At 43.6% G+C, this 72089-nt stretch overlaps 3 protein-coding genes across 5 annotated transcripts in view; 2 read left to right on the top strand and 1 right to left on the bottom strand.

Moving 5' to 3' along the window:
* LOC122942304 (steroid 17-alpha-hydroxylase/17,20 lyase) overlaps window positions 1–1849 on the bottom strand; it is a 55333-nt gene extending 53484 nt beyond the window's left edge. The window contains exon 1 of the mRNA XM_044299842.1: window positions 1535–1849. Within this exon, the coding sequence (XP_044155777.1) occupies window positions 1535–1849 (315 nt within the window). The remainder of the gene's footprint in view (window positions 1–1534) is intronic.
* Window positions 1850–4048: 2199 nt separating this feature from the next.
* On the top strand, window positions 4049–15255 carry BORCS7 (BLOC-1 related complex subunit 7). Of its 3 annotated transcripts, none has more exons than XM_044297379.1 (7): window positions 4049–4164; window positions 6536–6708; window positions 9731–9793; window positions 9952–10032; window positions 11827–11870; window positions 12647–12667; window positions 14547–15255. In XM_044297379.1, exons 2-7 carry the CDS (start codon window positions 6550–6552, stop codon window positions 14596–14598), a joined length of 420 nt encoding a protein of 139 aa, XP_044153314.1. In that variant the 5' UTR covers window positions 4049–4164; window positions 6536–6549; the 3' UTR covers window positions 14599–15255. The 3 variants fall into 3 exon arrangements, with proteins under 3 accessions (XP_044153314.1, XP_044153316.1, XP_044153315.1); XM_044297380.1 differs by having other exon boundaries at window positions 4050–4113; XM_044297381.1 differs by lacking the exon at window positions 9952–10032.
* A 10815-nt stretch (window positions 15256–26070) lies between these two features.
* Window positions 26071–71686, top strand: LOC122941181 (arsenite methyltransferase-like). Its single transcript, XM_044298228.1, is given in 13 exon segments — window positions 26071–26113; window positions 36231–36392; window positions 38406–38460; window positions 39950–40077; window positions 41401–41551; window positions 48581–48673; window positions 48675–48718; window positions 50233–50302; window positions 54691–54772; window positions 55487–55618; window positions 58174–58316; window positions 59449–59574; window positions 71329–71686. Coding segments are annotated over 13 exon segments (1290 nt in total). The 5' UTR covers window positions 26071–26099; the 3' UTR covers window positions 71419–71686.
* The last annotated feature ends 403 nt before the right edge of the window (window positions 71687–72089 follow it).

Below are 72089 nucleotides of genomic sequence, written 5' to 3'. Positions count from 1 at the left end.
TCCATCCCTATTTTACTAAGCATTCTGTATTAAGAATGCTATTATTTTCCCAGGGAAAATAATAAAATCTACACAACACCGATCCCAAACCTGAACTTCTGTGAAGAAGTCCGGGTTCGGGTTTGGGTACCAAACATGCCGATTTTTCTCATGCGCGTGCAAAACGCATTAAACCGCTCATTGCGCATTAAACCGCTACGCAGCCGCATCTTATCCGGCCCTCACACGCGGCGCCCGTGTGAAAGAGGCCTAAGAGGTCTTAAGCTGGCCATATATTTCATCGCGCAACAATGATTTTGCTACTGAGAGAAAAACATGTGATTTATACTAAAATGAGCGCGCCGATTCCAAATATGAACTCGGAATTTGCCTGACACTTAAGTTATACATGCAAAGCCTATTCAGTTATAATATTAATGCATTATATTGGAGATATTCTAATGGACATATCCAGACCTGTTCGGACGCAGTCAGGCTGATGTCAGCAGTAAGTATATAAGGCAAGCTGGACAGATTTTGATAAAGTGATCTGTTATAGTGCTATCAGTTTTGAAACTTAACATGGATAAACGCAAATGTGTTAACGATCCAGACAATTTCTGGCAAATACACTACTTATGATCAGCGCAAGAATCAAAGCGAGTGCGTCTTGCAGCTCGGGATGCATTTGTGCTAGTAGTGCAGAACTTCCTTGGGAACAGACGAGCTGCAAACTATGCTGAATTAGTAGACAACATGCTTACAGCATATGAACAACTTGGCTGCCGAATGTCATTAAAAGTGCATTTCTTACATTCCCATTTTGACTTTTTCCCACCTAATTTTCGAGTTTTACTCCAACAATTACCTGATCTACATCAAAGTTTGCGTAGTAAACAGTGTATGAAAATGTAATGGAATAACAAAATTTAAAAAAGTCTTGGTTTTCAATTTAAAAGTCTTATTTGGGCAAGGCCCAGTACTGGTAAAAGTGCTTCAGGCTATGGTTATGTGGTGGTATACAATGGTACCAGAACAGTAGGATGGCCTTCTCTGTTCATTTGTCCCATCAACAATACTATGTCGGTTGTTGTAATAGTAAATTGCCCTATTGTAGGCCACTCATCTGGAGATGGAGATGGAGATGATGTAATGCTTTGGCTATCTGTCCGTTCTCGCTATCCCTTGTTGCCATTTGGTTCTGGCTACACAATAAACCGGAAGTTTGTTCCATACATTAGGTCAAAATGTACCCTTTAAGTCAACCTGACAAACATAAAAAAGCTTGTGCAACCTTTCAAAGCAACAGTATCTCCAAGAGTTAATAATATCTAGAAATGTCATAGGAATGTAGTTAAATCTTGAGTTCAGCCTTGAAGTGCTGTCCTTGGAAATGAGCGCTAGCATTAAGACAACCCATGGCCTCCAAGCCTCTCCACTATCCTCTTCGCATTAAGAATTTACTCATTTTGCCACGATGACTATGTGATCATTTTGCAGCATATATGACTTAATCATGCATCACGGGAGTAGGACCTATCCAAGTGATACTCACAGTGCGGGGTCTTCCAGCAAACGTTTTTCCCTTCTTCAGCAAAACCTCCCGGGCGTCCACATGGTTATTCACAATGACTACATAGTGGGAACCCATCTTAAAGGAGTAGAGGCTGCCATACTTTTTCTGCAGATTACAGAACAGGATGTGTGGAGGGAGGTGATTCCCAAGGTGAAGTAAACTCCCAATGAAAGGCAATGAAGGTAAGCTCTTGGGGTACTTTACATCTCCATGGCTTCTTAGTTCCCATCTCCAGGCAGAGATGAGAATGAGCCCAAAGGCTAGGAGCAAAGCACCACCAAGCCACACAATCATGCTGGGATCCCCTCCACCTTGTAACCGCTATTCCAGTTTACTGCTCAAATAAGTATTGCGGGGATGTTCACAGCAACCAATCACAGCTATGGCATCATTAACTCCCTCAGTGCAGGAAAGCCAGCGACAGAACTAGACAGCGCCATCCATTATGTAGTGGACAGAGCTGGTTACTGCAAGAATGCTCCCATTCACTTCACTTCACTATCAATAGATGGAGCTATGTAGATCCGAAAAAATAGCTGATGGATGGGAGCGCAGGATGTCAGACCCTTGCAAGATCTGATATTAATCATCTTGAGGATAAGCCATCAATATCACAATTTTGGAAAACCCCTTTTATGAAACATCTGACACAAAAAAAGTAAAAAAGAAAACATATAAAAGGTCATAAAAAACTTGCCATCTTTTCACAAAAAAAAGCTGAATTTGGAGCCTTATGTATACTGCGGTATTCTTCTGAGCATAATAAGAAAGCTGTCGCTGAGGAGGACGTTGTACAGACTACAATTCAATATGCTTTTTATCAGCATTGTATTTAAAACTACACAAAATATAATCAGGCGACCGTATTGTGAAGTCACTTGGAGCGGCAGTACCGGCTGCAAAAAGATTGGCGCTAAATAAAATTTATATTATTCTTGTTGGGCACCTGCTGCTTCTTAGACAGATTTAAACCTTATTCACACGTCAGTGTTTGGTCAGTGATTTCCATCAGTGATTGTGAGACAAAACCAGGATCGGGGCCTCCACAGAGATAAGGTATAAGGCAGGGGTGCACAACCTGCGGCCCGGGGGCCACATGCGGCCCTTGATACTATTCTATGCGGCCCCCAACCATATGGTAACAGACATGTATGCCTATGTCTTGTGACTGCTCACATGTATTTTTCATGTATTTCTCCCATTAGATGGGAGTCCTAGAAGTGTAACTAGACATTAATGGTACATAATGTGTGTTCAATATGCCATAAGTACAATATTTCAGTTGTTAATACACCTTTACATTTTAATTTCGGCCCTCGTAATTGGTTCAGTCTGGCAATGTGGCCCCCAACCAGGAAACGTTGTGCACCCCTAGTATAAGGGAAAGATCTGCTCCTGTTCTGTGTTTGGAGCCGCACCTGGTTTTGACTCAGAATCACTGACCGAACACTGACTGTGTGGCCTGATGCACAGGAACGTATTGTTTTTCCGTAGCCGTTCCGTTTTTTTTGCGGATAGGATGCGGACCCATTCATTTCAATGGGTCCGCAAAAAATGCGCCGTGTGCTATCCGCATCAGTATGTCCGTTCCGTAGCCCTGCAAAAAACATAGAATATGTCCTATTCTTGTCCGTTTTAGGCATTGTTACAAGTTGCATACGAATGTCATCCGTTTGTTTTTTGCGGATCTGCAAAACACATATGTTCGTGTGCATGTAGCCTGTGAATGAGGCAATAGAAAATTGTCTCAAAGAAAACCTGTGTTACCCATAGCAACCAATCACATCACAGCTTTAATTTTTTTTAAGGGTGCAATGAGATTGGTTGCTACGGGCAACACAGATGGGTTTTTCTTAAGGCAAATCTCCCATTGATGTAATACGCGTCCAGTCAATCATCTCCTTAGGGTAAATGCACTCATCCGTGTTGCAACTTTTTTAAAATATTTTTTACTTCAATGGGACATGATCCACCTCTTTGCGGAACGGACACACGGATGACAGGGCGGGGGTCCCACGACTCTTACTCCCCCCCCAGTGGTCTGCTACTGAGGATAGGTCAGCAATATCTTTGCACTGCACAACACAACCCCTTGAAAGAACAGTGATCCACCCTGTATAATGTATATTAGTGGTCGGCAACCTCTGGCACTACAGTTGTTGTGAAACTACCACTCCCATCATGCTCCATCCACTGTTATGGTAATTTTGAGACTAGCTGAGCCGCTGCGCACGGAATGAAGTCCTCTGGCTGTATGCATATATTTCACAGCTCAGCAGCCTCTAGATGTTGTGAAACTACCACTCCCACCATGCTCCATTCACTGTAGTTTTGAGACTAGCTGAGCCAGTGTGCATGCTGGGAGTGGTAGTTTCAGCATGTAGCGGTTGCAGAGCCTTGAGCTTCAGGCACACAGGCAGAAGACTTCATTCCAGGCGGCTGCTGAGGTCAGTGAGCTCATGTGTACAGACAGAAGGGGAGGGGGAGCATGAAGCTGCAGTGCATTGTGGGATAACAGGAAGCATCTGCTGCAGACAGGGCGACATGTCACAGTGCAGGTAATGTGGCTCTGCTCGTGTTTGTGGATGTAGGATTCCTATATAAACGAGGTGAGGGATTTGTCAGTACACTGCCGAATCTGCTGCATGCTATATATCATGAATATAATATTCAGCATGGATTCATCGTGCATAGTCTGTGCAATCAAAACCTGTAGAACACAGAACAGGAGCAGATCTTTCCCTTATACCTTATCTCTGTGAAGGCTCCGCTCCTGGTTTTGGCTCACAATCACTGATGGAAATCACTGACCAAACACTGATGTGTGAATGAGGCTTAAGTAATATGATATCACTGGCATCAGGAAATAATGTGGATATGTTTAATATAGAAATACACACGTTGTTACAATAGTACCTATTTATGATGTTGCTTTGCCTGGCCTTAAAGGGGTGATCCTCTAGGTGGCCAGAAATACGGAAATAGCCGAGTAGGCCAGTGCTCTGCTGGTTCTGCAACTCCCATTGCAGTGAATGGGAACTACATAACTAAGCTGCACTTCTTCCTTAAAGGGAACCTGTCATCAACTTTATGCTGATCTCACTGAGGGCAGCATAAAATAATGACAAAAATGCTGATCTCAGCGGCGTGCCACTCATGAGCTAAAAGTAAGTGGTTGCCGAGAACCAGCATCACAATCATTGCAGCCCGGGCCTTGAAAAGAGTCAAATCTACCTGAGAAGAGTCCTGGTTATTCATAATCTCCTGCTCTCTCCCCGACCATCTGCTGATGATTGGCAGTTCTCTCCTAGAGAGAAAGGGAGAAAACTAGGTAGAAGTCTGTCAGTCATCAGCAGGTGGGGAGGAGAGCAGGAATTCATGAATAACCAGGACTCTTCTCAGGTGGCCGGGACTCTTTTCCAGGCCCAGTCTGCAATGATTGTGATGTTGGTTCTTGGCAACCACTTACTTTTAACTTATAAATGACGGACCGCTGAAATCAACTCACCTGTCTCTATTAGTATGGACAGCATAACGGTGATGACAGGTTCCCTTCAACTCTGGGTCAGTTTCATAACATTTTGAAAATCTCACCTACTTAGCTTATACTGCATTACGCTGCGGATTTTCTACATGAAAAGCCACGTGTAATATGTACCTTATCCTCCTAACAGTCACATTAAAATTGAAAAAACCCTTCCAAAAATGTCACTTTTTTTTTTTTTATTGTCGAAGTTGAATTTATGTTTCAAACAAATACAATTGGCACATACCTTGGGTTCTTTAAGTGCCTATTAACCCCTCAAAGTGCTGTGAGCACAGTGCTCGCCTAGCGTCCCTGCCCCTGCATTCTGAGGACTTCTGAGTGTCCCAGCAGTTCCACAGATACGGCTCAGGCACGCGGCCGTAGTTTGTGTCGGCATCTGATCCATGTTTTATTGCAGTCCACACTTCTCTGCCTGTTCCGCCGCCCCGCAAAAAATATAGAACATGTCCTATTCTTGTCCGTTTTGTGGACAAGAATAGGACATTTCTGCAGGAGTAAGAAAAAAAATGGCAGCATGCACTTGGCCGGTGTCCGTGTTCTGCGATTTGCGCACTGCAAAACATTTATAGCCCTGTGCAGGATCCCATAAGGTGTTCAGCAGGGTCCTAAAGTTTGACCCCTACTCTCTGATCATGAAGGGATGGCATATCCTAAGGCCTCATTCACACGTCCATGATGACATCAGTAACCGCATAGTCAGTGGTTCATCCGTGGTCCATGTGTCCTTTTTTCCCTCCTTGTGTCATCCATATTCCACAGACAATGCCCAGCTGAAAACTTATTTAATGAGCATTTCCTAGCAACGATCCGTGAAACATGGACAAAACACGTATGCCATCGGTGTTGTGTCCGTGTTTTTTCACAGACTCATAGACTATAATGGGTGTGAGGGAATGGACAAAAATAGGGCATGGCTCTGTACAGTAACCACGGACCCCCGGACCATGGTAATTCACAGATTCGTGAATACACACATTAGGGTCCAGCTATACGGCAGCATTTAATGTAATACATTTCGATTGGTATTGCTATGGAACGTGCTCCATGTTGTGACTGTGTTGCATCACAGTCGCAACGTCATGTCGCATTGCAACACCATTTAAATAGATTTATAGCCACAATGTCACCCAACTTTCTTGACACAGGTCATAGTGTAGCTGGACCATTAAAATGAATGGGTACGCGTGCTGTCCGTAGAGAACACAGACAGCACACATCCGTGATTCACTGATGGGTGGATAAGGCCTAATAGTGTGCCTTTAATTATTATAATAGGAGTGCCCCTTTAAACAAATATGTATATTGCACGTACGTCACATCCGATAACAGAAATTATATATAATAAACTAAAGGGGATAGGTAATGGTAATAAAAAAAAAAAGTGATCTTTGACTATTATTTGCTAAATGAACATATATGTTTGCCAATTACAGCAGCTGTACTTACCATGGAGAGGGAAGTGGTAGCTAAGATGGCAGCGTCCACGGACGGGCAGACTAAATATGGGCAGTCAGTAAAAGGGCTCCTCACTGAGAAGGTCAGTACGTGCGGTGCTGATGTTATCGCTCTCACCAAGCAAGTGCTGAAAGGATCACGCAGCTCTGAGGTGAGACACGAGTGTGGCCCTGTGCACGTTTGTCAAAGTTTGCCAGTGGTTGTCTGGTAGTCACACACACCAGGCAGCGGCCTATCTTCTTCTCCAGGGAGGGTGGAGAGGCCCCACCATACACATAATATTTTTGGCCATGTTTTGTCTATGGACACCTTTAGGCCGGGCTAGAAAATGGCTAGGACATTTGCTGATCCATCAAGGCAAGGGTTACCTAGTGACATGTGGTCATGGCAAAACCCTAGCTTAAAGGGATTGTCCACAGGATAGGGGATCCATGTCTGATCGGCCAGGGTCCGACCCCCTGAGACCTGGAGAACACTTACAATGAAGCGGCAGTCATATATGCATGGTACCACTATATAGCCATGTCCATCAGCCTTGTAGAGTTGAATGGAGCGCCAGTGTGCATGCATTACCGCTGCTTCATTCAAATGGGGGAACACCGGGCCTCTATTCTCATGATCAGTGGAGGCCCCTATGGTTAGAGCCCCACTGATCAGACACTTATCCGCAGGTGGTTATCATGGGACAACGGCTTAATGCTTCCCCATAGAAAAGTTGCCGCAGATATTTTGGCCAGTGCAAAAAACGTGACTCGGTGGCTGCACGGATGCTTTGACTTTTCTTCTGTTGTGAAACATTAAAGTGGTTATCCAATGTCTCCAACAGGCCCCCCATGTGCCGGGCCCCTCAAAGGTAATATACTTACCCCTCTCCCTGCGCCGCTCCTGGTCCCCGCACCGCTGCTGCTGCTTCTCCCTGTACATGGATGAAAACATACGGTTTCGGGGTGGGGGTGGGGAGCAGCCAATGGCAGGCGGGGACCGGGATGACCCTCCTTAGCATCGCGGGTGACGCTATGGAGGCTCGTCCCCGACACCGGATGTTTTCATCCGTGTACAGGGAGAAGCAGCAGGAGGGGAGCGGGGTAAGGTAAGTATATTACCTTTGAGGGGCCCGGCACATGGGGGGCTGTTGGAGACATTGGATAACCCCTTTAAAGGGGTTATCCAACCCCTACAATGACTCCCCCCCCCATATAGGTTACACTTACTCCGCTCCCCGGCAACCACATCACTCCTGATGCCCGCAAGGCCATCTCTGCATCTGCCCATTGTGCAGATCAAAACATCTATCAACGGGGTTGGGGGGGGGGGTTTCTTAGCCAGTAGCCGACCGCAACGTGGACGAGCCTCTCTAGTGTCACCCGTGATGTTAGGGAGGCTTGTCCCTGTCGCAGCCTGCTATTGGCTGCCCCCCCCCATCACCGGATGTTTTGATCAGCGCGATGGGGTGATGCAGCAACAGCCGTGCGGGCATCAGGAGCGATGTGGGTGCTAGGGACCGGGGTAAGTATAATCTATATGAGGGGCCCAGGCATTAGGGGGAACATTATAGGGGTTGGATATCTCCTTTAAAGGGGTTTTGCAGCTTATTGCAAGAGATAGCCTATCTTCTGTATAGGCCATCACTATCTGATCGGCAGGTGTCTGACACCCCGCAGCCCCACTGATCAGATGTTTCTTTGTAGCTGACATTGTGTATTCTGTAGTAGATGGAGCTGGTTACTGCAGCACTTCTCCCAGTCACTTCACTCAGAGCAGCGCTGCAGTAACCAGCTACAGCCACTACAGAATGGATGGAGCCGTGGAGTTCCGGGGCTGGCTTCTACTACTGTAGAACAGCTGATCAGCGAGGGTGCAGGGTGTCGGATCCCTGCTGATCAGATACTGATATCCTGAGAATAGGCCATCATATGTGAAAAGCTGGAAACCCCCATTAAAGGGCTTGTGCCAAGTATTAACATTATCCCCCATTATTTACTGCAGCTCACAACAGCACGTAACCCTTAAGTCACTGCTTTGAGTCGCACAGCGGGGGGAATTTTGAAGACGATTTGCTCGCCGTAATTTGTGCCAGATTTATCAAACATTACACATTATTTGATGTATTCAGCACATCTTTAAGCACAACATTTTAAGTTCTAGCTAAACAACTAAGGCTACTTTCACACTTGCGGCAGAGTGATCCGGCAAGCAGTTCCATCGCCGTATGCCAACTGATGGCATTTGTAAGACGGATCAGGATCCTGATCCGTCTTACAAATGCATTGAAATGCCGGATCCGTCTTTCCGGTGTCATGCTCAGACTGGAAGGACGGATCCTGCGTTGCAGTATTTTGAATGCTGGATCCGGCACTAATACATTCCTATGCTGCGCTATTATCTCCGTCCTGAACAGTCAAAAAGACTGAACTGAAGACATCCTGATGCATCCTGAACGGATTTCTCTCCATTTAAAATGCATGGGGATAAAACCGATCAGTTCTTTTCCGGTATTGAGCCCCTAGGACGGAACTCTATGCCGGAAAAGAAAACCGCTAGTGTGAAAGTACCCTAAGGATGCATTCAAACAACTGTGTTTTCAGTCAGTGTCCGATTTGCATTTTTTTATGGATTGCACGCGGACGTATTCATTTCTATGGGGCTGCACAGCGCACAGATGTCAACAGTGTGTTGTCTGCGTCCATAAGGCAAAGCCTAAATTTATTGCAAAACTGATACGGTCGTATGAATGCACCCTAATTGTGTTGCATAATTCTAGTAGGATGAAGCTTTTGCATCACTTTAAAGATGACTTTGCTCTTCTTTCCCATATAATTCAATGTACAAGTCTTGTGATATTGGCTCACAATGTAAATCAAGGGCAAAACAAAGAGTAGTGTGCCGGTGCATTAATATTGCCTAATGGCACATGACATTTACAGTACATATAAGTTTCTTTCAGTTTAGGTAATCCTTATTGCTGCAGTACAGGATTAGAGAAAACGAGGTATAATGTGGTGCCCATTGTTTTCAATGCATGTACAGTATGTCTTAGAGGCCAACCATAAGGCTCCTGCAGAGAGCTACTTGCTTGATGAAAATGTGATAGGCACCACCATTGATTGTGTGATGCTCACAATTTATACATTATCCGATATGCAAAATCACATATTTTTTTATTTATTTTTTAGCTCCTTGGTCATGCAGCAAGAAACATGGTCATGCAAGAAGATGCCATTTTACATTCAGAAGATGTAAGGAAAGTATAAACTTGCATATAAATAAGTTGTGAAACACATGGATGAAAAATAAGGCCGTGCATGAGATGAGATGCAGGAGAGGTGCATGTGTTTCCACGTTCTGTGTTCTATTTCATGCAGTTTTTGTACCTTTTGTGTCTTTTCCTTGTAAGTGTCCTCTCTTTATGATCCAATTCCTGGCTTTGGCTTCAAAAGCTGCATCAAAACTCCTGAATGTGGAAACCCAGCTTGAGGTATGCTTCCGTGTGGCAGCCCCCTACGTGTGACAGCACCCTAAGTGCCCCCACGCCCAAACATTACATTGCAAAGTCAATTGGGGTTTTTGGATATTTTTTTTTTCCGGAAGTGTAACTATTGTTTTATAAAACATTTGATGTGTGAGAAAATCTGAAAATGTGGCAGTCCGGGTGTAGAGACCCCAATGATCACTAAACGGGACAGAAGCATTCAGTTGAGCACTGTGCTCCTTTGGTTGACCTTCACATGATTCTCTGCAGAGAGCCGAGCAGATGCAATCATAGCTGAAGGAGCTTGGCTGAGAGCTTCTCCCTTTGTTCTTTTAGGCTGGTTTCACATGAGCGAGTGTCACGCTCCGAACTCGCAGAGTGAGTATGTGGCAGCTCCCGTCCTGACCTACCAGCACTGACGGGGTCGCATAGCATTATATTGATTTATGATGCTATGTAGCCCTTAGAGGACTGGAATGTATTGTATAATGCTGACATAATGCTGTCAGTGTTATCCAATACATTCTAGAACTGTAAGGGTTACATAGCACCATAAATCAATATAATACTATGCAACCCCGTCAGTGCTGGGAGGTCAGGACTGGAGCTGTCTGATACTCGCTCGTGTGAAATCAGCCTTACTGATCAATGAGGATCTCAATGCCCAGACCCCCACAGATCAAAACTTCTGACATGTCAAAAGTAAAAATGATAATTTAGAAGGGGAATCCAATGAAAATTATCTGTGATGGATACAGATGTAATCTTGGATTGCCACCAGTATTCTAAATAAAGCTCAGGAGCAGTATCGGACTGAAGGTTCTTGGGCCCATCAGAGAAAATGATTCTGAAAACCCTTCCTCTTTGTACACAGGACACATGGGCAGCACGGTGGCTCAGTGGTTAGTACGGGTGACTTGCAGCTCTGGGGTCCTGGGTTCATATACGTCCAAGGACAACATCTGCATGGAGTTTGTATGTTCTCCCTGTGTTTGCGTGGGTTTCCTCCGGGTTCTCTGGTTTCCTCCCACACTCCAAAGACATACTGATAGGGAACTTAGATTGTGAGCCCCATTGGGGACAGTTGGATGCTAATGTCTATAAAGAGCTCCAGAATATGTCAGCATGGGTATTGGTTCCAAGGTAAGGTCCAAATTAGCTTCTGCTAGACTTTAGGGGCCTTGTATTATAAGGGGCTCATTGCTGAGTCAGAACTTTGCCCCCCAGAGTATCCTCTGTTTCTCTAGTGGGCCAATCCTATCTTGCTCAGGAGCATGTGGAACCTTGAGTGACAGTCGGCCCCCTGGATCCCCCACACATGGTATGACATGGGTCATGTTTACTAATATAGACCCCTGATACTGCCAGCAACTCTGCTGTAAATATGTTTTATTCTGGAATTCAGTAGTGGGGGCCACAATCTCAGAGGTCACCAAGATTTATATATTTGGAATTGGGGTCTGGGGAATGCAGCACAAAGCAAGGCAATCATCATCAAGAGCTATCATGGCAACTTTTTTAAGTAGGATTAGAAAAACATGGCTATTTTCTACAAAAAAAAAGGGGACACTGTTGTCCACAGGTTGTATATGGTTGCAGCTCAACCCCATTCACTTTAGTGACAGTTGCGGTGCTGTTTCTGTAAGAATGCAGCCATGTTTTACTCAGCACCCATCTATAGGCTCTCTGTTTGAATTGCACCTGTCTCATGGAACATACCCTGCAGATATGCAACATCCAGCCGTTCAGTGCTTCTGCTTTACTGATTATTTTAATTTGTACCATATCTGATCTTTTCAGAGCCTGAGAAAAATGGCAATTATAACGACTCATCTACAGTATCAGTAAGTGCATTTATTACACCTATATTCTGGGGGGGCGGGGCGCACATACACATTACGTTAAAGGGGTTTTCAGGGATTTTGATATATATGGCATATTCTCTGATCGTTGAGGGTCGACTCCAACCCCCCGCCGATCAACTGCAACCTTCACAATACGACAAATGACCGTGATGTTGCTGGTCTAGGAAGAGGATGTGGTCTCTCCCTAGGCCAGTGATGTGGCCTATTGGTAGCTCAGTCCCCATTAAAGTGAATGGGGCTGAGCTGCAATACCAAGCGCAGCCACTATACAATGAACAGCGCTGTGCTTGGTATGCTGTGAGGAGGCCGCAGCACTCACCAGAGCGCAATGGCCTCTTCAAACAGCAGGAGTACCCGGTGTCGGACCTGCGCGATGAGATATTGATGACCTATCCTGACAATACGTCATCAATATTGATCTCCCAGAACACCCCTTTAATGTCGGGCAGACGCGATTCCGGCGGGATCAGCCGGAATGTGCATGGGAATGTCCCGACTTTCCATGCAGATTTTGGGTGAAAGAGGAATCGGATTGCCGAGCCTGTTGTTCCTGGCGGGGGAAACAAAAAAAAAAAAAAAAAAAGGTGTCTCGCAGTGGTCTACTCCCATGTCCCCGTTCAGAACCAACACATGCATTTTTATGGGGGACATGCCAACAGCTGGTTTGGCCGATATCTTTCTAAAGTGTGCAGACATTTTGTATCATCAGCTCAAGACTGCATTAACTCCATTTATCTTTATCATCTGTCTTTCAGACAAGAAGCCATCCAGAAGAAGTGGGTACCGCTATTTCCTTCATATCGCTAAGTTGTGTGTAACTAGGGCTGGACAAAAAATAAAATAGTAATCTTGATTGTTTTTAATTTGAGGATTATCAACTTTTCTCAACTATTATTTTTTATTTATTTTTTTCTCTTGCAAAAACTTTTATATTTTTCTTTCGAATTGTCGTTTTTAGGGACACCATTTCGGCGTGCTGTAATGGGAAAAAAGATATTCCACTATTGTGTTTTGCACTTTAAATTTACAGCATTCACCATGCAACATATACTGTAGTATTTAGCATGTAACTTTTATTGTCTGGGTCAGCAATATTAAATATGTACCAAATATGTATAGTTTTATTTTATTTTAATGTATTATTTATTTTTTACTACTTCTGCTCAATAATGGCACGTCTCATGCATTTTTCTGATGTAGCCGTATACGGGTTTATTTTTTGTGGGATGAGATGTAGTTAAATTGGTACCATTTTGGGGTATTTGGGACTTATTGATTAACATATATATATATATATATATATATATATATATATATATATATATTTTTTTTTTTTTACATTATTCATGGGGCAATGTAAATAACATGTTACCATTATTAAATGGACTGTGGTGAACACCTCACAACAGCATCGATGTGTGTGGGTTTCTTTTTACCAGTTTTGAAAAAATATTGCCTCATGCACACGATCGTATTTTTGTTCCATGTTAAATCCGCATTTTTTACGGATCGCTGTGCTGTCCTAATCTGTGCGGCTAGGACACAAATTATAAATCCTGCCCTGTTCTTGTCCGTTTTGCGGACAAGAATATGTATTTTTATTCTGTACACGCACCACATCTGTATTTTGTGGATCCACAATTTGTGGACTGCAAAACAGATACGGTTGTGTGCAGGAGGTCTAAAATTAATATTATATAAACATTATTAACCTTTAATTTAAATGTTTTATTCTGACTAGCAGAAATCGCTGTTGGGAGGCCATGATTGCCCCTGTGTAGGGAAAAACAGTGAAGGGGCTGTAGCACTGATTTAGGGCTCATGCACGCGACCATTGCCATTTTTGCGGATCTGCAAAACATGGATATCGACTGTGTGTGTTTTCATTTGGCGGAAAGATCTTGCTCTCTATAGAACAGTTGTATCCTTGTCCATAAAATGGGTCTGCGGAACGGACATACGGATGTGCACAGCACACGGTGTGCTGTCTGCATCTTTTGCGGCCCCATTGAAGTGAATAGGTCTGCATCTCACCCACAAAAAATGCAGATCGCATGTGAACCAAAAATACGTTCGTGTGCATGAGCCCTTAGCGCTGCAGCTCCTTTATTTTCAGAATTAATGGCGGGGGTCCCAAAGGTCCGATCCCAACCAGTGACAAAGTGATGACTAGAGTTGAGCGAACCTGCCTTTTGGCGGATTCGGGTTTGGGGTTTAAGTGTATTACGTAATAGATTCTGTTCTCACGGAATCCATAAATTAATTCTATGCCGGCATGCCAAACGGAATACCTTTAGAGGCATTCCGTCATAATACAAGTGTATGGCCAGCAGAACGGAACCCCCGGAGCTGGCCATACACTTATATTATGCAGCATGCCGGCATTGAATTACGGAACGGAATCCATTACATAATTCACTTAAACCCCGAACCCATACTCGAACCAACCAAAAAGCAGGTTTGCTCAACTCTAGTGATGACGTATCCTACTGCTAGGCCATCAACTGTACATCTTTTTTTTAATGCAGCCTTGGTTGCAAACTGCACTGTTTGTACAAGGCCTTTCCTGTAACCTCCTCATCATATAACATGCGTTTGCTTGCTCAGTGTATAGCGGTTATTATATGTATAATCCTTCCTCTGTTTTGTGTCTAGCGTTGAGCAGTCATCCAATCTTCAGGATCAGTTGAAGCATCTGTTAAAGTGAGAAGAACGCAATTTCCTCCGGACTAAATCCTGAATACTACAAGTCTGAAGGCCACTGAATGCTGTTGTGTTTGCCCGCTGGCGGACGGCTCTCTTAGTTGTTCCAGAAGAAGCCTATACTTGAAGTTGCTTTTGTAATTCACAGTTTATAGCACTGTAGGGCGGGTTTGTCAATGTCCCACAAGTGTAGCTCTTGGTCAAGGTGGTGCGGCATAAAGCCATAGCATTACCACACTGCGGTGAAACTGCATGCGTTTTGCAGTGACGGTTAAACTTACAGATTTACAGCATTGCAGTAATGGTATGACTCTGTGCCCCGTCGCCATTGCTGACCCTCGTCCGTATACTCTCATGAGCCTGAAAACTGTCACAGGGTTCGAAATTTATCAGACAGCTGAGACATTTTATGAAGTCCATATTGCACCATATGTCTCAATGTTTACAGGGAGAACACGTATCACAGGTCAGGCTTGCGGTTTATTGATAATTGGTGCAGCTGGGACCTGCGCTGTTAGTGCAGTGCAGCAAACTGAAGTTAAAGAGGACCTGTTTTGGTAACTACAGTACTTGCATTCCCCATGTAATAACAATTCTGGAGCATCTGTTCTTATAAATCTATGTTGTGCCATGCCTCTGTTATTCCCACTAGATGTATATATATATCTTGGTGTCATCAGATGGGGGCATGTCCCTGCACAGTCTGACACTATCCAATCAGTGCGTCCAATGGCAGACTGTGCAGGGACACCCCCCCCCCCCCCCCCAGCTGGTGACGCTCAATATTCCTAAACATTTAGTGGGAATAATAAAGGAGTGGCGCAACACAAAGTCATATGAATAGATTATTACATGGAGAATGCAAGTAATTACTAAAACAGACATGTCAGGAGAGGCAGCAGGTCCTCTTTAAATGCATGAGGTTCTTGCAGTAGTTTTACCACACACATTTACACATGGTTGTACCACAGACTGCAGCTGTGGCAGATCCTTAAAGGGGTTGTCCAAGTTATATAAAAACTCAGGCAACCCCTGAAAGTGGCCTATAATAAAATAAAAAATAAATGGATGCTCGCCTATTTTCTACTCTTCTGCTTCCTGCGCTGTGCACCGCTGCTATTCGTTTTTCTAGCTGAAGCAGTGACTTTCTGTGCACACAGCAGGGACATTCCGTACACTAGTCGCCACTGCAGCCAATCACTGGCCTCAGCACAGAAGTCCTGTGCACTGTTGAGGCCAATTGGCTGCAGTGGCGACTAGGGCACGGAACGTCTCTGCTGCAGCCAAGAAGATGATGTCAGCAGTGGGGGGACAGAGCGCAGTGCAGAAAGAAGAAACAGAGAAAACAGGCCAGTATGCATTGTTTTTTTAATTAAATTTTAAGCCATTTTTTATTTTATATGACTTAACCCCTTAATATACTTACCTGCGGTTTGCCATGGTGCAGCAATGCTTTGGCTCTGTGCTCCACTGCACTGTGTAAATGAACCAGACTCATATGGGTATTCATCAAGTTTAATAAACATATTATAGCCATGGTTCAGACGAATGAGAATCCAGAATGCATTCCTCATTACCGATGAATCTTCCCCAGTGGTCTGTCATATTATTTATTAGGATTTTTCATGCTAATCTACTTCATCGCTGTAAAATTCATTGTGTGTTTTGTACAATATGAAGGTATGTTATCCTTTTTATAACGGCATGGTTTCTTCTGTCTCTAATAAATGGCGTTGGTAATAATGAAGCAAAACATTGCTCATCTGAACTTTACAGTAAGTCAACAGATTTTAGTTGGCTTTTTATGCATAAAAACACAATCTTGTCTGAATTAGATGGTTTCCAATATATTTGAAGCACAGGGCGCACAAGCTTGTTTTTGTTAGAATAATGCGGTCACTTAGGAAAAAAAAGTGGTATAAAACACCATAAAAAAAATAGCATCTAGTGAAAAAACACGAGTGATCTCTATGGAATTTGTTTTAGTGGTGGAAAAACCGCCAGTGGAAAATAATGTGTAAAGGGAGCCTAACCCTAGGTTCACATCTGCATTGTGAAATCTGGCAGAGGAATATCCTGTTCGAATTCATCATATCCGGCATAGCCAGATGATGCAGCGAAACCGCCGGATCCTCATTGACTACACTGGCTTTCCTCCATTATGCCGGCTTTCGGCTTGACAAAAAGTTGTGCATGGAGGACTTTGTCCAGCTGAAAGCTGGTATTTATGCTCAAAAGTGGCCATTTCCCCGTTGGATCCCATTGTAGTCAATGGAGATCCATCAGTTTTGTGGCATTATCTGGCTATGCCGGATATGGTGAACTCCGGCAGGCTGTTTATCTGCCGTAACAGCCTGGACGATTTTACAAAGCAGATGTGAATGCAGACATAGGCTACTTTCACACCACCATTTTTTGCGGATCCGTCATGGATCTTCAAAAACGTTTCTGTTACAATAATACAACCGCGTGCATCCGTCATGAACGGATCCGGTTGTATTATATCTTCTATAGTTATGACAGATCCGTCTTGAACACCATTGAAAGTGTGCCAGATTGTATCAGAGAAAACGGATCAGTCCCCATTGACTAACATTGTGTGTCAGGACAGATCTGTTTGGCTCCGCTTTGTCAGGCGGATAGCAAAACGCTGCAGGCAAACTGATGCATTCTGAGCGGATCCTTTTCCATTTAGAATCCATCAGGGCAAAACTGATCCGTTTTGGACCGATTGTGAGAGCCCTGAACGGATCTCAAAAATGGAAAGCCAAAATGCTGGTGTAAAAGTACCCTTACTTTCCATGTGGTAACTGTCTGGTGACTTGTGTTTAACCACCTCCCGACCGCTGTACGCACCGATGTGTCCGGGAGGTGGTTGATTTACTCCTCCTGGACGCATCGGCGCGTCATCTTGCGAGACGCGAGATTTCGGTCACAGCCGGCCCGCGCATGCGCATCGCGGGTCGGCATTTTGTCAAGGAGCATTTCGTCAGCAACCTGCCAGCCAATGATCGCGGCTGGCAGGTTGCTGATTTAAAAAAAAAAAACAATCAGAGCGCCAGATAGCAGATCATATTAGTAAATATGATCTGTTATATGGCTGCCCTGCGCCTCTGCTGGTCCTTTTCGTCGGTTGGATCCAGCAGAGGAACAGGCTACACAGTGAGTACACCAAACATCACATACTAGCCCCAGATCACCCCCCTGAACCCCAATTAACCCTTTGATCACCCCTTTGATCGCCCCTGTCAATCACTAGTGAAAGGAAAAAAGTGATCAGTGCAAATTGTCACTTTTTTTTTTCACTGTTATTGACCGTTAGGTTTTAGGTATAGTTTAGGCCCCTTGGTTAGGTAGTTTAGGGATCAGTTAGCGCCCAGCCCACCGCACCGCAGTCACTGATTCACTGATTAGCGTATCGCTAATCAGCATTTGTACTTTTATAGTATCTGGAAGTGATCAAAACTGATCACGGTCAGATCTATAATAGTATTAGTGTCACCTTAGCTCGCCCTCCACCCAAAACGCAGCGTTTGCCCGATCAGGCCTGATCGGTCGCCCACACGTGCGTTCACCCACGCCCGCCCCACCGCAGTGACAAAAAATATTTTTTTTTGATCACTGCACATTTACTTTACACGCGCTGCGGCGATAAAAAAATCAGTTTTTATATTTTTTATCAACCGCAGCGGCCTCCGGTACTTCGCTAGCCTCCCATTTGTAAGACAGGCTTGCTTTTTTTTCTTGGGTAGTCTCAGGGAATACCCCTAAATTTAGTTGCCCACATGTCAAACAGGGGGTATTCTTCTGAAGAGGCCTACAGGCTTCTGACCCAGTCGGATGAGGAATGGGAACCCTCATCTGATGAATCTAGCGGGTCAGAATACGAACCTGTAGAAAGCAGTGGCTCTCTGACCCAAAGTTCGGACGAGGAGGCTGAGGTCCCTGATAGCACCAGGCGTACCCGGTCCCGTGTCGCTAGACCGCAGGTTGCGCAGGATCCGCTTCAAGAGCAGCAGAGTGGGGCTGGCGCTGTCGGATTACGTGGTGAGGCATACACCAGCAGCGCAGCCCTTCCTGGACCTAGTACCAGCACTGCCGTAGAACATGGTGAAGTAGCGAGCACCAGAAGGGCAGTTGAAGCTGGTACGGTGGCACGTGCAGTAGTGACCCCGTTGCAGCCACCGCAAAGACGTGCCTGTAGAGCCCCTAGAATCCCTGAGGTGCTGGCAAACCCTGATTGGCAGTCCCCAACTTCAGCCGCACCTGTAGTTCCCCCTTTCACCGCCCAGTCTGGAGTTTGGGTTGAGACAGCTCAGATCGGTTCGGCCCTGGGATTTTTTGAGCTGTTCTTGACTGCGGAGCTCTTAGACTTAGTTGTGGCAGAGACAAACCGGTATGCCACACAATTTATAACCGCTAACCCGGGAAGCTTTTATGCCCAGCCTTTCCGGTGGAAACCAGTCCAAGTTTCCGAAATTAATTTTTTTTTGGGCCTTCTCCTCAACATGGGTCTAACTAAAAAGCATGAATTGCGGTCATATTGGTCCACGAACCCAATTCATCACATGCCCATGTTCTCTGCTGCTATGTCCAGGACACGATTTGAGACCATCCTGCGTTTCCTGCACTTTAGTGATAACAGCACCTCCCGTCCCAGAGGCCACCCTGCTTTTGACCGGCTCCACAAAATTCGGCCCCTCATAGACCATTTCAACCTGAAATTTGCAGATTTGTATACCCCAGAGCAAAACATCTGCGTAGACGAGTCCCTGATACATTTTACCGGGCGCCTTGGCTTCAAACAATACATCCCAAGCAAGCGCGCCCGGTATGGGGTCAAATTGTATAAGCTCTGTGAAAGGGCCACAGGCTATACCCACAAATTTCGTGTCTATGAGGGAAAAGATCAGACCCTGGAGCCGGTCGGTTGCCCTGACTACCTGGGGAGCAGTGGGAAGATAGTCTGGGACTTGGTGTCACCCTTATTCGGCAAGGGGTACCATCTTTATGTGGACAATTTCTACACAAGTGTGGCCCTCTTTAGGCATTTGTTTCTAGAACGGATTGGCGCCTGTGGTACCGCGCGAACTAGTCGCGCGGGCTTCCCCCAACGGCTCGTTACCACCCGTCTTGCAAGGGGGCAGAGGGCCGCACTGTGTAACGAAGAACTGCTCGCGGTGAAATGGAGAGACAAGCGTGACGTTTACATGCTCTCCTCCATTCACGCAGACACGACAATACAAATTGAGCGAGCAACCCGTGTCATTGAAAAGCCCCTCTCAGTCCACGAGTATAACCTTCACATGGGAGGGGTGGACTTCAATGACCAGATGTTGTCTCCGTATTTAGTTTCCCTCAGAACCAGACGCTGGTATAAGAAGGTGTCTGTATATTTAATTCAATTGGCTCTGTATAATAGTTTTGTTCTCTACAGTAAGGCCTCTTTCACACTACAGTTTTTTGCGTTCCGTATACGGTCCGTTTTTTGCGTTCCGTACACGGTCCGTATACGGAACCATTCATTTCAATGGTTCCGCAAAAAAACGGAATGTGTTCCGTATGCATTCCGTTTCCGTTTTTCCGTTCCGTTGAAAAGATAGAACATGTCCTATATTTGGCCGCAAATCACAGTCCGTGGCTCCATTCAAGTCAATGGGTCCGCAAAAAAAACGGAACACATACGGAAATGCATCTGTATGTCTTCCGTATCCGTTCCGTTTTTTGCGGAACCATCTATTGAAAATGTTATGCCCAGCCCAATTTTTAATATGAAATTACTGTATTTGCCATACGGAAAAACGGAACGGAACAACGGAACGGAAACGGAACCACAACGAAAGCAAAAAAACGGAACAACGGATCCGTGAAAAACGGAACGCAAAACACTGAATTCAACATACTGTAGTGTGAAAGAGGCCTAAGGCTGGGAGAACTGGATCCTTCCTCAAATATCAGGAAGAGATCATCGCGAACCTCCTGTACCCAGGAGGTTCCGTGGCCCCATCCACCAGTGTAGTTAGCCGTCTACACGAGCGACATTTCCCCAGTGTCGTTCCTGGTACCTAAAACCGACCGCCACCCCGAGAAAAATGTTGTGTCTGTAGCAGGAGTGGAATAAGGCGTGACACCCGCTATTTCTGTCCTGACTGTCCTGACCACCCTGCCCTATGCTTAGGGGAGTGTTTCCGGAAGTACCACACACAGGTACACCTAGCATAGGGATCATCTCACCAGGAGAGGCACACAGGGATATTAGGGCCCATTCACTCACACAGCTGCTGCAAACGTCTCCTTTCACCTGGGACAAAGTGCATAACGCACTTCGCCACATCTTTGGGCGATTTGCGCTTTGCACATTGACCCATGAGGTTTGTTCTATAAAGGTAAAAAAAAAAAAACACCAGTAAGCAAAAAGGTTAATGTTTAGGCTACTTTCACACTAGCGTTCGATCGGATCCGTTCTGAACGGATCCGATCATATTAATGCAGACGGAGGCTCCGTTCAGAACGGATCCGTCTGCATTAAAATGGCAAAAAAAAGCTAAGTGTGAAAATAGCCTCGGACGGATCCGCTTGAAGATTGAGCCATATTGTGGCATCTTCAAACGGATCCGTCCCCATTGACTTACATTGTAAGTCTGGACGGATCCGCACGCCTCCGCACGGCCAGGCGGACACCCGAACGCTGCAAGCAGCGTTCAGCTGTCCGCCTGTCCGTGCGGAGGCGAGCGGAGCGGAGGCTGAACGCCACCAGACCCGCTCCATTCAGACTGCATCAGGGCTGGACGGCTGCGTTCGGGTCCGCTCGTGAGCCCCTTCAAACGGAGCTCACGAGCGGACACCCGAACGCTAGTGTGAAAGCAGCCTTAGTTCAAAAAGTTAAAGTTTATATGTTCTGTTCCAAAGTTAATAAAATTATTGCGTTGCGGCCTGGTTTATTTTTTTTGTTTTCTTTTTTTACCTTCCAGGTGGACCAACCGATCGACTAGCTGCAGCACCGATGTGCATTCTGACAGAAGCATTGCGCTGCTGTCAGATTACACGCAAGTCGGTGTATGCGGCGCTGCAAGACGAGATTTCTACTCTGCAGTAACAGATACGTTTGCCGAGGCATACGAGCTGAGGAGGAGGCGGCGTTCCTATGCTTTGGCAAACACTTTGTATGTAAAAAAAATATAAAAAATCCCGGCAATGATTTATTCATCCACATCGATTGATGTGAATGGAGAAATCTGGTTTGCCAGGGCATACGAGCTAAGTGGGTATGGATGTAGGGCGGAGCTCCTATGTCCTGACAGACGCCTTTCCCCTCCTTTTTTTTTTTTTGGGCAGAGATTTTTTCCTCCACATTGATCGATGCGAATGAAGAAATCTGTGCCGTTCATTTTTTTCTTTCAGCCCAGAGGCTGAACGGAAAAAAAAATCTCATTACCTGTATGCTCAATATAAGGAGAATAGCAGAAACTCCTAATGCTGGCCATACATGTAATGATTGCGGAGACCCTCAAATGCCAGGGCAGTACAAACACCCCACAACTGACCCCATTTTGGAAAGAAGACACCCCAAGGTATTCGCTGAGGGGCATATTGAGTCCATGAAAGATTTAAATTTTTGTCCTAAGTTAGCAGAAAGTGAGAAAAAAAAAACAAAACAATTTCCGCTAACTTATGCCAAGAAAATACATTTCTATGAACTCGCCAGGCCCCTCATTGAATACCTTGGGGTGTCTTCTTTCCAAAGTGGGGTCACATGTGGGGTATTTATACTGCCCTGGCTTTTTAGGGGCCCTAAAGCGTGAGAAGAAGTCTGGGATCCAAATGTCTAAAAATGCCCTCCTAAAAGGAATTTGGGCACTTTTGCAGCCTATATGCGCAAAAGTGTCACACATCTGGTATCGCCGTACTCAGGAGAAGCTGGGGAATGTGTTTTGGGGTGACATTTTACATATACCCATGCTGGGTGAGATAAATATCTTGGTCAAATGCCAACTTTGTATAAAACAATGGGAAAAGTTGTCATTTGCCAAAATATTTCTCTCACCCAGCATGGGTATATGTAAAATGACACCCCAAAACACATTCCCCAACTTCTCCTGAGTACGGCGATACCAGATGTGTGACACTTTTTTGCAGCCAAGGTGGGCAAAGGGGCACATATTCCAAAGTGCACCTTTCGGATTTCGCAGGCCATTTTTTACACATTTTGATTGCAAAGTACTTCTCACACATATGGGCCCCTAAATTGCCAGGGCAGTATAACTACGCCACAAGTGACCCCATTTTGGAAAGAAGACACCCCAAGGTATTCTGTGAGGGGCACGGCGAGTTCCTAGAATTTTTTATTTTTTGTCGCAAGTTAGTGGAATATGAGACGTTGTAAGGAAAAAAAAAAATAAATCATCATTTTCCGCTAACTTGTGACAAAAAATTTAAAATTCTAGGAACTCGCCATGCCCCTCACGGAATACCTTGGGGTGTCTTCTTTCCAAAATGGGGTCACTTGTGGCGTAGTTATACTGCCCTGGCAATTTAGGGGCCCAAATGTGTGAGAAGTACTTTGCAATCAAAATGTGTAAAAAATGGCCTGCGAAATCCGAAAGGTGCACTTTGGAATATGTGCCCCTTTGCCTACCTTGGCTGCAAAAAAGTGTCACACATCTGGTATCGCCGTACTCAGGAGAAGTTGGGGAATGTGTTTTGGGGTGTCATTTTATATATACCCATGCTGGGTGAGAAAAATATCTTGGTCAAATGCCAACTAAGTCAGAGCTGTTTCAAAAAAGCGGAAATTCACATTTTTGTACCATAGTGTGTAAACGCTATAACTTTTACCCAAACCATTTTTTTTTTGCCCAAACATTTTTTTTTATCAAAGACATGTAGAACAATAAATTTGGCGAAAAATTTATATATGGATGTCGTTTTTTTTTGCAAAATTTTACAGCTGAAAGTGAAAAATGTCATTTTTTTGCAAAAAAATCATTACATTTTGATTAATAACAAAAAAAGTTAAAATGTCAGCAGCAATAAAATACCACCAAATGAAAGCTCTATTAGTGAGAAGAAAAGGAGGTAAAATTCATTTGGGTGGTAAGTTGCGAGACCGAGCGATAAACGGTGAAAGTAGTGTAGTGCAGAAGTGTAAAAAGTGGCCTGGTCATGAAGGGGGTTTCAGCTAGCGGGGTTGAAGTGGTTAAAGGCAAAAGCCAATTAGAAAAAGCAGAGCTGAAGTATAAAGCATGACAAAGAGGCAGATGAGCAACTTTAAACCTGTGATGAGCCAGAAAGAGGAATATCAGAAAGTTCGGCTAGAGAGGTACTGTCAGATCTCCTGACATGTCAATTTTAATAAATACTTGCATTTCTCATGACATGACAATTCTGGAGTAAATTTTCTCAGAATTATGTACTGTTCCTCTATCATTCCTCCAGGAAGAATGAGTAAAAGGACAACTGAGTGCTTCCTTTTGAGTTGGAAGTGTCCCTACATAGTCTCACACCATCCAATTAGTACTGATACAAATATAACAAAATACAGTTGCTTGCATCCAGTGGTAGAAAAACATCCGCTGAGATGTGTTCATCCTGTTCATTAAGGTCTCATGCACACGAACGTGTGCGGCCCGTGCCAGTATTGCGGCCTGCAAACAGTGGGTCCGCAATATACTTGCACCAGCTGTGTGCGCTCCGAATCACGGATGTGGAGCCATTCACATGAATGGATCAGCAATCCGCAATATACAGAGCGGAAGCCCACGGAAAGCAATACAGAGCACTGCTTCCGCAGCGCAAAAAATTAGAACATAATTTTTTGCGGTGTGGATAGAGGACCCATTCAACGGCCGCCATAGACATTCGTGTGCATTAATCTAATTTAGGCCAAAATTACATAGTTAAATCAGGGATTTTTATTTTCCATGTGTGTGACTTTTGTAATAGAAAAATTAACAATACTACATAATAAAATATAGATATTCACGCTATTGTTCCCCCCTTCACTGTTACAAAGATACATGGTACAAATCTCACACTTTGAGCTGCAGGAAGAAATGAGTGCGTCTGTGTTGGAATCTGCAGTCTGAGGCAGCTTGCCAGCATACATGCCTGTGTCTGCGTAGCTTTAGCTTCGAGCATAAAAACATCGTTTTTATTTAAGATGACAATAAAATATCCCCTACGGTAAAGCAGGAGGGAGAGATGAAGCCTTTCTGTAATACAGAAGGCGACGATGGCATACATCATTACATCTGAGGGAGAGTTCACATCACCGTTATTTTTCTGTTCTTCTGATCCTCCAAAAGAACAGAAAAATAAAGAAGAAAAAAAACGGATCCTGTTATGCATCAATTATGCACATTTGGCATCTGTTTGAGCCATTTCTGTAGATGCATTATTTTAGACGGGAAAAAAGTATTGTATGCAGAATTTTTTTCCGTCTAAAAATTCAGATCTCAGATGCCAAATGTGCCTAACTGATGCACATGATCCATTTTTTTTCCTATATTTTTCTGTTCTGACAGATCAGAAAAACGGTAAAATAACGCTGATGTGAGTTTCCCCTAAGACCTCATGCACACGAACGTATTTTCTATCCGTGTCCTTTCGGGTTTTTTTACAGAGCGTATACGGAACCATTCATTTCAATGGGTCCGCAAAAAAAATTGAAGTTACTCCATGTGCATTCCATTTCTGTATGTCCGTATTTCCGTTCCGCAAAAAAAAATAGAACATGTCCTATTCTAAATATCTGCGTGCATCCGTCATGAACGGATCCGGTTGTATTATGTCTTATATAGCCAAGATGGATCCATCATAAACACCAACTGAAAGTCAATGGGGGACGGATCCGGATCCGTTTTCTATTGTGTCAGAGAACACGGATCCGTCTCCATTGACTTAGATTGTGTGCCAGGATGGATCCGTCTTGCACTGCACCACATGGCGGGCAGAAAAAACGCTGCTTGCAGCGTTATTCTGTCCGTGATGGGAGCACAACCATTCAGTTTTGTTCAGTTTTGTCCCCATTGACAATAAATGGGGACAAAACTCAAGCGTTTTATTCCGCTATTGAGATCCTATGATGGGTCTCAATAGCGGAATTGAAAACGCTAATGTGAAAGTAGCCTATGTCCGTAAAAGTATGCCAGGGGGTTACCTGGAGTGGAGATGTGACTTTTTGAAAAGCCGCACATCATAAATGTGACTTAAAGGTGGCGAGACTCACCAAAGGTCGCAAATAACTGCACCAAATGAACTACAAACCCTAGCATTGCCTGCCGTCAGCACAAGTTCTGAAATGAAAGAGGTTAAAGAACAGGGATCCGCCCTGTATACACCATACACTACCAGCATACAATGCATACCAGGCAGAGGACTTTATTACAGAGCGCTGCAGAGGTTACTGAGTCCATGGGCAATGTATATATAGGGGGGAGGAGGGAACCATGAAGCTGCAGTGCATTGTGGGAGGAAAGGAAGCCTTTGCTGCAGACAGAACGTGTCATGTCGCAGAGCAGGTAATATCTCTCTGCTGCTGTGTCTGTGAATGAGCATTTGTAAGGCTGGGCTCACACATGCAGTTTTCATTGCAGGTTTTTGAGACAAAGCTAAAAGTGGATTCAAAAGAACAAGGAAATCTAAAGGAAGAACTTCCCCTTCCTGCTGGATCCATTTCTGGCTTTGGCACAAAAACTGCTTGGGGGAGATTTATCAAAACTGATGTATAGAAAAACCAGTTAAGTTGCCCCTAGCAACCAATCAGAATCCATCTTTCATTTTTCAGAGCTCCTTTGGAAAATGAAAGGTGGAATCTGATTGGTTGCTATGGGCAACTAAGCCAACTTTCCTTTACACCAGTTCTGATAAATCTACCCCTATGTGTATTTCCAGCCTATGGGTGCGTTTACACATTGGGGACATTTATCAATTGTGGCAGAAAAAAGTTGCACATTATGGTGCCGGGAAAGGGGTGTGGCTTAGCGGAAGGGGCGTGGCTTCACACCACTGCCATATTTACTATAACATTCGCCAGAAAGTGGCAGAAGTTATAGCTGAAATCTACGCCAGCCTGTAGCTTCAGTGTCTGGCGCACAGCAGGGCGGAGATGCATCTGCCTCTTAACAAATCAGGCGCATCTCGTGCCAGCGCAGGGAGATCCAGACTGGCTTATGGATCCGCCAGTCTTGATATATCTCCCCTATTGTGGTCAACTTTCTTTTGATTATGACATAATTGCAGCAAACAATGGGATCTTACCTCAACGTGTGAATATGCCCTAATGATGTAAGGTATCGTCATGCTTCTGTGGGTTTTCTGTCTGTGCCTCTGCACCGCAAAAATGTAGTGCATGTACTACTTTAATGCAGTGCAGACCGTCGGATGCGGATCACGAACCCCATTCAAATAAATGGGTCCGAGTCCGTAGACGGTGGGCACACAGTCGATGCCCGTGCATTGCGAACTGCAATTTGCGGTTCTCGGCACACCCGGCCGGCACACGTTCATGTGCATGAGCCTTAATGCTGTTCCTCTGTTTCGTTCCTAGCAATGTATTGTGGTACATCTACACAGCGATTTTGTCCGTGACAGGTGTCGCACAACCAAAGATCACAGTGTAATGGCGCTGCCACAGGAATCAAAGGGGTCACAGTGCGACTCACATGTTTGCTGCAACGGCGACACGCGAATCTCAAAAAATCCAGCAGCGTTGGATTTTTGCAATTCACGTGTCATGGTTGCAAGAAATACGAGAGTCGCACTGTGACTCCATTCATTCTTTTGTCAGCACTGCTATACTGAGACACTTGGGCGCAACATTTGTCATGCCCAAAATCAACTTTGTACACGTACGCTAAATTGACAACTGGGTGTTTTCACTCCCCTTGTCAGCAGAGTCTTTCCCTATGCAGACAGCCCTCCATTCATACCTATAGGAGTGCCGAAAATAGCGGTATGCTAAGTCCCATTAAAATGAATGGGTGCACCCTCCGTCACTTTGCAGGGCTGCAGGCTTTGTTCTAAGTATAGGTGCAGCTCACAGAGGTGGGATATGCCCCCAATGTCTAAGATGAGACAACCCCATTAAATTATCCCAGCACATAAGTGAACTGAATATGGGGGGAAATGTATCATTTGCGGAGGTTTTGATGTCAGTTTTGTCTGTCTTTGCTTTGTGAGGTTGCGGCAAATGTATCAAATGGCGCACAGTAATAATAGATTTGGCGCAAGTGCAATGTGGTGTACACCTATAGGCTACTTTCACATTAGCGTTTTTTTGCGGATCCGTCATGGATCTGCAAAAACGCTTCTGTTACCATAATACAACCGCATGCATCCGTCATGAACAGATCCCGTTGTATTATGTCTTCTATAGCCATGACGGATCCGTCATGAACACTATTGAAAGTCAATGGGGGACGGATCAGTTTTCTATTGTGTCAGAGAAAACGGATCCGTCTCCATTGACTTAAATTGTGTGCCAGGACGGATCCGTCTTGCTCCGCTGCTTGCAGCGTTATTTTGTCCACGATGGGAGCGCAACCAAACGGAATGGAATGCATTTTGGTGAATTCCGTTTAGTTCAGTTCGGTTTTGTCCCCATTGACAATGAATGGGAACAAAACTGAAGCGTTTTCTTCCGCTATTGAGATCCTATGATTGATCTCAATAGCGGAATTGAAAACGCTAATGTGAAAGTAGCTTATGTCTGTAAAAGTATGCCAGGGGGTTACCTGGAGTGGAGATGTGACTTTTTGAAAAGCTGCACATCATAAATGTGACTTAAAGGTGGCGAAGGTCGCAAATAAATACACCAAATGTCACATGTGGACAGATTTTTTTTCTGCCACCAAACGGGCATAACAGGTTTGATAAATGGCTCCCTACGTGTTTACTTCCGTAACCGTAAAGAGACAGAAGCTCACTATATATAATGCATAGATTATAGGAATCAGAGACACTGGCTCTCTAGTCCCGGAGAACTACAAACCCTAGCATTGCCTGCCCGTCAGCACAAGTTCTGAAACCCTAACCCTAACCCTAACCCTAACCCTAACCCTAACCCTAACCCATTCATTCTTTTGTCAGCACTGCTATACTGAGACACTTGGGCGCAACATTTGTCATGCCCAAAATCGACTTTGTACACGTACGCTAAATTGACAACTGGGTGTTTTCACTCCCCTTGTCAGCAGAGTCTTTCCCTATGCAGACAGCCCTCCATTCATACCTATAGGAGTGCCGAAAATAGCGGTATGCTAAGTCCCATTAAAATGAATGGGTGCACCCTCCGTCACTTTGCAGGGCTGCAGGCTTTGTTCTAAGGATAGGTGCAGCTCACAGAGGTGGGATATGCCCCCAATGTCTAAGATGAGACAACCCCATTAAATTATCCCAGCACATAAGTGAACTGAATATGGGGGGAAATGTATCATTTGCGGAGGTTTTGATGTCAGTTTTGTCTGTCTTTGCTTTGTGAGGTTGCGGCAAATGTATCAAATGGCGCACAGTAATAATAGATTTGGCGCAAGTGCAATGTGGTGTACACCTATAGGCTACTTTCACATTAGCGTTTTTTTGCGGATCCGTCATGGATCTGCAAAAACGCTTCTGTTACCATAATACAACCGCATGCATCCGTCATGAACAGATCCCGTTGTATTATGTCTTCTATAGCCATGACGGATCCGTCATGAACACTATTGAAAGTCAATGGGGGACGGATCAGTTTTCTATTGTGTCAGAGAAAACGGATCCGTCTCCATTGACTTAAATTGTGTGCCAGGACGGATCCGTCTTGCTCCGCTGCTTGCAGCGTTATTTTGTCCACGATGGGAGCGCAACCAAACGGAATGGAATGCATTTTGGTGAATTCCGTTTAGTTCAGTTCGGTTTTGTCCCCATTGACAATGAATGGGAACAAAACTGAAGCGTTTTCTTCCGCTATTGAGATCCTATGATTGATCTCAATAGCGGAATTGAAAACGCTAATGTGAAAGTAGCTTATGTCTGTAAAAGTATGCCAGGGGGTTACCTGGAGTGGAGATGTGACTTTTTGAAAAGCTGCACATCATAAATGTGACTTAAAGGTGGCGAAGGTCGCAAATAAATACACCAAATGTCACATGTGGACAGGATTTTTTTCTGCCACCAAACGGGCATAGCAGGTTTGATAAATGGCTCCCTACGTGTTTACTTCCGTAACCGTAAAGAGACAGAAGCTCACTATATACAATGCATACAGCATAGATTATAGGAATCAGAGACACTGGCTCTCTAGTCCCGGAGAACTACAAACCCTAGCATTGCCTGCCCGTCAGCACAAGTTCTGAAATGAAAGAGGTTAAAGAACAGGGATCCGCCCTGTATACACCATACACTACCAGCATACAATGCATACCAGGCAGAGGACTTTATTACAGAGCGCTGCAGAGGTTACTGAGTCCATGGGCAATGTATAGGGACAGGGGGAGGAGGGAACCATGAAGCTGCAGTGCATTGTGGGAGGAAAGGAAGCCTTTGCTGCAGACAGAACGTGTCATGTCGCAGGGCAGGTAATATCTCTCTGCTGCTGTGTCTGTGAATGAGCATTTGTAAGGCTGGGCTCACACATGCAGTTTTCATTGCAGGTTTTTGAGACAAAGCTAGAAGTGGATTCAAAAGAAAAAAGGAAATATAAAGGAAGAACTTCCCCTTCCTGCTGGATCCATTTCTGGCTTTGGCACAAAAACTGCATCAAAAACTGTATGGGGGAGACTTATCAAAACTGATGTATAGGAAAACCAGTTAAGTTGCCCCTAGCAACCAATCAGAATCCATCTTTCATTTTTCAGAGCTCCTTTGGAAAATGAAAGGTGGAATCTGATTGGTTGCTATGGGCAACTAAGCCAACTTTCCTTTACACCAGTTCTGATAAATCTACCCCTATGTGTATTTCCAGCCTATGGGTGCGTTTACACATTGGGGGACATTTATCAATTGTGGCAGAAAAAAGTTGCACATTATGGTGCCGGGAAAGGGGTGTGGCTTAGCGGAAGGGGCGTGGCTTCACACCACTGCCATATTTACTATAACATTTGCCAGAAGTTATAGCTGAAATCTACGCCAGCCTGTAGCTTCAGTGTCTGGCGCACAGCAGGGCGGAGATGCATCTGCCTCTTAACAAATCAGGCGCATCTCACGCCAACGCAGGGAGATCCAGACTGGCTTATGGATCCGCCAGTCTTGTTATATCTCCCCTATCGTGGTCAACTTGCTTTTGATTATGACATAATTGCAGCAAAAGATTTGATCTTACCTCAACGTGTGAATATGCCCTAATGATGTAAGGTATCTGCATAACTTGTGCAAAAGTGCAGTGAAAGGATGCAAAGCAGTACTGTCAGTATACTGGAGTATTGGTAGAATTGTGTTCCAGTATTTAAAGCCCCTATTCCTCTGCAAGGAACAAGCTCGACTTTTCCTGGCACAGTCATGGAGGATTCGTAGAAACCATGGGGGTCATCTACTAAGGGTACTTTCACACTTGCGGCAGAGGATTCTGGCAGGCAGTTCCAGCGCCGGAACTGCCTGCCGGATCCGTCAAAACGTATGCAAACTGATGGCATTTGTCAGACGGACAGATCATGTCCTATTCTTGTCTGTTTTGAGTCCAATGATGCTTTGCTAGATCTACATAACAAATGGCACGTAGCACAGAAATCTGGACATTCATGGTGCTAGGTTTTAGCCCTTTATCTAGGCCTGATTGGAGAAACGTCAGTTCCAACAGACTTGGAATGCCTTTACTACACCAGATTACAAAGGTTTCCATAACCTTTGGTGAATGACTGAGGTTACCAGTTTGTGAGTCCTAATAACTCTGATATGAAGTCCCATGCTTGGCAAACATTGACTCTTCAGAATCCCAAGCTGGCAATTTCAGCTTCCAAATGCCTGGATGAGATGCAGGAGCTTGATTGTAGAAGGTCCTCTGATTGCAGGTATTTTCACCAGATCTTCTATGGCAAGCTCTTTCAGAAGTCCAAACCAGCTCCCTTTTCTGCCACAATGGTGCAATCGGAATTATCTTGGTGTTCTCCGACGTTTTCTTCTGTATCACCTTTGGAAGAAAAGGAATGGAAGGAAAAGCACAAGCTAGACTGAACTCCTAAGGCTAGGTCAGGGCATCTACCTGTAGAGGACTGTGTCAGAGAGAAGAAGGTTCTGATCTTATTTGTGGTTTTCCTGTGGCAAAAAGGTCCCCACCTCAGTAGAAGAACCAGTATCTGGAACACTGCTCATAAAATCGACCTGGCCGCTTTCTTTCCCCCTTAAGTGAGTAGCTGAGAAACAAGAACTTGTCTCTGGCCACTTGAGGGTCCATTCAGACAATTATTTTACTGATAAATATTTCGAACTCCTGTGGTGGCATAGGTGGACAACCATCATCATACTGTCTGACTGGACATGGACATTTTTCATCAAAAAATGGATTCTGCTTTCTTCAGACTTTCCAGCACTGCATGTAAATTCCCTTAGGTTTGAGGTTCAAGACCTGTTTTCCAGAGTCTAGACACATTGAAGTGAATGACTGAGGATTTGGGTACCTCATCCTCTTTATCTGGCATCTGTGGTCATGATTATTTGGTGACTGCTGTCACTCTAACCATGTCTTCAGATTTCTGGTAGTTGTCAACCACTGAAGAGATTTCTTCACCTGATTAGTAAGAAAGAACTATAATTGTAAATTGGCTGTATTCCTGTCCCATCAGGAAAGGATGAGAGAAGTGCATAAGTCTTGAGTGTGTCTGGCTCGATGGAACTGCTGGAATGCATAATGTCACTGTCCCCAGAATTGACATGTTTTTTTTTCATAGAGCAAAATGTTGTGCTCTGAAAGCGGAGAATTGCATTTTGGATGCTGATACATTTCTATGGAGGTAGACATCTGTTTTTTAAGAATCCAGTAGTATCCCCAGGAAGATCTCGATTGTTGATGGAGACAGATCCTATTCTTTATAGTTCATCATCCAACCCAAGCTGTGTAATAGTGGAATAGTTCTGTTGAGGGGAACAGAGAGAAGGGTAGCCAACTGCGGTAATGAGCCAAGTAAGGTAAAATGTTTATGCCTTGCTAGTGTAAGGCCACAACCACATGTGCCGTAATCTTTGTAAATGTACATTGAGCAGATGAAATTCCAAATCGGAGGACTGAAAACTGAAAATTAAAAAGTTTTTGGTTGATGTGAATTGCAAATGTCAGCGGCACAAACTGGAAGGGTAGGGAGGCCCATCTGTAGTGTACGGGAGAGTAATACCCCGTCACTACTGAAGGGTCACTTGGGTATTGTCGTTCCCCCTGTATTTATGGGGAGGTTGGTATAGAACATCTTGTCAATGTACTGCTATATATTTTCCTGTTACTGTGAAACATGCATGTGCAGGCCGGCTAGGGTGTTATTCCAGCTCTGAGTCACTAGAGGGAGCTAGGGAGCCCTAGTCTATATAAGGCCCAGTCAGGAAGTAGTAAGCAGGCAGACAGTGGGAAAAGGAGTCAGAGATGATCCTGTGTCTGAGTAAAGTCAAGGCTATGGGCCTGTGAGAGGAGCGCAGGCCTGAAGCCTGCCGACTAGGAGAGGGTGGTAAAGGCCCTGTAACCGGGTTCCGGATCCAAGGAAAAGGTTCCCCTCCTGAGTCATCATCCATTGTAGCGGAAACAGCATAAGCACCAGCCAGGACACAGAATACCACAGAGGCCGATCAGATAAAGCAAGAGGTACTCAAGATAACAGAGGAGGTACTATATAAGGACAGCTTCAAGGGTACGCCAGCTATAGGGCATTAGACCTTGGAGAGAAAGTCACATGTGTCAGGACCAGTCAGGAATAGTGTGCAAGCCGCCTGTACTGCATCTCCTGCAATCAACACTCTGTATTATACATTGCTAAGACCGGCCATTCTGTCCTTCTAAGAACCACCTGTATTCATCTGTAAATCCAACTGTCTTTCATGGAACGACGCTTCCAACTGCGTCCATGTATGATTACAACTGATATCCAGTAAAGTTCCAGTTTTTGTTGGCTATCCTGTGCTTGCTTCATTCTTCTACAATACCATACACGGCGTGTCACCGTTTAATTGACACTGGCGTCACGAACTTTTAATCACCTGCCTGTTCCAGTATCTGCCCCATTGAAGACGACAGTGGATCCCAGGTTAGTGGGTCAATCTGCACTACAAAGCCCAGCATACACTACTGACCCCCTGGGACACTGCACATCGAAGGCGAGGGAAGTTTTTGAGAAGAATAGGAAGCCCCATGCAAGCCAGCCAGGCATAGTGCCTTTGGCGCAGGGAAGGTCGGCTAGACCCTGGCAAGTCAAGGGCTTAAGAGCAGTAAAATGACAGAAGAAAGGAGAGAGGATGGATGAGAACCCCCATAGACTTGTTGCTGCTGCTGTGTCCCGACAGAAGCTCCCAGGAAAGCACTGGTGGTGGTTGGCTGGGGAGAGACTTTTAATCTTTAGTTTTTCCTGTCCCTATTAGGAATGATGGGCAACTCTTGTGGTGGTGGTGGTGCTGCTGGAGATGCAGGGAAAAAATATAGAAACATGGTTGTCTGTATGCATTATACCTTTTCCTTAACTCTTCTTAGGCATAGACTTGTATAAACTTTTTATAAACTAGAACAACCCTTTTAAAATGAGGTACTGGCATTTTTTAATTACCGTATTTTTAACCCTATAAGACGCACCGGCCCATAAGACGCACCTAGGTTTTTGGGGAGGAAAATAAGAAAAAAAATATTTTTAACCAAAAGGTGTGCTTTTGGTGGGTTTGGAACTAATGGTGGTCTGTGGATGGCACTATTACTGGGGATCTGTGGATGACGGACACTGTTATGGGGGATCTGTGGCTGACTGACACTGTTATGGGGGATCTGTGGATGACGGACACTGGTATGGGGGGATCTGTGGATGACGAACACTGTTATGGGGGGATCTGTGGATGACGGACACTGTTACAGGGGGGATCTGTGGATGACGGACACTGTTACAGGGGGGATCTGTGGATGACGGACACTGTTACAGGGGGGGATCTGTGGCTGGCACTGTTACAGGGGGGATCTGTGTATGGCACTGTTATATATGTGACATCCACAGACCCCCCCACCCCATAACAGTGCCATCCACAGACCCCCCCAGCCCATAACAGTGCCATCCACAGACCCCCACCCCTTAACTGTGCCATGCACGGATGTTATCCACAGATCCCCCCCCCCCCGCCGCTCCAGTGCTGCACAAATATAAAATGTCTTATTCAATTAAAAGTGATTACACATGCCCCCTCACTCCTATTAGTACCGTACATCCTAACAGCTTCAGTAGAATGCCGGCAGGCAGGCCAGACGGCCGGCGCGTCACTCACTGACGTCACTTGCCTGCGCCGCCTGCTTCATTCATAAAGTAGGCGGCACAGGCACGTGACATCAGGGAGTTACGCTACCGCCCGCCCAGCCTGCCTGCCGGCATTCTACTGAAGCTGTTAGGATGTACGGTACTAATAGGAGTGAGGGGGCATGTGTAATCACTTTTAATTGAATAAGAAATTTTATATTTGTGCAGCACTGGCGGGGCGGGGCTATAGTACAGTGACTGCACCGCCCCGCCGCAATTGCCGGCCCCCAGCTCCTCCTCCCAGTCCCTCCCCTGCTTGCTCGTACATCGCAGCCAGCGATGTTAAACTGTCAGCATTCGCCCCATAAGACGCAGGGGCATTTTCCCCCATTTTGGGGGGGGGGGGGGAAACTGCGTCTTATGGGGTGAAAAATACAGTAGGTCATTGATGAAATGTTTATAAAGAGTTACAACAGAAGGCACAAAGAGCACTAGCTGTCTACAGCCTCTGACAGCTCTCCTCAGGATATACCACTTAGGCATCTAATCGATAAGGATCACATAAGTGGTATACAGAAGGGCTATACATTTGATGATTAGCTGGTGGGAGTTATCTGAGCATGTGCTCAAAGAGGCACCAATAATCCACTTTGCCTTGGTCCAAGAATTTAAATACAGAGCTAGGACTAAACTTTTGCAGCATGAGGTGAAGGAAAACCTAGCCAGCTAAACTCGTATTTTGTCAATAGCCATGCAGTTCTCTCCAATATGGAAATATTTTGGCAGTGGGTGTGGAACCACTGTATATTCCAATAGATTTGACTTTGGGCTAATTCTAAGGGTGTTGTCCTAGCGGTCCCCTGTTTTTCACCCTTTAGCTTCTATACAGGGATCTGGACTTCACTGCAGAGGAACTACCAGGCCACTAACTCCTGGAGCAGTCTCTGTGTGGCTGACAGCTGAGCCAAAGGGGTCTGAGACACTGATGTGGAGCACCAAGGAATCAGGCAAAACCATAGTCAAAGACATGCCGAGGTCAGGGCAGACAGAGTACTAGCAATACAATAAACAGTCTGAGGTCAGGGCAGGCAGTAACAGGTCAATACAGAGGTCGGGCATAGGTCAGGTCAGGAAGTGGAGGGTCAATATCCAGTAAATGGCCAGGAGTCAGTATACGGGCAGACAAATGATACAACACACCTTTGCAGGAAGTAGTAAACTAGTAAACCTATAAAACCTATTCAAGTACCCTCCCCAGGGTTGCCAGCTGTTGTCTGGTGAAGATTAGGGCATGCACTGGCCTTTTAAGAAGAGAGGGAGCACGTGTTCCCTGTGGGCAGAGAAAGAGAGGCCTTGCCATCATGCAGGCTGCAGGATGCATGGGAGGACAGAGGAGACTCGGCAGTTGGAGCAGCAGGAGGTGGGTCTGTGCCGCTGGGTGGGGTAAGTGGAACAGCGGCGACTCGCGGCTGCCACTGTAACAGCATACCAGTTCTTCTGCACTGTCTCACTCACTGCATGTTCAGTTTATTTAGTCTAGACAACAACTGAAAGTTATCCCAATTCTTTATCATTGTATTTATATATATATTAACTTATCTTTGCATACCACCCCAGCTCTTTCCTCTGTGCTAATGTTCTATATACCTGTTATTCTCTAATTTACTTTATTTCACTACTGCTCCTTTATTCTGGAATGCTATTCTTTAAATTATATGTATAAAGAAAAGGAAAAAAGCGAGGGTTAATCCAATCTAGTGGAAGACTCCAAGAGATAGAATAAAACTGGAGGCGCCAGTGGATGGAGGGTAGGGAAAAAGGGAGAATAAGAGCGAGATGGTGAAGTACAAAAAAGGGAAAGGCAGCTAGAGGGGTAGCTACGCTGAAAGGGATCAGCGTGTAGATAAAAGGTGAGTGATGGTGACTATAAAGGTCTTATATGGTTCACTGCGGACCAGTGGACCAAACAAGACTAGTCAGAAAAGTTGACCCCCATAAAAGGGCGCCAAATCCCAAAATGTTTCAGAAAAGAATAAAATTGGCCAGCAGGGTGATCTAGAGAGTGTTGGCTGGCAATTAAGTGCTGTGAGGCAACAACCGTGAGAAAGGTGACCCAAAAAACTATGGGTATTGGTAAACCAAGCGATTGACCCCCTATTGGATCAACAACTGTGAGATTCGCTGGTAAACAACAATCACATTGGATTAATGTATATATACTGGAGTATGCGTAAAATTCTAGGCATATGATGCTAAATATTAATAATAAATTAACTCACTTCACAGGGGGGTTGCCCGCTGGATAAACTCAAGACACCAGCAAGGACCAACAACCCCCCAAGCCAGGATCGCCTGTAGAATCTCAAATGCTGATGGTTGCCCAGTGTGGAAGGAAAGGCTTCACTTCAGTATTATTGATGAAGACTTTGGCTCCTTTAATGTGGACATACAGCTCAACGCGTTTCGGGGTGTGTAAACCCCTTCATCAGGAGCAAGTACATACAAACATGTACATATATTAAAATAACAACCAAATTAGACCTTTATAGTCACCATCACTCACATTCTTTAAATTAGACAGATGTATAAAGCTTAGCTTAGTGTCTGCATTATGGCCACTGTGCTCTCTAGGGCTTCTACAAAATCAGTTTTAGATCAGTATGGGATCCAGTGTTTGGTATAGTAGAACCACAACGCTAAAACAAGTCCTTATTAGGTCTCTTGAAAGTAACTTTACTGAAAGAACTGTGTAAAAATCATATGTGAAGGAGTCATACAAAAAGATGCCCCACTCTGATGTATTGTTTTATTCAGTTTTTGTTGCTTTCTTTTTTTTTGCCCGATAGCCGTGCAGTTACAGCAACCCTCCGATTCAAGAAAAACTTCACAATAACTGAGAAACTAACAGAACACTTACATGGTAGCCTCCTTTTCACCTTTTTATCTGCAAATCCACCAATTCCAGGGCTCCTCTTCTGCTATCCAATGTGTACTGTGCACTTGGTAGTCTAAGTCACTTCCTGCAGCCCTTAGCTTGGCCAGCAATGCATATCAAGAGTGCCGGCCAATCCAAGATCAGAGCTGGACAAGTAGGAAATGTTTTTGGCTACCAATACACAGTATGCATTAGAGCAGTCTGAGAAGCGGTATGGCCATCTTGGATGACAGAAGAAGAGTATGGGAATCGATGGATCTTCAACAAAAAAAAAATAGAAAGGAGGTCACCATATAAATATTCTGTTTGTTCCTCATGTAATGTCATTTTTTTTTTCTTGAACCAGAGGGTCGCTTCAATAGCCACCATACTACCAACCTTGGGTAAACAGGGCCTTAGTGTTTTGTTTTCATGAACTGGTTACAAAGGTGAAATATCAACACATTAAAAGTTAAGCCTTGTAGATTTCTAATGTTCTCTTAATGTTGATTTGTCTAGTTCTCCTACATCCAGCTGTTGCTCCCAAGGTCTTCAGATCCATGAAGATGTCAAGGTATTACTGACCGTGATCCAACACTTTATCTCATGTGCTCACATAGTGCTTTCCTTTTCTATTCAAAATCACTATAACACAAAGAAAAAACATCCCCTTATTTAATTTCACATTATTTTTGTAACTAATGTATGTACCAAATTGATTGAACTGACAATCCATGCTGTGAAAATTGCTAAAAATAACGTATTTACATCTGTCTGTAAAGCAGTATCTCTGTCCATAGACCACCGTACCCACCAACACTAGCCTTGGAACCCCCATTGCATCTGCTGGCACAACAGGGATCCATCTCATTGTTCCTTTTTTTATGAAAAAAAATAAAGGATTGTTGAAATTGTTTACAGATCTCATTAGCACCCACAGTGGTCAGACTGGTCCCCCAGAGTACCAGAGAATCCTCTGGTGGGCCCAGGCTCTGATACCAAAATGGGCCCCAAAAATTCAAGAGGAAAAAAAAACGATTTGGCTGTCTTTGGAGCCAATCACTTACCTCAGGGCTATATTTATTTGATTCAAAACCTATTAAACGTATTGATGAGATATGTGTTGGGCCTCAAGAATAATTTCGACTGGTGGTCCCAGGGAACTCCAGCCTGACACTGAGCTCCCCCTTTCCATATGTCTTGAATATTGGACAGATCATTGGGCCATACAGAAAAATGAGCCCATATGTGGCCAGCTTTATGCTTACAGTAGGTGCTTAAAACCATGTCCTAAAACTTTACTTTTAGAGTGTTTTTTGCTTTGTATCACACAAGAAGGATTAACTGCAGACTTTCTACTAGAGTCTGTGTCCACCTCTTCTGTACAGATCAATGAGTTTTGCTCCCTATGGGATCTACCCAATAGTGAGTCATCAACGTCCTTTGATATGGCATTAGTTTGGTAAAAAACATCCATAATAAACCAGTTTCAGTTTTTTTTCATGTATGAAAAAGGTAATGGGGGTGAGACTTCATGTATGACAAATGTAATGGGGGTGAGGGCTGCCATCAATCAGCCAGTCAACACATTAAAATAGTTTATGTGAGTGGAGAGCAGTTACGATGGGTGGTAAAATAGCGCCAGAATTACTACTTTAATCTATGTGTATTGCTTGCACTTTAAACAGCCACGTGTAATAAGCATGTAAGTCTTGTGGCATAGGGATGGTATTTCAAGATGAATACTTTTTTGTTAGAGTCCGCCTGGTTAACATTCATGTATGCATGAGGTATATATGGACAAAACACCTCACTTACTGCAGTAGAAATGTTACAGACCTTGTCCTTGACCACTTCATAGGTTCATTTGTATTACCTACAAGCCCTTGCTGCAACTCTTGTCTGGAGATTTGAAGGTTTTATATCTTCCATCCTGCAAACTTAAAACACAGTCCAATTTTTGTGAATTTAGAGTTAGAAATGTTTCAATCCCCAAAGTTGAAGCAACTTTTTTGTTTTGTATGACTGTTTATTTATAGATATTATTTCTGCTAATCATATAGGAATATTATGGGAAACTCTTACAGAATTCCAAGGATTTGAAAACCAATGCCTGTGTAACCCCATCCAAGCCAGTGCCGAAATTCATACGGGATGCACTGACAGAAGTTCATGATGAGGTTTCCTCACGGTAAGGAATCTAAAGCAAAGTTGGTTGAATGCCAGGGCGGATTGGCCATAGACCTTACAGCAATTTCCCAGTGGGCTGATGCCCAAGGGGCCGCCTGAGCTCTCCTCACGGCCGGCAACTAAAAGTTTTTGGGTCAATATTTTGTGATGGACTGTGGTCTTTGGCTCTGTTAGGGTGGTATTGCTGGCCGTGCCTACTTGTGTTGGCCCTGCCTTCCATTAATTTGGACCCGACTACAAAACGGTGCCACTTTTAGTATTTTTTCCAGGGCCACTTTAAATTCTCAATCCACCCCTGGTTGAATGTACCTGTCCACCTCCGTAGTCACTTTGAAAGAATCTTGGGCCAAATGTTGACCTTCGGGTACCTAAATGGGGCTCTAAAGCTAACTCTGCAAAATAAATAGACACCGGTATTCTATACAGTATATGGCACATAGCATGTTAGGGCCCCTCTTACAAATTTGCATCAGGCCCAGGAGCCTGAAAATTATAGCCTCCAATCCTGGGCAATCTATTTTCCAACATCATAGTGCATCTAACAGCCTTTATAGGAATTAGATTGTTGGCAAGTGTGTGGCTAGTATAAATGACAGCTAGTTTGCAACCGTAGTGTAAACTAATTTATTAAAGGGGTTGTCACATTAAAAATATTCTACATTTTTTAAAGGAGCACATGGATCTGAATACTTTTGTAATTGCATGTAGCCACTGTACTGTTATTCTATAAAATATATCTGTATTGCGCCACCTGCTGTTTGTTCTTTTCCTAATTTCTCCATCCACCTCAGTAACATCACTGAGCTGGTCGCACATGCTCAGTTCCATCCTTTATTCTTCTATTACACAGTCTTACAGCTAAGACAGGATCTGATAGGGTAGTGTAGGACATAGGGATTCTAGGAGAGAGAATAGTTCTCATTTACTACCTCTCAGGGTATGCACTAGGCATTCATATTAGTATTACCAGGAGTGTTCTTTCCATAGAGCCTATTTGAGATGCTCCCTTATTTTTCCATTATAAGTCCTATATCATACAGTTGCATATGTGCCCATAGGCTGCCATGATAAAGATACATATAACTTGCAGTGTATGTGTGAGTCCTCTGTACTGAAAAGCATAGTTAATTGCACTTATCAGTAGAGCTCAAACAAAAAAGGTATGACAGCTCATACCCTATGATTGTATGACACCTAGACAGTCTTTTGGCATTACCCTCATCTGGTTCCTAAGCAGTCCTGGTATGCCGGTCATTAAAACTCAAAACAGTTCTGCTAGTGTAGTTTCTCTACGAGGTGGTTGACAGCTGTGCTTCTTGTTTAGCTACTATGGCTGTGGACTTGTGGTACCTGAATGCTTGGAGAACTGCAGGATTCTGGACCTGGGCAGTGGTAGTGGCAGAGACTGCTATGTACTAAGTATGCTGGTTGGACCCAAGGGACACGTTACGGGAGTGGACATGACTGATGAGCAGGTAAGGTTTGTCACAGTGCAATAACAGTAGTAATTTTAAACACATTCTGACAAGGTTACAAAAAATGCCCCTTCGCAAGTGGTGCATTAAAGATCATAATAGCTCACTAAGTGGAGCTGGTTTAACCTACGTTCTTGGAGGGACCTAATGAAAATAGGCTTCCTCACTGGATAAGGTTTAAAGGGTAACTGTCATGTTTGCAGCAGCATTATGCTTAAAGCAATCTTTAGTTTCTTCACATACCACTGTTTTCCTTGAGTTTTTCCCTTAGTTACGAGCCGGCTGTTTAAACATTTACAATATGAGGATATTCTCAAGATGGCTTCTCTGCCAGTTCTCTGAGGCCAAAACTGCTTTCCCTCACTTCCCATACACACTTGCTGTAGCCAGCAGCTCCCTGCCAGCCAATCAGATTGGATTACTGAGAGACACGCCTACTGACTCTGAAGCCTAATGCAGGCATGCAGTGTGAAGGACCGCCCCTCCGTCTTCCTGTCTTCTTAGCCAGAGACAGACAAGCCCTAGCAACTGTCTTTCTCATTTGTATCATTGGGGGACACAGGCTTGACATGGGTATAGCTGTTGCCGCTAGGAGGCGGGCACTAAGCACACAAAGTGTAAGCTCCTCCCCTTCAGCTATACCCTTCCTACAGGGACTAAGCTGAATCAGCTTTAGAAAATAATAAATATATCCCTATTTGGTATAAACCTAATTTCCTTTCTAATTCATATACCAAAAGCGCTTTGTGTTAATAATCATTACATAGAGAATGACCCAGATCCCTCATGCGGACTCTTGCATGAAAAATAAAATTCAATAGAAAAATTTATGAAAAAACGAAAAACAATAGGCTGAAAATTGTTCGGACATATGATTGGACAGCGTTTCAGTTGTAAACAATAGTAGATTTTGTTTCGTGTTGATATAATAGACACTTTATCCACAGCTGGCCCCACAGGACCTACAGTATGTGTCATTTGCTGTTGTGTCTATACTTAGGCGTTTCTTGTGTCGACAAAGTTTATGTTTGTCCCACGTTTCAGATACTGTGTCCGTATTCCGATTATAATTAACACTCCTTATGGCGGTAAATTCACATATAACTGTATTGTAGCAACTAGAGTGTGCACACGTTATATTGTTGTCCTGCAATGTTCACATTACAACAGGACAGATTTGTATTACTCATGGATGTGAGGTATCTTCTGAGGTTGCGGCTTATGTAATCAGCTGCCGACTGAGCCTTCGCCATCTTGAACTCGTGCTGCTCCCAGCTTTGTTCACAATGTATTCGCTGCTACTCCAGGTCAGGTATCAATCAATCGTTGTCTTTATAACTTCCTTGTAAGTCGCCGTCCACACTGTCCTCTTATCAGCTGTGAAGAATACCACACCTCGCGCCCACTTGACGTCACGTCGAACTCACAAGACGTGGTATGGTCACGGGTTACCAAAGCGTGACGTTATGCCCTCCAGAGGAGCAGGTAAGGTCAGCTTGGTACAGTTTACACAGACACCTCCTTCCACGCGGGCACAGAGAGGCAAGAAGCTGAGAAAGCCTTTTCACTGTCGCAGTGATAACAGCGCTGTTTCAGCTTGGGTAACTACCACCAGCTTCTCATTTGATATAAGCCCGGTCTGTTAACAAGATTTTATAGGGTGAGAAATCAACCTCCCATTCGTATCTGACTCAAGGAGTCACCCGGACTGAGCCTGACACTGAGGCCACAATTACTGGCATCAGTTGGTACTAGAAACGGCCGCGCGAAGTCGGCTGCTTGTAGTATCGGGAAGCTGGAAAGGGCGTCCTTCAGCGCCTGGAAGCTCGCCAGACTACTATAGTGGGGTGCAAACTCCCTATAGTACCCGGCGGTGCCCAGGAAGGAGATCACCTGCTTGTCCTGGAGGGTGAGCCAGGATGAGCTGGCATCCACTCTCCCAGCTTCCCTGCCTGCCCGGGGACCCTGGGTATCTGGCCATCGGAATCTCATTCACCAGCCATAAAAACTCCGCCCTGAATGGATAGGGTACCACAAATTGTCGATCTCTAGGCCTCTGGTGAGCCCTGTTGGACCATTTCCTGGCACAACTGTGCTTGGTCCCAGACCTCCCTCTGCAGGTCTGAATCCAAGGGAGGCCGTGCCACCTGCCAGGTGAAGCCTTATTGTATTTGCACTCAGACTGTCTAGTGTTGAGCTGATCTTAAGACTCCAGCGGCAAAAGGTACTGCTGGTCGTCTTTAGTGTCTGGTAGTATGGGTCTCACACTCACACACACTAGTATTTCGATCCCACTTTGTATTCTTCACATATTGGTGGAAGCAATGCCTCGCGCCCACTTGGCATCACCTACGTCAAGCTCACGAGACGCGGTATGGTCACGGGTTACCAAAGTGTGACGTTACGCCCTCCAGAGGAGCAGGTAAGGTCAGCTTGGTACAGTTTACACAAACGCCTCCTTCCACGCGGGCACAGAGAGGCAACAAGCTGAGAAAGCCTTTTCACTGCCACAGTGAAAACAGCGCTGTCTCAGCCTGGGTAACTGCCACCAGCTTCTCGTTTGATATAAGCCCGGTCCGCTAACAGGATTTTATAGGGTGAGAAACCAACCCGCGGTAGTTTATAACTAGGCCGAAACACAGACCTGGGGATTCGTGATAGAGATACAAGATAGTACAAGATTAAATTATATAATTAATCGCCTTAAGGGCACACCAGATTTAACACAATATACACAGAAAATATATACAGTGGTCTGAGGTTACATATACAGGTTATGTAGGTACAACAGGATTAAGCAGAGCAAAAGTCAGTTACCGGGTAAGATGAAAGTTTATTTCTGTTGTGGTGTGTTCTTTGCTGTAGTCACATGAAGGCCAGTGATCTCAGCTAGTTCCTGGGTCCCCCTAAACACCTTACACGATGTGACCCTTTTTAAGAGAGAAAACGCGCCCGCTTGCTGGCACAAGCCTTTTAACCTGTAGCCAGCCCCTCCCTCCCGGCCTTTGGAAGGGGTCTACCCCCTTCTCTGCTGGACTGGCTGCAAATGACCCACAAAACCCTTTAGGGTGCATAGCTCCAGTCCAGAAGGTCACAGGGAGATGGTTCTGGGACCAACGGATCCATCTGGGTTCCTGCTACAACTAGAGTCCAAACATGATACCGTTAGTTGGTTTCTGTGGGGAGATATGTATATCTCCCTTCCCTGGCATCCCACCATCAAACCAAGAACATGGGCACGTTCATCGTGGCCACCGGGACAAATATGTATCCGGTTTGCTCCTGCGATGGCCGGGCAATTCATAATTCCTTATGAAATGTAGGTGCCAACATGTCTGGGAGGTAGCATTGATCCTGGCAAGGGCTGATACCTCCTAAAGGGGGGTTTTCCTACAGGATCCGCGCTGTCTGACTGGAGGTGTGAAATGTAACAAAAGGTGGCCTGCTAGGAGTTTTCTACTAACTGGCTTCGGCTTTGAAGCAGGGCCCCCCTGTGGAGCTTGATTTCCTCTGCCAGCTTTTAGAAAACTGGTGGGTGTGAGGACAAGGCTGACAGTAAATATTAATCCATATTCCTCACATCAGCCTTCACCAGACGTGTTTCGGAACAGCTATGTTCCTTCCTCAGTGGTGTAAAATCAAATGGATATAAAATCTGGGATCTCCTCATAGTGGGCTCTTTTAAACTTTTTTGTGTAGAGTCAAATTCAATAACTGGACTGGATCATTCAACTTACAATGGCACATGTTTAATCTGTATTTATCCCGTAGCGCATTCAAATTTTATAATTTATCTCTCGCTTAGACTCTATACAATGACTAAGGTTATATGTTATTTAAAAATGTACATGTATTTACAGCAGTTATATAAATTTTAATGACTACATTGCACAGCAGTATATTATGTCTTTAACGATGTAATAGCCCACACTTTTAACCATGATCATCAATGGTGTCTCCCTCCAGTGTGGACTTCTCAAACATATATTTGTATATAATCATATTTTTACTCCTTTACTCATATTTAAGGACTTAAGTCCACATAGTGTGCCCTATATCAATGGCTGCCTCTCTCGTGGTCCATGGGATAATGTAATACCGCACCTTCGTGTAGCTTCCCACGTCCACATACAATGGTGTTTTACCTATTTGCATTGTTCACATGGTGCGTTTTTATATAGAAAACAGCCACCAGCCTGATCTGTAGACTAGATGCAATGGTCTTCACTCGAGGACACACATTTAATAGTGATATATTGAAGTGGCACCTATGGTTCAACACTCCAAATTGCCCAGCTGTCTATCCCACAATAATACCATTCACACACAGCGTCTCATCATTTCTCATTTCGTTCAAACGATATCATTATTTAGATCCTATCTAGACATCGGTATAAAAATCTCCCTAAAAATGGCCAGATAACAAAAATGAATATGAATACAAACATAAATATATATATATGTATGTTTAATACTACATTCCGTCGTTAATACTATATTCCATAATTGCTGGAAGGTATAGGGTGAGGGGGAAGACGCAGGGGACGTCGGTGCATTAATAGAAGACCTAGCACCGGCGTCCCGTGTGAACTGACCCCCCCACCCCTTACAGAAGCCCAAAAACCTCCAGCTCAGCGTTCAGGCCTTTTTGGCATCAAGAATCCAAATTCATATATTTTCTTGGCTTCACATCTAGACGTTTGGGCAATAAAATCCGCTGTGACTGTCCCAAGTGCTGCAAATCTCAAACCCCTTGGACTGCTGTCATGACATATCTTAAAATGATTTGATAACGTATGTTTTTCATAACTGGTGCTCTGGCGAAGATATATAGATGATGTATTTTTAATATGTGGAGGTACACATCAGACATTAAATGAATTTTGTTAATTCAATCATTAACAACCAGTATAATTAGAAATTTACATCCAATATTAAAGAGGACCTTTCATGGGCCTGAACATTGTAAGATAACTATCTGGAAATGTAGAGCGGCGCCCAGGGATCTCACTATCGGTTTACCAGGGAGGAGTCTGCCCTGTTTCTCCCTGGGCGTTCCTTCTCCCTGGCTGTAGCGCTGTCCAATCGCAGCGCAGAGCTCACAGCCTGGGAGTTTTTTTTTCTCTAAGCCCCCTGCTCCTTCCCGTTCTCTAGAAGCAAAGGAGGACCAGAGGTTCCAGTAAAAACCTCTGTATCCTGCCAGCGTTCGGATCACCGCGGCCGTTCACCGTATGTCCCCTCTGTTCCAGTGTAGCGTCCCTCCCCAAGGGGCCGCACACCGAAGGTGGTGATCCGGCTTGGACCAGGGGGGCAGAAGACACTGGACAGGTAAGTATAGCTGGCTCTCAGCTGCCTCAAAGGGAGATTTTTGGCTCTCTCCGTTCTTTCAGCGGAATTTGGCATCACTTTCGGAGTTCAGACTTTTCTGCAGGGGGTGGCTCATGCTGCTCCCCCTTTCTGTCCTCCGTTTTCTGCAGGGGGTGGCTCATGCTGCTCCCCCTTTCCGTCCTCCGTTGGATCCTTGGGATCTTAATCTAGTTCTCAACGCTCTCCAGTTGTCTCCGTTTGAGCTTCCTGTCTTACGAGGTGGCATATTTGGTGGCAATCACGTCTACGGGGCTTTGGCCCTTTAGGTGTGCAAGGCGTCTGGTCGTCTTTGCATACTTTTTCCAAGTTTTATAGCGTGCACACCTTTGTGTCTGCTGACGCTTCTCTGGGGCATACAGTTTTCTTTTTATGCCCACCCTTGGGGACTGCTCTGTAACGTCCCATGGTCAAGCCTGTGTCCCCCAATGATACGGATGAGAAAACTACTGTAGATTTTTGTACTTACCGTAAAATCTGTTTCTCGTTTATTGGGGGACACAGCTCCCATCCGTTCTTTTGTTTAGGGGCATTTTGGGGCCTCTGTGGTGCTGGGTTTGTACATAGTGTGATTTTGTATATTGCTTCTCCTACTGCTTTTGTACTAACTGATTTAGCTTAGTCCCTGTGGGAAGGATATAGCTGAAGGTGAGGAGCTTACACTTTGTGTGCTTAGTGTCCGCCTCCTAGCGGCAACAGCTATACCATCATCAAGTCTGTGTCCCCCAATGAACGGAAGAGAAACAAATTTTACGGTAAGTACAGAAATCTAGTTTTTATGGAAGCAGTGGAAAGGGACAGAGGACATTAATGAAAGCTGTTATAAGGTAATTACAGATCTTTTGACAATCATTGACAGACTAACCAAGGTATACACGCCTAGCTCTAATAAACCAGCAAATAAAAAAAATGACAGTTACACTTTAACCACCCTCACATATATTTGGTATTACAAGGTTGACTTTACAATGAAAATAAAACAAACTTGCAGCCTATTCCAACTCTTAAAAAATGACCATGTCACCTCTGTAGTGTAGCTAGTCATCCTCCTTTGAGTGGGAATAGAGACCAACCCAATACAACTCCCTGTTAAGGGTCCATTCACACGTCCGTTTGTGTTTTGCAGACTGCACATATCCGGCACTCTCATAGAAAATGCCTTTTCTTGTCCGCAATTGCGGACAAGATTAGGATATGTTCTATTTTTTTGCGGAACGGAAGTGCGTATCCGCAAATGCGGACAGCACATTTCAGCCCCATTGAAAATGAATGGGTCCACACCTGTTCTGCAAAATTGCGGAACGGATGCGGACCCATTTTGCAGACGAGTGAATGGACCCTAACTCTTCTTCTTCCTCCTTTCCCCCAATCCGCATCTGGTTGGTTCCTTGCGCCGAGGGATGCTCCTCTCTTTGTCCTTTCCCCCACTCGGCAGTTTTTTTTTGTCTAGTTCTGATGCATTCTCCTTTTTATTGTCTTAATGTTCACTGTTTCAAGCCCGTACTTCAACTTCCAGAATTGGACATTTGACTCATGCCGATAGAATTTGCACCTACAGATCATACCCGGACTACTGTACTTTCCTTTTCCTTCCCTATATGTTCAATTTCTTTCCTTTTTCATAGAGTTATAGCATTCACTGTATGACCTTTCACTTATTTTTAGGTTGAAATCGCCAGAAAGTATATTGACTACCACAGGAAAAAATTTGGTTACCAGGAACCAAATATTAATTTTGTCAGTGGATATATTGAAGATCGTCAAAGCTGCAGGCATAGGTGACCAAAGCTATGACATCATTATGTAAGTATAGATTGCCCATACTACTGTGGGTGGATTAAAGGGGCTAACTCCTCACAGTTCTCTAGGTCAGAGGTGTGCTTTGTACAGAAGCCTTGCACCTGTGTATCCATTTAATGACCTAGAAAGATTTTTTTCCCATGAAAGATTTCTATTGAAGAACTGATTTTTTCAAAGCTAATGGGTGGAGACATGTCTGCCCAGACACAGGACATGAAGAAACAGGAGAATCTGCTCTCTAAGGGTCCTTCCATATGGATCAATGATCTGGAAAATTTTGGGGAACGATGCAGATGCTCCCTATAACTGTCGGATTGTCAATGGAGATGAGGGATGCATTTACATGCAAGTAATCACCTCTGCTGTATGGGAATCACTTTAGCGATCGATAATTGTCCACATAGAAAATCATTGTTTCTGCGCAGCAGATCCCTGTTTAGACAGTATGATCTTCTAAACAGGAATGATGATTTTTGGTGTCGGCAGAACGACATTATTACCAGATGATCGAGCGTTTGCTCGTTCATTGGGTAATTCCCAGCACCTTTTACACAGCAGATTATCAGGAGCAAGCGTTTATACAAATGCTCATCCCAGATAATCTGCCAGATCATCAAAAGGACCCTAACTCTCTATAGCTCGCTCTCAGAAGCAGCAGTAATGGATGACATTACACAGAAGAACTAAGCAGTACTGAGCAGCTTAGATGTAAATCCAGCACTAAGGTGTTGTCTCACTTCAGCAAATGGCATTGATCATGTAGAGAAAGTTAATATAAGGCATTAATGTATTGTGATTGTTCATATTGCCTTCTTTGCTTGCTGGATCCATTTTTCCATTTCATTATACACTGCTCATTTCCAGGGGTTGCAATCCAGGAGCGGTGGCAGTGTTTGCACACTATAGGAAAAAATGCTCATCCCCATTATTGGCCCATATAATTGTGCAATTAAACAGCCGATAAATGGACAAGCACTTATCAGCTGATTTACATTTTTCACTCAGAATGAAAGGTGCACAATTATCAGGGAGGTGCTGCTGAAAATCATTTCACCTGAATAAGGAAACAATGACTATGATAGTAATCGTTCCTCCCACATTCACTTTGCATTAGCCTCTGAAATATGTTGATGCAAACAAGCGCCGATCAAAGTTTTTATCATCGATCGGCACTCGTCCTGCCCGAACATTGGGTAGTCTATGAGGGCTTTTAGTCTGCCCTCCTACCTCTCTGCAGCAGCACTTCCCTTCTCCTCCATATCTCCCATCCATAGACTTCTGTGTAATCTGATCTGTCATTGAGCAGGCAGTTTGTCTTCACTGAGGGATATCAGCTGTGAATTGAGAGTTAGTGAAGTGGGAGCAGGAGAGGAGTCTGATAAGTAGAAAATTGAGTATCTTTCTCTGATATTACAAAGTTTCTTATATTCTCCAAGGTTACAAACTTTCTTTATATTCAGTTACTGTTTAAATAATGATACCATATAATACCATAATTCATTTTATGTTTTTTGTAGATCTAACTGTGTGATCAATCTTACCCCAGATAAAAAGGCTGTACTACGAGAAGCCTACAGAGTGCTAAAGGTAAACTAGGAATAGCATATATATATACACTGTGTGTGTGTAGGTGTATGTGTGTGTGTGTATATATATATATATATATATATATATATATATATCATACACACACACACTAGATAGATGGATAATGTTTTGGCAACTTTATTTAAAAAAAGGACATCTTGGGGTCGGGCCAGCAGCCGACATGGCTAGATCTATGTGGGCGATGCTCCATTCTCTGACTACCTGCTAAGCCTACCCTGGAGCTACTAATGGCTTGAAAACTTTGACAGTCTGTTTACTCTTTTAGTTGCCTGCTTATCACCTCTCTGTTCCTACGGCTCTGCCGTAACAGCCAGCACACTTCTGAGTGGGCCTCACTGATGCTGCAGATTTTGAGAGTCTCCTTGCTTGCCTACTGGGAAGCAGGGAGTTACTACTGCAGAAGAAGGGTATCAGAGGACATGTGCCACAGCCCAACTTCTCTAGCTGAGTTTCCCAGAGCTCCAACTGCCATTTTGTGACCAGACCATGCGAGTGCTGCTTCGTGGTCAAGACGTAGGGGGAAGAGTCACAGCCGCCATACTGTGCAAACAGAATCTCCATCCCTAGGAGACAATGAGACCTGTGCTTGTCTGCATCGTAAACCTGACCTAGGTATAATGGTCACAAGAAACTCATTTCATTCACTACACTGGTTAACCCTGTATGCAGTTAGACCCTCTTTGTTGATTGTGGAAAGCCTCTGGTCATGCTTTATTTCTGCTCCAGCGTTTACCATTACATCAAGACCTGGTTTCCCCTTAATTTGTACCAATTCATCTCTCCTGGCATCATGAGCAACAAAAGCGCAAAACGCAGCAGACCACTTACACGAGTTTACCAGGCATTCATCTGATGATACACCCTGTGCTAATGCTCATACAGTGTGGATGCAGAACAATAGATGCTGAGCCAACTCTTAAACAAGTTACAACTCAAGTATTAGCGGCCACATCTGCATGCAAAGTAGAAGAGGTAAAAATTTATGTCAACATCAGCAGAGGAAGGATGACATAGCCTTTGCATCAACAACATCAGAATAATTGGATTACCTCGAAGGGCCGAATGCTGTCTCTCAGATGAGTTTGTGGAATAATGGATTATGGAACTTTTTCCTCTTGCTATATTCTCTCTTGCTTATGCAGTGGAACATTAGCATATTGTGATAAAGTTCATTATTTTCTGTAATGTACTGATAAACATTAGACTTTCATATATTTTAGATTCATTACACACCAACTGAAGTAGTTAAAGCCTTTTATTGTTTTAATATTGATGATTTTGGCATACATCTAAAAAAAATAGCATATTTCATCCGACCAATAAAAGAATAGTGTTTTTAATACCAAAAAAGTCAACCTTCAAATAATTATGTTCAGTTATGCACTCAATACTTGGTCGGGAATCCTTTTGCAGAAATGACTGCTTCAATGCGGCGTGGCATGGAGGCAATCAGCCTGTGGCACTGCTGAGGTGTTATGGAGGCCCAGGATGCTTCGATAGCGGCCTTAAGCTCATCCAGAGTGTTGGGTCTTGCGTCTCCCAACTTTCTCTTCCCAATATCCCACAGATTCTCTATTGGGTTCAGGTCAGGAGAGTTGGCAGGCCAATTGAGCACAGTAATACCATGGTCAGTAAACCATTTACCAGTGGTTTTGGCACTGTGAGCAGGTGCCAGGTCGTGCTGAAAAATGAAATCTTCATCTCCATAAAGCTTTTCAGCAGATGGAAGCATGAAGTGCTCCAAAATCTCCTGATAGCTAGCTGCATTGACCCTGCCCTTGATAAATCACAGTGGACCAACACCAGCAGCTGACATGGCACCCCAGACCATCACTGACTGTGGGTACTTGACACTGGACTTCAGGCATTTTGGCATTTCCCTCTCCCCAGTCTTCCTCCAGACTCTGGCACCTTGATTTCCGAATGACATGCAACAGTCCAGTGCTGCTTCTCTGTAGCCCAGGTCAGGTGCTTCTGCCGCTGTTTCTGGTTCAAAAGTGGCTTGACCTGGGGAATGCGGCACCTGTAGCCCATTTCCTGCACACGCCTGTACACGGTGGCTCTGGATGTTTCTACTCCAGACTCAGTCCACTGCTTTCGCAGGTCCCCCAAGGTCTGGAATCGGTCCTTCTCCACAATCTTCCTCAGGGTCCGGTCACCTCTTCTCGTTGTGCAGCGTTTTCTGCCACACTTTTTTCTTCCCACAGACTTCCCACTGAGGTGCCTTGATACATCACTCTGTGAACAGCCTATTCGTTCAGAAATTTCTTTCTGTGTCTTACCCTCTTGCTTGAGGGTGTCAATGATGGCCTTCTGGACAGCAGTCAGGTCGGCAGTCTTACCCATGATTGCGGTTTTGAGTAATGAACCAGGCTGGGAGTTTTTAAAAGCCTCAGGAATCTTTTGCAGGTGTTTAGAGTTAATTAGTTGATTCAGATGATTAGGTTAATAGCTCGTTTAGAGAACCTTTTCATGATATGCTTTTTCATGAAATATTAGATAGGAATTTGGGGTTTTCATGAGCTGTATGCCAAAATCATCAATATTAAAACAATAAAAGTCTTGAACTACTTCAGTTGGTGTGTAATGAATCTAAAATATATGAAAGTCTAATGTTTATCAGTACATTACAGAAAATAATGAACTTTATCACAATATGCTAATTGTTTTAGAAGGACCTGTACACAAAGAGTTCCGGCCAAACCTCCTCCCCCCGGAGCTCCTCCAAGACCTCTACTGGCCCGTTTTCTCAACTTCAAAGACTTTCACAAAATTCTGCTGATGGCAAGATGCAAACATTTCGCCATGGAGTTACAGAAACAACATGCTACACTTGCGATGATTGCATGACGCCAACACATCCCTTACTCTTCAGCCTATCCGGCCAGGCTTAGAGTTGTGAATGACAAGAGAGCAGTTTCTTGAATTTAGCTCTGGAGGCCTCTTATTTTTCTGTATTATCTTTGAGATGCTTCTACAGCTTGATTGCAGTCCACCTGCGATAAATTCAGTTGATTGGACATAATTTGGAAAGACAGACCCCTGTCTATATAAAGTCTCACAGCTGACAATATATATCAGAGCAAAAAAACAACCCATGAGGAGGAAAACTGCCTGTACAACTCAGACAGGATTGTGTGAAGGCACAGATGTGGAGAATGGTACAAAAAATGTCTGCTGCACTGTACGGTTCTAAAAGCACAGTGGCCTCCATAATTCTTAAATGGAAGATGTTTGGAACAACCAGGACTGTTGCTAGAGGTGGCTGCTCCACCAAACTAAGTAATCGGGGAAAAAGGGCCTTGGTAAGAGAGGTGTCCAAGAAACCAATGGTCACTCTGGTTGAGCTCCAAAGATCTTATGTGCAGATGAGAGAAACTTCTGGAAAGGGACCATCACTGCAGCACTCCACCAATCTGGGCTTTATGGGAGAGCGGCCAGAAAGATGCTTCTCCTCAGTAAAAGACACATACAAGTTTTCAAAATAGCACATAGGGCTCTCAGCCTGTGAGAAAGAAGATGCTCTGGTCTGATGAAACCAAGATTGAAATTTTTGGCCTCAATTCTAAGTGTCATGTTTGAAGACTGTCAGTGGGCATTATACTAAGACTGGCTTGTGAAATGCAGTCTTTGGTAAATGACTGTAGTTTACTGGTTTAAACAAACTACAGTCTGCATTCTGATTTTACCCGCCCAGTAATATGGTTTTCAAATATGCAGTCCCAGTGTCTGATGGGGATTCTGAGCTCATGCACACAGCTGTATTATGGCTGTATTTTATATGAAGCCATAAAAAGGTCTGCCATAGAGGTGTATAAGCCTTCCATAGGATCTCCATATGCCTCTGATTTCATACAGAATAAGGGCCCTTGCACACGACCGTATGCCCTCCGAGACATACAGTCCACGAGCGGGCCATATGTCCCGGAGCGGCATTGATCATGCGCACGGGAGCACACAGCATCATAGATTACTGTGATACTGTGCACCTCGGGCCTCCCGCGGGGCTATTGTCCTGCACTCATAAGATCATATGAGTGCAGGACAATAGCCCAGGAGGGCATACGATCTTGTGCAAGGGCCCTTCTCTAGGAAAGCCTTGTAGCAGCACAAGGAGGTTGTACGGCTCTGCCCTAAAGGAGCTGTAGGTGGTAAGTGCACAGGGCTATGCAATATATATAAATCCTTGGTGGGTGAATCGGGGCATGTGGTTGTCTTTCAGCCTACATGGATGGGGGAGTTAAATGGCACAATTATCCTGTAATTCATTATATTTTCCACAGCCCTATTTGAAGCATGATATCTCTGTGTCTGGTATCTTGAATCCTCAATGTCACAACATTTACAGAGAACATTCTGTTTCATAGGATGGTGGCGAGATTTACTTTAGTGATGTCTATTCTAACAAGCCAGTTCCTGATGAATTAAGGGAAAATAAAGTGCTTTGGGGTAAGTTTAGGTGAAGATCGCTCTATACTAACTAATGAGGGGGAGGGTCTCTGAGTTATGCCTCTATTGTCCATGGCTGTGTCCGATATTGCAGTGGGTTACACTTACGGTATTCACTTACATTTACTCTTAAAGAGCAATGCCTTCAAAAAGAATGAGTAAAAACTATTTCCTAATATACTAGTAAATTTTTATTAGTCATGATAAAAAAAATATCAAATACAACATAATAGTAGGGAATCCGATTAAAATAGCACCGCATGACCACACATAACTATCTAGTGTAGGTACAATGAAATATACAGCCGCCCAATAGCCCAAAAAAGCCTACATTCAGAATCAATTCACATGTAAATAATTGGATACATGCATGATACTAAACAGAAGGGCAAAAAAAACGCTGCCTCAGAACTGTATCTAATCTTGCATAATTCTGCACTAATCACAGTATCCATTCCAGTCCGTCTTAGATAAATCAATTCTTCATCTTCAAGCTCAGTTTAGACTCTACTAATTTTTCCTAATATAGTTCTTATAAAGCCAGCCTTGCTTGAAAATCAGCTTTCAAGGCCCTAAATTCAAACGTTTCCTAATTTAGGTGGGTCTTCTTCCAAGACTAGGAGAACCTCATGCATCATCAGTAACATGTGAGAGAAGTGACTGCCATTTTGGTCAACTTTATGGTGTAGCGGCTTTTTCTGTTTGTCTCCTTAGGAGAATGTATTAGTGGAGCTCTTTTCTGGAAGGACCTCTATCTGATTGCTGAAGAGATTGGATTTAGCCCCCCACGTCTAGTCACCTCCAGCTATATCACAGTTAATAATAAAGAATTGGAGAACATTATTGGTAAGTTTCCACCTTGTACCTTGCTCTTGCCAACAGCTGCCAACCCAATCACATTGGCGCAGCCGAACATGTAGGTGTCCTGAACCGGGTGAGGCAATAATGCCTCTGGCAATTGCTTATCCTTACAAGTTTATCAGGTAGTTGAAATCCAACTGCCCAATCCTTATTTCTACTGACATCTCCTGTCGGGATGAGAGTCAGGAGGCCACATACACATTAGATGGTTGATCAGTCCTGTCAATATTGGGTTTTCAGACAATGTTTATCTCATGTGTATGGCCAGCTTTAGACTACCTGTGAAATGTATTTGGTAAACATCGTATGCATTTCTAGAGGATTTGCTTTCTACATATATAACCGACTTTGACACTGGAAGTGTTTATTTTTAAAAATTTACTTCTATTTGGTATCTTGCAGCCCACACTGTAGCCAGAGACCTTGATATGTTATCTGAATGATTTACGTAAGGAGCAAGGAATAATGGAGTTTTCAATGCACAAAGACATCTGTAACCTTGAGACATTACACTCTGCTACATAGTGGAATAACACTCTGTTTTATACATTTGCCAAATAATTGAAAACTGGATTCATTTATGTCTGTCCTTAGCCTAGAAAAGAATGACATGTTTCTGGGTCCCCTAGTAAGGATTATTTATGGCACTACAAGGTGCATGATAATACTTAGCTTATTTGTTGCCATTGTTGGACCTTGGTTCCAGATGAAAGAATTCTGAGGGTTCCCCTTCATCTACATAGTACATGTGCACATTAACTTTTTTTTTACTCAATACAATATTGAATAATACAATGCTACATTATATTTCTATGTAGAAGTGTGCACATTTCAAGTTATACTCAAATAAAAAGAAGAAGAGGGATGGGGTTGAAGGGAAGGGAAAATACCATAGTAGCATGCAAAGAATATTAAGCAACCCAACATTTATCACATGGATGCCTGGGAGCAATAGCCCACCAGCCAGGCAACCACTTGTAAATATTGTAGTCACATTGAAAATGATGAGCCTAGCTGCTCCAATTCAGAGAGATGTAGTAAAATTCCACAGTAGGGAATCTTAAAGGGGTCATCTCAGACTTTGATAGTTGATATGCCATCAAAGTCAGATATGTGCGAGTCTCACCTCTGAACGGGCCCCAAAAGTGAAAGAGAGTGCACTGCACATGTGCGGCATGCTCTCTATTCATTTCTATGGGACTTCCAAAAATAGCCGAGTTAGCACGCTAAGGTATTTTAGGAAGTCCCATAGAAAATAATCGAGTATGCACCGCACAAGCTTGGCCACCACTCCATTCACTGCAATTGGATTGCCGGAGACAGCCAAACGAGTGCTTGGCTATTTTCAGCATTCCCATAGAAATTAATGGAGGGATGGCTGCACACTCAGGGCTGCTCTGTGCTGGATTTGGGGGTCCCATTCTGGAGATAGGTGCAGGTCCCAGAGGTGGGACCCACACCGATCTGCTATTGGTGCAATATGCCACCAATAGATGATGAGACAACCCCTTTAAGGCATTCCCAAAAAGATGTGTTATAAGGAGCCGACATGACCACATAATTTCCAAAAACAGATTTGAGGCTCCTGCATATATATGGGCTATGGTGTAATACCATCTTGTCAACAGTTTTTAATAAACCTAAGAAAGGGTGGCACATACTGAGAGTTTAAAGGTTCATTTGATGACCTTAGTTTTATGCAGCGGGTTTGGAACCACTGTATCAACCGAACATATTTGATTCTGGAAGTCCCCTAGTTTTCATCCTTTAGCCCATATAAAAGAATCTGGACTTTGATGCTGGGGAACCACCAGACCACTACCTCCTAGTGTAGTCTCTGTTTGGTTGACAGCTTACCCACAGAGATCAAGAGACACTAGTGCAGGGGACTAAGGGGTCAGGAAAAAACAGTCAGGGAGAGGTCGAAGTCAGGACAGACAGAGTATGCGAAATCCAAAAAACAATCTGAAGTCAGGACAGACAATGATGATCTATACAGAGATCAGACAAAGGTTTGGTCAGGAAACAGGCAGAAGATACTAGTGGACTGGGAACCTATTGCTCAGGCACCTTCCCATAGCTGTAGATCTTTTGGGGCGACTTTCACTTCAGTGACTGTAGGCGAGGAAAGCAGATGTTCCATCTGTAAGTAAGAATATTGGTCCTTAAGAAAGAGGAGATACTGAGTAATCAAATCTGAAAAGGGTCGAAGCGTGGAGAAGGGGGGAAGAGGATGGCTGAGACAAGTAGCATGAAACAAAAGGGATGAGAAAGTAACCACCATCTAGATGCCGTTCTATGTGTATGCACGTGTGCATACTTAATCGCACTGTATATTAAGGAGATAATGTCAAATACTTGCTGGATCAACCAGCTATTTGTAAAAAAAAATTGTGGCCTTGTTATTTGTTAGCACTCTCCATTTATAATTTAAATAATGACCAAATGTCTATAATGGATAATTGTCAGGGATGATGTGAAAAAAAAACTGGAAAATACTGTAATCTTTTTTTTTTGCTGGGGTTTTATTTTGTTTTTAGGTGACCTCAAGTTTGTCTCTGCTACATATCGTTTGTTCAAGCTTCCGCAGAACTCTGTAACGGAGAAGGGTTTGGTTATTTACAATGGAGGAATCACAGGCTGTGAGAATGAGATTCAGTTTGATACAAACTTCACATTCAAGGTACTACTTTAGTGTAATATCATTTTTTTTTTACATTGTACTAAGCTGCTCGGCCCCCATGTGCTACTATCCAGACTCTGTTGTGCAGTGTATAACCAAGAAATTGTCCCCTACAAGCAACGTTTGTAGGGAGAATACCTCTGTACATAATGCCACGATTTGTTTTCTATATCATAGGACTAATTTCAGAGGCCTATGTACAGTACTTGTCTGGAGGCTTTATTACAGCTCCACACAATATGGCCATCTGCAGGAATCTTTATATTTATATCACAGGAAGTATCATCCCCCTTTCCCCAGTTTAAATAGGTGAGACCCCTAAAATGCCCTTAAGTCCTATTAATGAGCGGGATCTGTGGACGGGAAACATACTTACCTGCTCACCTCCGCTGGGTTCCATTTTCCACCATGGACAGGGGTCACTGGTCCAATGACTGGCCGCAGCAGTGACGTGTCCCTCAAGCGGCACATGACCCAGTGGTCATGATCTGTCAGTTCTGAGGCCAATCATTGGCTGCAGTGGCACATGTGGCCCCAGTCCACTATGGAAATTGACAAGCAGGGAGCAGAGCAACGAGACCACAGTGGTAGACCAAAGGACCCAGAAGCAGTGAGCAGGTAAGTATGCTTCCCTCTGCAGGTCCGACGAGGTGGGGGAACTGCCAGAAAGGTTGCCAAAGATGGACAATCCTTTAAAATCAATAAGAAACACTGCGTCTTGACAAATGAGGTTACCTTAATCAAGAGGTGTCATTTTTTTATGGCTATGATGTCATTTGATGCATGGAAACATTTGGTTTTAGAGGAGTAGCTATAGGGGTGCAAAGGGAGCAGTCACACACGGACCCTGGTGCCTAGGGGTTCCTAAGGCCCCACTGTGACATATGAACACAGTAGTACTATAAAAGACACATGGGAGACGCCTTGGAACTCAGAACTTCCATGTGATGCCTTTGGTGGGGCAAAACAAATGCAGGGTAAAGAGGGTTGATCTTCAGCTTATTCAAAGGCACTTGGCATAGGGTGGGTAAAACATGTACGTTTTAGCCATTTATAGTTTTTTCTGCCTTCACATTTATTGTCTTATTATCCATGAGAATATACAAATGATGCCATATGATGTTCTTTATAGGAAGGAGAAGCTACATCAGTGGATGAAGAGTTGTGGAGCATCCTGAAGACTTCCAGATTTTCAGATGAATTTTTATTTCAGTCCTGGGGAAAGGAAGGCACTTCTACACAGTGCTGCATAGAAAAGGTGAGAGATGTGTTTAATTAGGACTTTTCTTTACTACTCAGTGAAGAACTGTACTTAAAGGAGTTTTCCTGTTTTTTCTAATTAATGTTTAATGTACTGTCCCCTGCTCATAAATTTAAGCAGACTACCTGTGGTATTAAAATGCTCAATCCACCCCTTGATAAATAAGTTGAGGGGTGTAGTTTCCAAAATGGGGTCACCTGTGGTGGGCTTTCACTGTACGAGTACCTGAGGGGCTCTGCATATGTGATCCGAAAACCATTCCAGCCAAATCCGTGTTCTAAAACCCAAATGGAGCTCCTTCGCCTCTGAGTCCTACCTGTGTCCATACAGCAGCTTAGGCCCACATTTATAGCACCCAGAAGAACCTGCTTATCAATTCAAGTAGTGTGTTGTGAGCCTCAGATGGCACTAGCTGGGCACTGAAATGCCATATCTATGGAAAAAAATTCACTTTGCATGGTTCCCTGGGCATTAATTTCTGCAAACTCCATGTGGCATCACAAGGTTTACTCCACATCTCAATACCTTTATGAGAGTTTCCAATATGGGGATACCAGCAGGGGCGTAGCTAGAAGTGACTGGGCCTCACAGCAAATTTTTGTATGGGCCCCCACCCAAGAAAACTACTGATCGTTACACAAAAATCAAGCCCTCACATAGACCGAAATATAGAAAAGTAGTTTTTTTTAAAGTAATTAAACCAAATAAAAACTATACAAGTTTAGTATCGTATTGAGCCGCAGAATAAAGACATCATTTTTAGTGAACGCCGTGATGTCGAAACCTCAAAAACCTTAGCGGAATTGTATGTGTTTTTTTTTACATTTTAACCCACAAAGAATTTTTTTCCTGCTTTCCAGTGCAAGACATGGTAAATTAAGTGGCAGCATTTAAAAAATGCATCTTGTCCCACACAGAATAAGCCCTTATATGACTATGTGAACAGAAAAATAAAAAGGTTATGGCTAATGTAAAAATGAAAATAGGACAGTCTTTAAGGGGTTAAAAGGTATCAAACTACAATGTTTTATATTTCTTGCTCTTTTTGAGAGTATCAGGGTTTTTGCACATTTTACATACACAACTCTGCTACATGCGCACACACACACACAGCTCTGGGTGGCACATTATATATCACTGTATTGCACATTTTGCATACACAGCTCTGGGTGCCACATTATATATCACTGTGTTGCACATTTTACATACACGGCTCTGGGTGGCACATTATATACAGTATCACTGTGTTGCACATTTTACACACACAGCTCTGGGTGGCACATTATATATCACTGTGTTGCACATTTTACACACACAGCTCTGCAGTGTACATTATACATTCCTCTGTCACATACAGCTCTGCTACATACACCACACACACTGCTGTGCTGGATTCACGCTATACACCCTATCTTTGCTGCATTATACACATGAAGCACCCTCAGCTCTGCTTCATGCACCCCACACACAGCTGCTCTGGGTACGCAGACACACACAGCTATACTACACGCTGTACATCTTGTTTTCAGATTTGACTAAATCTGCAATGTGTGAATAAGACAATAGAGTCCTCTACACATCCTGTCATTAACCCCTAAGGACCCGTAATTCTAAGTCCTAGGGTGCTAACCTCATATGTTCAAGCCAAAGTCAGGAGCGGATGAGGATCATGAAGGCGCTACCAGCCCACAGCCTGGCTCCTCCAACCCATATGACTGGTCACATGGTCATGACATCATGAAAGGTTCTGTAGCTTAGGAGGATCTAGCATCTATGCTGAGCGGCAGGGCACGGAGTCCGGTATACTGGGAGGGGGGGCCCGGGTGTTTTATAGGGGGGTGCGGAGCTGAGGGACCCCCATATGTTGACTGTGAATGTTGTGTAGCTATGCAGTGATAGGCAGGGCGGCACGCTGCCGGGCCCCTTGTCAGCCTGGGCCCCGAAGCAGCCGCTTTCCCTGCTTCCCCGGTAGTTACGCCACTGGTTACCAGCCGGCTGCTGGATTGCAGGGTGGTCATAACCCCTGGATGCGAGTAGTGTATAATGTGATGGAAAAATGAATCAAGCCAGCAAAGGAGGTAATGTGGACGATCACAATACATTAGTAATTGTCTTGTGATACATTAGTAAATGGTCAGTGATTTCCATCAGTGAGCCAAAACCAGGTGCGGCTCTAAACACAGAACAGGAGCAGATCTTTCCCTTATACCTTATGTCTGTGGAGGCTCCAATCCTGTTTTTGGCTCACAATCACTCATGAAAATGACCAAACACTGACCAAACACTGATGTGTGAATGATGCCTAAGGCATGGCTATAGCCGTTTTTGTGGTCCACAAATTGTGGATCTGGAAAACATGGATACCGATCGTTTGTCTTCTGCATTTTGCCCTCTGCTAGAACTGCCTATTCTTGTCTACAAAATGGACAGGAATAGGACATGTTCTATTTTTTATTTTTTTTGGGGGGGGGGGGGGGGGCATGGTACAGTGTGACCCCCATTAGCTGTCCACATCTTTTGCAACCCCATTGAAATGTATGGGTCTGCATCCGATCCGCAAAAAATACAGATGTGGATGTGGACCGAAAATACGGTCAAAATTGGTTTTATTAGCCAATAAATCAAGTGCACCTGCCCATTGCCATCAGTCCAAAAGCAGTGAATGGAGAGGTGGCTGCTCTCCTTCACTTCGGGGATCCTGGTTTGGAAATTAGATCAGGTCCTAGAAGCGACACCCCCACCGATCTGAAATTTCTGAATATACTAGAGAGATTGATTGGTTTTCATTGCCCTATTACTATTTGTGCTATCCACTAAGCCACAAAACAACCTACATGTATGCTTCAGGCTAATGCTAGACACCCTTAGAAGATGAAGCATACAGTGGGGAGATATATTAAGACTGGCACATACTGTACATACGCCAGTCTTGATCTCCCTGTGCTGGCATGAGACGCGCCTAATTTATTAAGAGGTAGATGCCTCTTAACAGATCAGGTGAACCTCTGCCGTGCCGTGTGGCAGAAATTGAAATCTATGCCGGCTACAGGCTGGCGTAGACTTCAGCTATAACTTCTGCCACTTTCTGGTGAAAGCTATAGTAAATGCAGCGGAGCGGCACTAAGCCCCACCCCTTTTTCTAGCCACTTTGTAAAAATGTCGAGAAGCCTAAAAAGTTGCAAATTATGGCGCACATATGGCGTGTGCCATAATGTGTGACTTTTTTAAGCCATAATAGTGGCAAAATTAGCTTAATAAATGTCCCTCAGTATGTCTGGGGAGGGGGCTTAGAGCTATACAGTAATCTTCCCCTAATATATACAGTAATATATATATTCTAGGTCCACACAGACAGGACATGGAAAGCAGTAGCACAGTGTGTGTGAGTGGTGACTATTACAGTCAGTCACTGTCTCTCACACCCAACATGATGCTCGTGATCACTGCTGTCTCTCCAGTCTCTCTTCCTCACAGAGATGCCTCACCGGAGCAGCACGTGGCATGGCTGCAGCCGTCACAGTCAGAGCCGGGTGATTGTTGAACCTTTCCTCACCTTACTGTAATGTCCCCGGCAGCTGGAATGAGATTCCCGCTGTCCCAAAGTCCTTGAAGGCGGTGCCGAAATTCAGCTGGCCAATAAGCAAAGCAAACATCAGAGCATCTCTCTGGTTATTGGCCAGCTGAATTTTGCTGACAGACAGGGAGCCAATAGGAAGAGCAGGCTTCAGTTTACATTGTTCCTGCTTCTGCTGGAGTAGACCAGCAGATTAGAGAGCCGATGTTACTGTGCTATTGCATTGGAAAGTGGGAAGGGCCATTCAGCTGGCTCGGGCCCCCTAACCTGACGGGCCCCATAGCAATGGCATGGTCTGCCTCTATTGGCGGTATGCCACTGCCTTTAACCTCTCTACAGTTGTCGGCCGGCACTGTATAAATTACCAAACTAGGCCTCAAAAGCACATGGTACTCTTTCTCTTCTGAATCTTACACTGTGTCCAACCCGTAGTTTAACATCACATATAGAGTGTTGCTCTGGTCAGGAAAAGATGGGGTACAAATTGTGGTGTCTTTTTTTCTCTCCTGTTATTCTTTGTAAAAAGGAAAAATCTGTGGATAATGAAATATTTTATTAGAAAATAAATGTAGTTTTTCATTTTCACAGCCAAGTGTTTCAAAATTCTATGAAATGCCTGTGGTGTCAAAGCACTCACTACACCCCTCAATAAATTCCTTGAGGGGTACCTCAGGGTCAAATGCAAAAAACAAACAAAAAACACTCCAGCAAAATATGCCTTCAAAAAACCATATGTCGCTCCTTCCCTTCTGAGCTCTACAGTGTGCCCATAGAGCAGTTTATGACCTGACCACATATGGGGTGTTGTTGTGTTCAGGAGAAAGTGAACATTAAATACTTGGGTCTTATGTGACATTTTATTAAATAAGTTACATTTTAAATTTTTACCCCTCAAATTCCATAAGTGCTGTAGTTTCCAAAATGGGGTCACCATTTTGGGGAGTTTCTACTGTAGAAGTATCTCAGGGTCTGTTCAAATATGACATGGCACCCAAAAAAACATTCCAGCAAAATCTGCCCTACAAAAACTATATGGCTCTTGTTCTTTTCTGAGCCCTGGGGTGTGCCCATAAAACAGTTTACAACTACATATATAGGGATGTTTCTGTAAACTGCAGAATCAGGGTAATAAATACTAAGGTTTGTTTTGCTGTTAACCCTTGCTGTGTTACAGGGAAAAATGTATTAACATTTTTAATCCTGCAAAAACAGACATTTTTAAATTTCATCCCCATTGGAACACTTAAAGGGTTAAAAAAGTTTCTAAAATTAGTTTTGAATAAGGGGTGTCGTTTCTAAAATGGGGTCATTTATGGTGGTTTCTATTATGTAATCCCCTCAAGTGACTTCAGAACTAGTTTATTTTGAAAATTTTCTTGAAAATGTAAAAAAATATATCTAAAATTTTTCTAAGATCCTAATTTTTTTTTATGGCATTTACAAAATGATACCAACATAAAGTGGACATATGGTGATTGCTAAATAATAACTATTTTATGGGGGTATCACTGAAAGCAGAGACATTCCAATTTAGAAAATTGCATATTTTTAAAAATTTTCAGAAAATTTTATATATATATATATATATATATATATATATATATATATATATATATATGTATATATATATATATATATATATATATATATATATATATATATATAATTTTTTTTATTTTTTTTTATTATTTTTTTTTTGTTTATAACGGTAAAACATATCGATCCAAATTTGCCACTAACATGAAGTACAGTGTATCACAAGAAAACATTCTCAGAATCAGTTGGATAAGCAAAATGATTACAAAGTTATGAGTATATATAGTGACACGTCAGATTTTAAAAAATAGGCTCTGTAAGGCCCCTTTCACACGGGCGTTGCGGGAAAATGTGCGGGTGCGTTGCGGGAACACCCGCAATTTTTTCGTGCGAGTGCAAAACATTGTAATGCGTTTTGCACTCGCGTGAGAAAAATCGCGCATGTTTGGTACCCAAAACCGAACTTCTTCACAGAAGTTCGGGCTTGGGATCGGTGTTCTGTAGATTGTATTATTTTCCCTTATAACATGGTTATAAGGGAAAATAATAGCATTCTGAATACAGAATGCATAGTAAAATAGCGCTGGAGGGGTTAAAAATAAATAAAAAATAATTTAACTCACCTTAGTCCACTTGCTCGCGTAGCCCGGCATCTCCTTCTGTCTTCATCCTAGCTTTGTGTAGCAACAGGACCCGTGGTGACGTCACTGCGGTCATCACATGATCCATCACCATGGTAAAAGATCATGTGATGGATCATGTGATGACTGTGACGTCACCAAAGGTCCTTGTTGCTACACAGAGCTAAGATCAAGACAGAAGTAGATGCTGAGCTGTGTGAGCAAGTGGATTAAGGGGAGTTAAAATTATTATTATTTTTAACCCCTTCAGCGCTATTTTACTATGCATTCTGTATTCAGAATGCTATTATTTTCCCTTATAACCATGTTATAAGGGAAAATAATAATGATCGGGTCTCCATCCCGATCGTCTCCTAGCAACCGTGCGTGAAAATCGCACCGTATCCGCACTTGCTTGCGGATGCTTGCGATTTTCACGCAACCCTATTCACTTCTATGGGGCCTGCGTTACGTGAAAAACGCAGAATATAGAGCATGTTATGATTTTCACGCAGCGCACAAGTGATGCGTGAAAATCACCGCTCATGTGAACAGCCCCATAGAAATTAATGGGTCGGTATTCAGTGCAGGTGCAATGCGTTCAACTCACGCATCGCATCCGCACGGAATACTCGCCTGTGTGAAAGCCTAAGGAAGGGGTCAATCACCTACGTCCTGTAACCATTCTACATTGATTTGGAATGTGAACTTTAGACAGGCAGATAATCAGTTGAGCGATTTATGTCAGCAATGACATCAGCCTGCATTTATCAACTGGCAACTGGTATATTCTATCAACTCTATTAACTGGCATATTTCTACAGCGATTCAGCTGTGCTCTCAGTATAAGCACCTTCCTTTTTACACCTTCAGTGTGCGCGCCGTCCGTATGCCAGTTATTGGCCGATGAATTATACTTGTCCTATACAGTCTCTTCAATGAAATACCGAGGGCTGGTAATTTATCTTTACACTGCCTATATGGTGTTCATTTATTTTATCTATTCATTTTATTACTTATCTATTGCACTTTACTATTGTTTTATTTGTAGAAACTATAAAATTGTATTACTTTGTGGTTTGTGCCAGCTTCCTTTGTATGTTTCTTGAGAGCTGATAATAATATTCACTCTGTCACATATCCTAGCCCCGTCAATATGAGTGCAATATCAGTGCACTCAACACATAGTCGCCTTTCAGACGAGCAAGTTCCACACTCTGTACTCGCAGCGTGAGTACAGACGAGCAAGTTCCACACTCTGTACTCGCAGTGTGAGTACGCAGCAGCACCCGTCCTGACCTCCCAGCACTGACAGGGTCGCATAGCATTATATTGATTTATGATGCTATGTAACCCTTCTAGAATGCATTGTATAACCTTGACAGCATTATGTCAGTGTTATTTAATACATTCCAGAACAGTAAGGCCTCTTTCACACGAGTGTCATGTTTTTTGTCCGGATAAGATGCGGGTGCGTTGCGGGAAAATTCGTGATTTTTCCACGCGAGTGCAAAACATTGTAATGCGTTTTGCACGTGCGTGAGAAAAATCGGCATGTTTGGTACCCAAACCCGAACTTCTTCACAGGCTGTGTGCTCATGTCGGGTCGGTGAAGTTTACTTTGGAGAAATGAACAAGCCCTGCAAGGTACTGTGCTGTCCCTTTCAACAAACTAAAATTAAATTCAGTCCAGCAGCAGAGAAGAGAGGGTGGTGGTAGCTGGGAGCCAACACTTGCTTCCATGCACTCCGTCCCCCCCCCCCCTCCCACGGGCCCCACAGCAGCTGCGTTGTCTGCCTATACTGGCAGTACGCCACTGCATAGCATCATAAATCAATATAATGCTATGTGACCCTGTCAGTGCTGAGAGGTCAGGACTGGAGCTGCTGCATACTCACACTGCGCCACTGCGAGTCCGGACAGTGGTACTCGCTCGTCTGAAAGGGGCCATACACATTGTTGCTGATTTATGTCACCCACTTATATATCTTTTTAATTACATATCCTTAGTACCCACTAAGCGTGAGATTTTGGGAAAATAAACCAAAAAAAATGTGAAGACTTTAATTTTGAAGCATTTACCAGCAAGCAGGCACACTCGTGTACTAATGATTCTAAAGCCACTTTAGGTTTGTCTAGGGTTGCCACCTTTTCTTCAAGCCAAACCCGATCAGAAGGGAGAAAGGGCCCCCTTCCAGGCCCCACCCATGTCCCGCCTCCAGCCACACCCATGTCCCACCTCCACCCCTGGTCGCTGTCGCACCGCGATCGTTACGCCCCTGATCCCGTCACTACAGAAATACAGCGCCCCATACCTCTTACATCCAGTGACGTCTCCTTTGATGTCTCCTTTGATGTAGATGTTCTCTTTCCTCATCTTCTCCCTTCAGACCAGACCACCATTTTGTCCTACCATTACTACTTTCCCATCATCCTCCCATCTTCTGGACAAATCATCCTACTGCCCCCAATACTGTGCCGCTGTGCTCCCCAATACTATACTGTTTAATTAATAAACTAAAAAATTTGAATTTCAAATTGTTCAAAATTTTCTGTATATTTTGGTAAAACATATCGACTCCAATTTGCCACTGACATGAAGTACAATGTGTCAGAAAGAACAACCTCAGAGTTGACTGGATAAGTAAAAGCGTTACAAAGGTATTACCACATAAATTGATAGATTGTCAGATTTGCAAAAATAGGCTGTCAGGAAGGGGTTAATCATGTATGTCCTCTGCGCTAACCATTCTACATTGACTTGGAATGTGACCTTTAGCCACACAGATAGTCAGGTGAGGGATTTATGTCAGCAATCTCGTCCACCTGCATTTAACTCTTTCAGCTGGCATATTTCTACAGCGATTCAGCTGTGCTCTCAGTATAAGCAACTTCCTTTTTACACCTTCAGTGTGCGCGCCGTCCGTATGCCAGTTATTGGCCGATGAATTATACTTGTCCTATACAGTCTCTTCAATGAAATACAGAGGTGGCCACCTATATTTTGGACACACAAGTTAAAGGCAAAGTAATACGTTATTTTTGTGCATCCCAATTGGCTATTTACAGTCTATATGGTGTTGATTTACTATATGTATTAGGTTTATAATCTTTTTTTTGCACTCGACTATTGTTTTATTTATAGAAACGATTACATTTTATTACATTGTGAGAGGCGATAATCATAGTCCCTCTGTCACATATCTTATCCCCCGTGGGTGTAGGGGCAATATCAGTGCACTCGACACATACACATTGCTTATATATCTTTTATCTACCAAATAATCTGCACACCTTAGCTTCCAGTAGACTTGCGAGTGTGACATGATCCGGAGAGGGCTGAGCGTGGGATGCACAATTTTGCCCTAGAAAATTTTGGAAAATGACAGGAGGCAATGCCTCGCATTGTCGACTATGCTTATGTTATAGGAGACGGGGTCATTTTAGACTCCTTTTAGGTTCCACTAATAAATCTCACACAAATGTTTTATGTTACATTGTGTGTTTTACAGAAATAACCCTGCAAACACACAACGTTCCACTTTTTACTTCTTAAGTTATGTAATGAATTATGATAACAGTCAAAAATTGGCAGATGTGTGATCCCTCTTCTCAAACTCCTGGATTATCGAGGTCTATAGAAAAGAGGAACTGTACGTACTAACAGGAGGAAGGAATATTCCTTGTAGATATGCAGTACACTGACCTTGCTTCATGCTGCTCTGCACAAGGAAGAATGATCTTTTAGAGGACAAAACATCGTCTGTGATACTATCACCCAATTAAAGGGGATTGCCGAGATTAAACACATTGGCGCAGACATAAGTGTCTTGATTTTCACACACTTTCTAGGCCAATTATGAATGACATTTCTTTCATTTATGACATGCAATAATATTTGCACCAATTTTTTTGTCTGTGCCTACTTTTCTCCTTGTTTTGACGTAGTCTAGGTTTTTGAATAAAAACTATACCAGCTCCAATATGGTATGAAAATTGGGTAACATTCTAATAGTATAAAGCCCCATGGCACATTGTCTTGCATCTTCCCTTCACCACTTTCTAAACCAATATCACAGAGACACATTCAACAACCCAAATCATATTCTGGTGCAAACTGATAATGGCACAGGCACAATATTGTGGTGAAAAATAAGCCTATATTAATATACCGTATTTGCCCCACTTACTGAACTGTGCTGGGTACTGCAATAAATGGGCTTTTTTTTGGGTTGGGTCCCATGGGTTGGCACCCATTGACCACGCATATATGCCAGCCATTTTAATTGAATGACTAAGGCTACTTTCACATCAGTGTTTTTCTTTTCCGGTATTAAGATCCGTCATAGGATCTCAATACCAGAGGAAAACGGTTCAGTTTTGTCGCCATTCAGTGTCAACAGGGACAGAACTGAACTGAACAGAACGAAATGCACCAGAATGCTTTCCGTTCCGTTTGGTTGTGTTTCAATAGCAGATAGAAAACCGCTGCAAGCGGCCTCCCTACTGGAGTGAGTTTGCGACTTTTTCATGACTTTTTAAAAAGTGGAGGTGATAATTCGGGAGTGAAACTCATTAACATAGCTAACCACCTCCATTTTCTTTCTACTTTTCAAAACTAGAATGAGTGGTGTAAAAATGCAAAACGTGGCAACATTTTTGCTCAAGTAAACCCAATAAGGTGCGAAGCCCCTGATTTGCAACTTTTTGAAGCCAGAATTGTGAAGTGCAGGATGTGATCAATTCCCCTGGTTGTCTCGATCTTACTCTAGAAAGTGTGGGTTCGCATCAACGTTATGAATTCCGTTATTGCTTTCCGTTATAACATGGTTATAATGGAAAATAACGGAATTCGTAAGACGGAATTCAAAACGAAAACCTTCAGATGCCTTCCGTTTTAATCCATCATAAATAGAGGTCTATGGGCAAGCAGAACAGATCAGTCTGGTTTCTGTTATGCCATAGAAAAGAAAGTACGGAAACCAGATGAATCACAGGGGTCATTTTATTTGCACCACAATCTGCGACTTTTCCCCACTCATGCCAGTTCTAAAGAAAGTGGGTGGGGAAGGGGGCATTTATAATTTTCTATGCCTGTTTTAGGTGTAGGAATTGGTCTAAATGTAAGCCAGCAAGGAAGCTATCTTACATTTAGATCGGCATCGGCCTCTACATAACTTCGGTGCTATAGGGGTTATTAAGACCGGTCTCTAAAACGCCGGCCTTAAAAAATGACCCTCTATGTGTTTGCTGCAAAACATATCTCTAAATGCTTTAAACAACAGCTCAGGCAAGACGGCTGCCCCCATATTAATGTACAGAAAATAACATTTTTATTTAAAATCTAAAAAAAAATAAAAAAAAAATAAATAAAAGCAGATTAGAAAAAAAGAAATGTTACACTATCTGCTTTTAAGTAGTATAAAAATATATCACGGACATGCCCCCCGGAGCTGTGATAGGGAGATCATGGACATGCCCCCTGAGCTGTGATAGGGAGATCATGGACACGCCCCCTGAGCTGCAGCAGAAAAGACACTCCCCTGAGCTGTCAGCTTGATATAAATCTAGCAGAGCAATGAATGGGGAGATCTCTGGATCCATGTGAGGTACAGGGCTGGTTCTAGCTGTGTTAGAAAGAGGTTGTCATGTACTGTATGATGTCTGGTTTTCAATTTCTACATTAGTCATGGGATAACCCCTTTAAGCAATACAAGCAATATAATACAAATGTCCCCCTATGTGTCCAAGGCTTTTGTAGGCACCATAGCTTAGCTTCAGTCACAGATCATATTCATACCATAAAAGAAGCAATGAAACCAATTGGCAGCACCCATAGGTAGTGGTTTACATAGATTTTCTAATCCCACAAGTGGATATCTGATTTTAGATTAAAAGATATATAAGGAATATCATTGCATCGTCATACCAAGCCGTGGTTTTTCATCTGTAAAAACAATCTATTTTCACCTTTTGGCTTTTTCATTTTCTTTTAATGCATTTTCTTATTATACTTATTAGGAAATCATCAAGGATCCATTTCAGCTGACAGAGGATCAGAAGAAAAGCTCCTCACCTCCTAGCTGCTGCGGGCCAAAGGGATGCTGCTAGAAGCGCTCAATGAAAGGGCATGGAAGTGACTGATCAGTATTTATTGAAATAATAATTAGAATATCAATTTCAGGAATATATTATGGATTAAATGGCCTTTAGGTGTTGATCATCAAATAGCTTAGCCATAACACTAGCGTTTCTTGCGGATCCGTCATGGATCTGCAAAAACGCTTCAGTTACAATAATACAACCGCATGCATCCGTCATGAACGGTTGTATTATGTCTTCTATATCCATGACGGATCAGTCATGAACACCATTGAAAGTCAATGGGGGACGAATCCCCTTTTCTATTGTGTCAGAGAAAACGGATCCGTTCCCATTGACTTACTTGCAGCGTTATTCTGTCCGTGATGGAAGCGCAACCAAACAGAATGGAATGCATTTTGAAGCATTCCGCTTCATTCAGTTCAGTTTTGTCCCCATTGACAATGAATTGGGACAAAACTGAAGCGTTTTCTTCCGCTATTGAGATCCTATGACAGATCTCAATAGCGGAATTGAAAACGCTAATGTGAAAGTAGCCTAAGACTGTTTGTTTTATTTTTTACTCACTGTAAATTATTAATAATGATTTATTTTGACAACTTTAATAAAAGTGTTAATGATGAGCCTTTTCTTCTGTTATCAACTATACACAGTATGTACAAGATATCATTTTTGGACTT

The sequence above is a fragment of the Bufo gargarizans genome, chromosome 6, assembly GCF_014858855.1.
Source record: "Bufo gargarizans isolate SCDJY-AF-19 chromosome 6, ASM1485885v1, whole genome shotgun sequence".
In the NCBI taxonomy this organism is placed as follows: domain Eukaryota; kingdom Metazoa; phylum Chordata; class Amphibia; order Anura; family Bufonidae; genus Bufo; species Bufo gargarizans.
This window is presented reverse-complemented; position numbering and strand designations above follow the sequence as displayed.

What these genes read in the sequence shown, in the direction of transcription:
- BORCS7 (XM_044297379.1), top strand. Translation starts at nt 6,550, where the DNA reads ATGGAGAGGGAAGTGGTAGCTAAGATGGCAGCGTCCACGGACGGGCAG. An exon ending in AAGGATCACGCAGCTCTGAG is followed by an intron (nt 6,709 to 9,730) that starts GTGAGACACGAG and finishes TTTATTTTTTAG; the next exon opens with CTCCTTGGTCATGCAGCAAG. An exon ending in CAAGAAGCCATCCAGAAGAA is followed by an intron (nt 12,668 to 14,546) that starts GTGGGTACCGCT and finishes TTTTGTGTCTAG; the next exon opens with CGTTGAGCAGTCATCCAATC.